Source organism: Lactuca serriola, chromosome 7 (genome assembly GCF_051521515.1).
Source record: "Lactuca serriola cultivar US96UC23 chromosome 7, Lser_US96UC23_V15, whole genome shotgun sequence".
NCBI lineage: Eukaryota > Viridiplantae > Streptophyta > Magnoliopsida > Asterales > Asteraceae > Lactuca > Lactuca serriola.
In genome coordinates, this window is record NC_136414.1 from 180,342,833 (window position 1) to 180,414,921 (window position 72,089).

Here is a 72,089-nt window from a genome sequence, read left to right on the forward strand (position 1 = left end):
ATACGTACCAAGTATGTCAGTGTGTTTTGCTTTTGAAAACTATCAGATAATTTATGTATGGATTTGTAATGTTAAAACAATGTACTTGATGTGAACAATATCAGTTGTAATATATTGATGCATGGTGATGCTTATGTTATTATTCATGTATATTCATTGTGATGATATTCAATTTAAGTCACACGAGCCCTCGAACATTTCTGCCGTCTGGTTCGGGGGTGTGACACAACGGGTTGGTCTGTATTTTAGTGAACTACTTGCGGAGTCCAAGAAGGGACTCGGCAAGTAGGAGCTGGCAGATGAAATCCTAAATCTCGGGGATTTCCGCCCTATTTAAAGGATCATTGGTGTTCCCCAGCCTCCCCTTTACAGCTTCTTGGCACCCTTAAACCCTAATAAGGTATTGGTATGTGTGTTTCTTTCCACCTTTAAACCCTAATCAGCTTCTTGGCATTCTTAAACCCTAATCATTGGGGAGAATTGTAACGCCCCGACTTTTAGGTATTGGTATGTGTGTGTTTCTTTGGTGTGATAGAGATTTGAAGAGAGATCTTGGTGAGGAACACTTGGGGAAACAAGTAAATTGAAGCAAGGAACTCATGGGAAGCAAGGATATACATCAGTTGACATTCTCTGGAAGGTATTAAGTTGTCTCTTTGTTTCATCTTATCTTTAATCTCTTTTTCGGTGGGGTTTTGGAAAGGATTTTGTGTTTGAGCCAATATCTGAAGCTGAAACTTCAGATATGGACTCCCTTTCGTCTCTAGATCCATAAAGGTATCAGTTTTGGAAAGTATGAGCCTTCCCTTAAGTGTTGGACTTCATTTCAAGCTTAGTTTTTTTTTTCATTTTAGGGCCTTAAAGCTTTAGATGCACATAAATTTTGCAACTTTACGTGATAAGCAGGCCTTGGAAGGTTGGATCTAAATTCTAGAGTCTTTGCATGGCTTAAAAAGCATATGTATGGATGAAGGTTTTAAGGGACTCGACGACTGGAAAGGTCGACTCGGCGGGTCCGATGAAGTTGGCCGTGGGCTCGGCGAGTCGTATGAGTAACTAGACAAGTCCGATGAAGATTGCCCTGTACTCGACGAGTCAGTGAGTGATTCAGCGAGTTGGTAAAATTAGGCAAGAACTCAGCGAGTGGTTAAGGATGCTCGGCGAGTTGAGGTCAACATGGACTGTTGATCTTGACCGTTGACTTTGACTTCTGAGAACGTTATAAGAGAAAGACGGCAAAACAATGCTCACACACGCATCTACTAGGACTGGATCTAAGCCTGGCATATCGTTATATGACCAAGCAAAGACGTCCCGGTATCGGCTAAGAAATTGGGCAACCCTTGCCCGCCAACTAAAAAGAGCGATTGAGAGTTACCAAGGGTTGACCAAGTTGACCTCTGGGGGTATCTCGTGAATTTATGAACTTTGGATGTGTTGGCTATAGGTGGTGCCGTTGATGGCGGTGATCCGAGATTTGAGCTTTCTATTTCCTGTCGGCAGCTACAAGGTGAGTTATCCTCACTATACTTAAGGGTCTAAGGCACTAAGGTCGACCCTTTGGATTGTATCTGGTTATGTTATGCTAGTATGATCTGTTAGATCGGTATCCTAGAGGGTAGGATAATATTATATGGTATGATCTGTTAGATCGGTATCCTAGAGGGTAGGATAATATTATGTGGTATATGGTATGATCTGTTAGATCGGTATCGTAGAGGGTAGGATAATATTATGTGGTATATGGTATGATCTGTTAGATCGGTATCCTGGTATATAGGATGATATTATGCATTATGTGGTATGATTCGTTAGATCGGTTGTTGTCTACAGACTGATATGTGATTATCTGTTATATATATGAGCACATGTTTGTTTAGCGGTTGAGGCTTATCTGCTTTGTGCGGAGGCCAATAGACCTAGGCATTCCAACTTGTTAGTTGTGGGCCGTGAGTATTCGATCCCGAGGATGATTGGACTCATAATATGTAGGCATTCCAAGCTGTTGGTTGTGGGCCTGGGGTATTCCATCCCGAGGATGATTGGACCCATAGTATGTTGGCATTCCAACCTGTTGGTTGAGGGCCTAGGGTATTCCAACCCGATGGTTGACTGGACGCATGGTAGGTTGTTTATGATTCTACGAGTATTACTATGAGTATGGGTATTTTGGGGGAGCTCACTAAGCTTTCGGGCTTACATTTTCAGTTTATTGTTTCAGGTACATCAGGGGATCGCGGCAAGGCAAAGGCGTGATCGTACTGCTCCTCATATTTTGTTATGGTTTCTAGGAAAAACTCTGATATAGACTATTTGGAAACAAAATTGTAATAATTACTATTGGTTTTAAACGTTTTTGAAAAGTTTAAAATTGGTTTGAAATTTTTGGGTGTTACAAATGCATTTATTTTTAGGCCTAATATGTACATGAAGCAAATTATTTTTTATAGCATTGTCGAACATTATTTTAGGTGGTTTTCTTTTCGTTATACCAAAGCTAGGATTAGCTTGACTGCTTGGTTGAATAATCCAATCCTACCTTAACTTTGTTTCTTTTGCTAGTTTTTTGCTAGCTTTGGTTTCTTAATAAATTTTTGTTGTCGTTCAAAAGAAATCATACTTGTTCGAATGAGTTTGTGATATTTTTTAGGAGCTTTTAGTTTTTAATATTTAACAAAACAACTCAAATTAAAAAAAAATCAACAATATGAGATTTTATATTTTATTTTAAAGAAAAGACAAAGTTCATATATACTACAAATAAATAGCAAAAATGTCATATTTGACCTACTTAAAATCAAAATATCATATATTTTATAAACAAACTTCCAAAATATATGTAAATATCATATATGTTCGAATCTTTTCTAAACATTTTCATACTTTTTAAATCAATTTTTTTTATTTAAAATTTTCATTATTAATAAAACCTAGATTGACCACAATACCTTTACTTGCAAAATATAAAAATCAAAATCATTCCACAAAAATTTAAGAACATACCAAAAACATCAATTCAGTCAGCCTTTTTCCTTCACGACCAACGATTTCATCATCGGTTGTTGGTCCGTCATTCTTGATCACAACGTGTAATCAGGTGTATCCATTGGTGCAATCTGTTGATGATTTCTTGGTCTAATATTTATGATTTATGATTTTCTGGTGTGTTATTGTCAATTTCTGATTTCTTGGTGTGTAATTGTTGAAAGGGGTTTTCCAAATGTATAATAAAATCATTTTATTTTCTTTTTATGTAGATATAAATTTTTGGTTTTTAGCATAAAAAACATATGATAATTGTAAGAAAACACGATACGAATTACATAGGTGTTAATTAGTGATATGATCCATCATTCTATAGACATTAATAAAATCCCTTTCTTTTAGTGACATGATCCATTTTTCCATCTTAGTTCTGAAAGAGTTATTTAGAAAATTTTACACAGATTATAAAATTAGACTAGGACTCAATGAACAAAAATTTAAAATAGGTATTAAGTTCTTATAGGACTACGAACAGGGACCAAACTGTTTGGTACTTGCCAGTATACAATGACCACCCAAAAAACAAATAACATTAAAATCTAAAACTTAACATATCCAAATATCAAAAAATAAGAATAATAAAGAAGATAATCACAACAACACCCTTCGTTGCAATTATCAAACGAGTCTTTTGTTTCACATGTATCCTACAAGACACCACCAAACAAATGACATTAAGCTTAAATGTAGTTAAATGTAGTGTTAGTGTTAGAAAATTTTACTTTGATCGTTTAACTCTTTAATAATACGGAAAACTAATTGTTTAAACCTTTTAAGATGTTTTATTGTTATGTTTGGTTTTTTGAATTGTGATGAGTCTCATTACAACGTAACATTTTGAAATTGGGCCTAGAAGTTTTGCCATAATGAGAAATAAAACTTTGGAAATAAAGATAAAATTTAATTAAAGTAAAGAAATAATAAATAAATATAAAAAGGAAATAACTAAAAATTATATTTTTTTTTATAGAAAAGCAAACTTTATGACTAATGTTGACTTAGTCAACTGACTAATTAGCTAAAAAAAATGTATTTGGGACTAATGTACAACAAATAGAAGTTCCATAAGAGAATTAGTCAAATGGTGGCAAGTTTGGGAAGATAGAAATTTAGAAGGACCAAATGTGTCAAGTAGAGGAAGTTGTGAGCTTGTCAGGTGATCTCTTCCACCATTTGAGTAAGGATCACATTTTGGAAAAGGGAGAGGGAGCGCTATGGCTATTTTCATGAACCCATAAAAATCTAGAGCTAATTTTGGAAAAAAAATGAATTGGGAATCTAGGGTTTCACCTAATCACTTGAAGGAACAATCTCCTACTCATTTTTCTCTAACTTCGAACTTAAGATTTGGAGTTAAGCCTCAAATGTGATGATGATTCTTATTAAGGTGATTTGATGATATATTCATGAATGATTTTGGTAATTATACTCATCTTCTTCCTTGAACCAAACCCTAATTGGTTAGATGGAGAAGTGGTTGAGGTTTTGAGCTTGAAGCTCTATTAATTGTGGAAAAGGGGCAATTCAAGTAATTATAACATCATGTTTAGATTGTACTTTGGCAATGAAGTGTTGAACTCTAGTCATTAGTTGTACAATTGGGTTCAAATATAGATTTACTAAGTGTTTGGTTGATTGGATTTATTCTTCTCTTGTTTAGAATCAAAATATCAATATGAATCTATCATCTATTATTACGAGTTCCATGTGTTTGAATCCACCAATGGATTTGGGAATTAGATGTGGGAAAAGACTAGTGTGTCTTTCCAAGTTCCATGGCAAATGAATGATATTTTAGAAGAGGGTAGTGTGATGTTATAGTCATGCCCCACTTGTGCAATGACTAGTTGCCTCTTGTATGAGACTGTTGATTTGATAGCTCGTATGTACACATTACGAGACTAAGAGAAATGATAGAAGTCATGACATAGGGTATTGTGTGCTAACTATTTCAAAACCTTTATTGCTATCAAAGCGAGAAACTAATTAAATGATCAAGACTTAATTTAGAATTAATTAAGTGATCAAAATGAACTAATTAGTATTGATCAAGACTTAATTTAGAATTAATTAAGTGATCAAAATGAACTAATTAAATATGGACTCTTATATAAATATGGAATGGGCCAAGTTCATTTAGGTTGGGATAAGCTTTCATGGATAGTCCATGAAGTGTTTAACCCATGGATCATATGAAATGAAAGGTCATGGGTTTAACCCTAGTCTCCACACTATATAAAGATGTCCTTGGTTGGTGAAATCGGCACGAGTGTGGGTACACTAAGAGGGCTAGCCGATTTCACTAGAGAGAACCAAAGTATCCTTATTCTCAAAGTCTTCCAAGGTGTTTTGGTGATTTGTGATTCCACTTGAGGCTTCCACACTATTGGGGCTAAGCTCTTAAAGCTTGAAGACTTCAAACTACACCAAAAGGTATGTCATCTAACTAGTCTTTGTAGTATAGTTGCCTCATAGTATGCTAATTAGGATTAAAGCCTTGGAAAGTTCTTATTTGCATGTGTAATACAGAAAACATAGATCCAAGGTTTATAGGGTTGCATGTACACTTAGGAGTGTTAGAATGCTCAAAACCCAATAGTAGTATCAGAGCCTAGGCTTGTTTTTAGTTGTACTTGATGCAAACTGATTTTTCAAAGCCAAGAATCTGTTAGGACGTGAAACTCGACGAGTTCTGGAGGAAAACTCGACGAGTTCATGTATTAGAGCATGAACTCAACGAGCTCCATGAAGAACTCGACGAGTTTGTCTCCCAGAATGCATATCTTCGTGCTTTTTGGCTGGAATTGGACTAGGAACATTACCATAAGCTGTTTTTGAACGTATAAACCTGTTTTTGATGTGGTAATGATCATTCTAATCCAATTCAAAAGATAATTGTCAATAGATTCATATTTTGTATTAGGTTAAGTGTTATGCTAATTACATGAAAAAATTTAATTCCAATTATCTTGTTCATATGAGTTGCTTAGATTAATAGAAAAGGTTGATTATTTATATGTCTTTGATCCATTTTAATCTAAGAATTGATTCTAAAATGTGTTTGTGTAACTTGTCCTCAAGTTACATGAAAAATCACATTAAAGTTTCTTAAAACTCATAAAAGTTGGCAATCATTACAAAATGAAGAGTCTTGTCCTCATTAAATGGTTTTATGACTCCATAACTTGTCCTCAAGTTATGGAGGTTTAAGAGTCACTTCATTAGATCGTTAAAATGTGTAACCTTAATTAGTTCTATAAGTTACAAAGAAGAAAAGTTACATTCTTTAATAGTTTAAAGTCTTTCATAACTTATCATCAAGTTATGGAACTTGAAGAGTTTTTAATTAAAACTACTTTAAACACATAAGTTATGGAATTAATTAGTTTTGAATATTTTCAAAACTTGCCCTCAAGTTTTGGAATTTGAAAAGTTTTCTCTTATGAAAACTTTAATTCCAAGTTTAGCCCATAGAATTTTTAATATTAAAATTCAACCGCTATAGTTTATAATATTATAACTTTATATATATATATATATATATATATATATATATATATATATATATATATATATATATTGTAACGCCTGTATTTCCGGGCTTGCCATTTTTAGCAATGTAATAGTCTAGGTTAACCTTTGTAACCCGTTTTGAAATAATAAGATTGTATTATTTGAGTATTATGTGTTTTGTGCTTAATTGCTTAATTATGTGGTTTGATTAATTGAGAATAAAAATAAGCGTCAAAATTTGAGTGTAAAATAAACTTAATATCTTTGATTAATGTTGTAGTAGTTGAAACGAGGTTTCCAGATATATATAGAACGCCCAAATCTGACTTCGTATGAGAAAGTTATGATTTATCGAAGTTTCGGCTTAGCAGTATGCAACCTGTTTTACTCGATTTGAGATCGAGGGGTTTTTAGCCGAAGCAATCTAAATGAGAATCGAAGATCTCATTGTTGGTATCGAAGCGATAAAAAGTTAGGCAAGAACGGACGTCAAACGAAGAAGTTATGAATTTATAACGAAGTTTTTCTGTCGCAGCCTATTAAAAATAAATAATAAAAATAAAGTCAAAATTAGCCAACCAAGTCTAAACGAAAATTGTAGAGCGTAGTCTCACCTTCGCGTGGATATAAAGAACGTCGAAAACGGAGTTCGTATGAAGAAGATATGAATTTCCGAAGTTTATTAAATATTTTGTAATTAAATTTAATTGGAAATTCGGAAGCATTATCCGAAGGAGTCACCGGTCTGATCCGAGGTACGCCCCGCGTACTCCGAAGGTGTCGAAACTCGCAGCAAGTGGCTCGGATGACGCATACAATGATGATTTCGGAAGTAGTACGCGCCGCGTACTGCAGTACGCCCCGCGTACTCCGAGGCTCCAGCCTCCTATAAATAGGATGCGAGGGCAGCCCACCCATTTGCCAATTTCCTCTCGTCTCTCTCCCGTTTTGCATCGTTTTGCGTGCCAGAAATATCCCAAATCCCCAGTATTATTCTCGAGCCCCGAGGCAAGTCCCGAGATCCCGAAGATCCCGAGAAGTGCGGTTCCCGAGCCGAAGCTCTGCCCGCGAGAAGTTCGATTTTTGTAGATATCTTCCAGATCTGCGGAGGATTACTACTTCTGCAAGTCGTAGTTCTGTCCGATCATCTTCTGATCAAGTGAGTGTATACTACCTTTCATAAACACGATAATAATACAAGTATGGTTCGAGTGTAGTAAGTATATTGTTGTTTATAGGTGTGAGTGTGTAGTTACTTTCTTCTAACGCATAATTATGAAGTATTTTATACGGAATACGTATTATGTGTATAATTTTGTGGTTATGTGTGTGAATGTGTATTCATTTTCTTCTAACTCATAGATATGATTTATTCTCTATGAGATATGTGTTATGTGTGTGTGCCTCATCTGTTATGTGAAATATGTGTTGATTAAAGCATGCTATACAGTTTTTTAAACTATCTATACAAATGTATATTTTTATCTACTAATATGTTGGGTAGAACATGGGTAGATAGTTGGTGTGTAATAAACAGATGAGAGGCCTCGTTGTTGTTTGATCTAGTCATCTAGCGGAGTTTAGATGACGACCACATACTTTTCTAGATAGTCTTGTGGAACATTAGCAGGTTCGCCACCTGTAGGTGTTAATGAACTTGGGTGTTCATTCGCTGTACTCCATCCCCCTCATGGTTGCCTTATTTGACTTATATTGCTGAGGTACCCCCGAAGCATGTGTTGTCGCCCCGATGAAATATTCTTAGACTAGGCCCCTTATGTTAGTTGTCTTAGGGACATTAAAGTGAGAATAACGGGAATGGGTAATTGGGTTATTGTTGGTTGGTGAAAATTAAATATGATTATTTATTGTGGGTTGAAAACCCTATATGCTCACCAGGCTCCCAAGCCTGACCCACTCAGTTTTATTTGTATTACAGGAAGTGGCGCAAGGGCATGAGATGGATGAACCATCAAGTTGTTTTGTTTAAAATGTCTGCATATATTTATATTTGTTGAATGACTTGTAATGTATTCGTTTATGCTTATTGGTCTGTATTGGAACATGACACCCCGAGTTTTGATTATAATGAAAATACATTTCTTATATGAAATGCTTCGGTAAACATTGTTTTATCATGTTTTGTTTTTGGGAACAAATTCCGCAACTCTTTCAAATCAAAAGGATTTACTCTGAAAATATTTTAAAAGCATAAATGAAAATCGGTCTTTTCTGGCCGAGATTTTGGGGATGTCACAGTTGGTATCAGAGCATTAGTTTAAGCGAACTAGGAATTTGTAGGATTTCTAGACTTAAACTTAGAATGCTAAGTGGAATTTTGAGATGTGTGTCTGTTGTGTTTTAGACACGAGCACTAGTTTATTTTAGGAAAGTTGCCTAAAATGCTTTATGTGCTAAATGTTATATGTTGCCATATATGATATTATTTGTTCGGATCTATGGTCTGTTGCCGACCGGATCTAGAAACCTTATGTGTGTAGGATTCTAAGCGTACGTCTACGATATTAGAACTAGCATGTAAACGTTTTGGAGTGATAAGGATGATTTGAATATCTACCATGATTGAGGATCTAATTTCACCTTATTTGGTCTGTAGATCAAAATGGTGAGAATAAGAAGTGGAGATGGAAATGCTGATGAAAACAGGAATCAACCACCAGTGATTGAACAAATACCTGTCGTAGCAGCAGCACCTGAGCCAATAACCATGGCTGGTGTGCAATTGATGATTCAGACGATGTTGGATCGTCAGATGGATGAAACTAGACGGTTGCTTCAACAGAATCGTGAAGAACTATCAATTCGTGTGGAAGAGCCTGAATTAAATGAAGGGCACTCGGAAGGTGGAAACTTCAGTGGGTCTGTTGGTCAAGCCAACCCACCGATAGTTAGGCAAGACAACCGTGGTGGAAGGAATGATGGAATGGGATGCAAGTACAAGGACTTTCTAACTTGAAAACCATCGACCTTCAATGGAAAGGAGGATCCGATTGGGGTTATGGATTGGATCTCTGAAATGGAGCTAGCCTTCATGACTTGTGGCTGCAGAGGTAAATTGCAGACTATCTATGCCGTGCGTCAATTCCGAGGTGGAGCCGTTCGTTGGTGGAACACTCTAGGGAAGACTTTGAGCCCTAATGAGCCACTGCAATTGTCATGGGCATAGTTCTTGGTGCAGTTCAAGTGCAAGTTCTGCTCGGCTCAAAATCTATTGGAACTAGAAAACAAGTTTCTGACATTGACGAAAGGCAGCATGTCAGTTGATGAATACACCAATAACTTCACCGATAAGATGGAGTTTGATTTGCGCATTGTTCCAGATGAGCTGAGAAAGGTGGATCGGTATGCGAAGGGACTCCCATGGGAGTACGAGGTGCCAGTACGTCAGACACTTACTCTAGAGGCAGCTATCTGGGCTTCCAAGTCTGTTGAGAACATGATCAAGGGGAGAACCACCGACAAGGTTGATGTTGGTGAGAAAAGAAGGTTTGAGGGAACATCTGGTTCTGGTAAGAAAGGAAAATTTTCGAAATCTGATTCGAAAAAGTTTGGAGGAAAAGGAGGCGAAGCAAAGTGGTGTGATAAGTGTAAGAAAAAGCACTTTGGGAAATGTAGCGAGGATGTAACCTGCTACAAGTGTGGAATGGTTGGACATTTTGCCAATGAATGTCCGAACAACAAAAGGATGTGTTTTGGGTGTAATGAGGAGGGGCATATTTTGAAAGACTATCCGAAGAAGAAGGAGGCAGCTAGGCCCAACATTCCACCAAAGCCGAAGGCGAGAGCCTTCCAGATGACACTTGAGGCCGCGAAAGATGAAGCTGATGTCGCTTCAGGTACCTTTCTCGTAAACGAATTACCTGCTCAAATATTGTTTGATTCTGGAGCCAACTACTCCTTTATTTCGCATGAGTTTGGTAGAAAGCTAGCTTTGCCTGTTGATAGACTAGATAATGCTTTATTAGTCGAAGTAGCTAGTGGCAAGTTTGTACCTGTTAGCCATCGTATGAAAGACATCTTAATCGACCTTAATGGGAATAAGTTTCACGAGGAATTATTGCCCATCGATCTCAATGGTTTCGACATCGTTTTGGGAATGGATTGGCTTAGCACCAATGATGCCGAAATTTTATGCAAGAAGAAGATAGTTACAGTAAACCCGCCTGGAAAAGATTCATTTATGGTGTATGGGGACAAACGGCGAGTGAATTCTGGAATCATTTCTCTAATGAAAGCCAGAAAGCGTTTGGCCAAGGGATGTACATCATATTTAGCATTTGTGATTGATGCTAAGAAAGAAAAGAAGGTGATGCAGAGCATTCCAGCGGTGTGTGATTATCCGGAAGTATTTCCCGAGGATCTTCCTGGATTACCGCCTGATCGACAAGTGGAGTTCAGAATTGACTTGTTACCAGGAACCACGCTAATAGCAAAAGCACCTTATCGATTAGCACCGACAGAGATGAAGGAGCTGATGATGCAACTTCAGGAGTTATTGGACAAAGGTTTCATTAGACCTAGTTCATCGCCCTAGGGAGCTCCGGTGTTATTTGTGAAGAAGAAAGATGGAAGTATGAGAATGTGCATCGATTACAGGGAGCTGAACAAGGCAACAATAAAGAATAGATATCCATTGCCAAGGATTGATGACCTGTTTGATCAATTGCAATGTTCGAGCTATTTCTCGAAGATCGATCTTAGCTCAGGATATCACCAGCTAAAAGTAAGAGAGCAAGATATCGAGAAGACTGCATTTAGAACTAGATATGGACACTATGAGTTCTTGGTTATGTCGTTTGGACTAACCAATGCTCCGGCAGTGTTCATGGATTTGATGAATAGGGTTTGTAATCCTTTCCTTGATAAATCCGTGATAGTGTTCATAGACGACATTCTGATTTACTCGAAAAGCCAGGAGGAGCATGGCAGACACTTGCGAGAAGTGTTAGAAGTTTTGAAGAAGGAGAAGCTTTATGCAAAGTTCTCCAAATGTGATTTTTGGATTCGTGAAGTCCAATTCTTGGGTCACGTGGTCAACCAAGCAGGGATAATGGTTGATCCAGCAAAGATTGAAGCTGTGATGAAGTGGGAACAACCGAAAAGTCCCACGGAGATTCGAAGCTTTTTAGGATTAGCCGGATATTACCGAAGGTTTATCCAAGGCTTTTCTTCGATCGCTACTCCATTAACAGATTTGACCCACAAAGGAGCTACTTATGCTTGGAATGATAAGCATAAAGAAGCATTCGAGAAGTTAAAGAAGAAGCTATGCGAGGCACCGATACTTTCTCTACCCGATGGAGTTGAAGACTTCGCTGTTTATAGCGATGCGTCTGGTGTTGGATTGGGTTGTGTTTTGACCCAAAGAGAAAAGGTGATAGCATATGCGTCTCGACAGCTGAAAGAGCATGAAAAAAATTACCCGACTCATGATTTGGAGTTGGCAGCGGTAGTTTTCACTCTAAAAATATGGAGGCATTACCTCTATGGCAGGAAGTGAAAACTTTTTACTGATCATAAGAGTCTCCAATATCTCTTTAATCAGATTGAATATGAGGCAACGACGCTGGCTAGAATTACTTAAAGACTACGACTGCGAGATACTTTACCACCCCGATAAAGCTAATGTTGTTGCTGATGCTCTCAGTCGGAAAGTCAATCTTGAAAGGAAAAGGCCAAGAGCGTTGAGAATTGAAGTTGTCTCGACCATTGTGGAAAGTATAAAGAAAGCTCAAGAGGAAGCTTCTGAGAAGAGGGTAGATGGTTACAAGAAATCGAAAATACCTTTGCAATGCGAATGTAACCATGCAAATAACTCTTAACTCAATGTGAGAAGAGTAAGGTAGCTCATGACTAATGTGAATTTGCAGCCTGATTGGGAATAATTTATTGGTGATATTAATTTCATTAAGCCTTCACAGTCGAGTCGTTAAGACTTAGGTCAACATACAACAGCATGTTTCTAGGGACACTTAGCTAATACATAGGTAAAAAGAGTTATACCTGCCCCATCACACAAGTAGATAGACAATGCAGACGTCTTCGTTTATGATCTTGGTGTCCAAAGAAAATGAACAAAAGATAATTTTTTTTTGTGATTTTGTTGTTTGGAAAAGCAGTAAAATAAAGCAAATAAATTATTTTTGGTTTTTGAAGTTTTTCTGAAAATAAGGAAAAAGAAAACCGATAATGAACAGAGGACTGCGAAAAGCTGCAAACGTTCGCATCGACTCGCAGTGAAGAGACGAGTAATGAACAATTAACTATGAAAGCCTACGAACGTTCGCACCGATTCGCAGTACTAAACAATTTTTGAAAACAAAGGTAAGATAAGCAAATCAAACAAAGAGATAAGCAAAGATACACAAAATATACAAAAGGATATTTGAAATACCAAACCACGAATGAACAGATCCCTGTGAACTACTGCGAATGTTCACATTGATTCGAATCAATAAAACAGACTGTTAATGAATAGTAGACTGCGAAAGCCTGCTAGCGTTTGCATCGATTCGCAGCAACGGTTTTATGAATGTGATGGTGGCTTTGGTACAAAATCAGCTTCCATCATTCCCAGCCCTTGAAGGATTCTACTAAATGTTGCTTTAGGTAGGGCCTTGGTGAATATATCAGCAAATTGATCAGCAGATCTTATGAAATGAATCTCAACGTTTCCATCTTCCACATGATCCTTGATAAAGTGATACCTCAGTACTATGTGTTTGGTTTTTGAGTGTTGCTATGGGTTATGACATATGCGAATAGAACTTTCGGAGTGACAGTAGAGTGGAATTCTTTTCATATTTAAGCCATATTCGCGAAGTTAGCTTTGAATCCAAATGAGTTGAGATGTGCACAAAGCTGCAGCAATGTATTCAGCCTTAGCTGTTGACAATGAAATGCATGTTTCTTTCTTTGATTGCAAACTTACCAGCCTGCCATCGAGAAATTCACACCCGCGAGTTGTGCTTTTCGATCTAAACCTCAACCCCCTAAATCAGCATCTGAAAATGCTTGTACGAAGAATCCTGATTTCGTAGGTACCATAAACCAAGAGATGAGGTTCGCTTCAGATATCGAAAATTATTATTTACAACCATCATGTGAGGTTCGTGTGGATTAGATTAAAACCTTGCTCATTAACAAACAGAAAACATTATGTCTGGTCGACTAACAGTTAAATACATCAAAGACCATATCATTTGGCGATAGAGGGTAATATCAGCAGCTGGTTTTTCTAGAGAAGGTGTTAAATTCGTGCCAAACGCCATGGGAACCTTCACTTTTGACTCTCCAATCATTCCAAACTTAGCGAGCAGAATTTTCGTGTAAGCCTCTTGATTAATGAAAATTCCTTCCGGTCCCTATCTAATGTTTAATCCAAGGAAAAAGTTAATTGGACCCATTAAACTCATCTGAAATTTAGTTTCCATCAACTTTCGGAACTCAGCTATTAGGCCAGAATTTGTAGATCCAAAGATGATGTCATCAACATAAATTTATACAATCATCAAGTGGTCTCCCTCTTTCTTGCGAAAGAAGGTTGGTTCAACCGAACCTTGCTTTAATTTGGACATTTTAAGAAAAAGAGTAAGAGTTTCATACCCGGCTCTTGGAGCTTGCTTTAAACCGTAAACCGCTTTGTCAAGAATGTAATAGTGATCGGCATATTTTTCATTTATGAACCCAAGCGGTTGCTCCATATAAACGGTCTCTTCCAATTCTCCATTTAAGAATGCACACTTCACATCCATCTGAAAAACTTCAAAGTTCTTGTGTGATGCATATGCCAATAAGGTGCAAACAGATTCCAATCTTGCAATGGGTGCGAAAGTCTCTTTATATTCAATCCCTTCTGTTGGGTCGTGTTTTGTATAAAGTGTTGCGTTTATTGGGCTCGTTAGCTAGTCCATTTTGAATCTCCAGTATGGGCCTGTCCATCTGTGAGTTTAGTATGGTTTTGTATAAATAAAGGTGCTTGCATGCATCTTAGCGTTAACGATAGAATAGAACGATCAGAGATTTATTTCAGCAAGATTATTGTTATCGTTCCTGTAACCCTAAATCCTCTACAGCGGAAGTTCTTAGTCGAGCTCTGCTGAGGATTGTTTGATCTAATCATTCGACATATTTTGATCCACACTTGTGTTATTTATTGTTTTTGTGTTCATTGCAATACCTGTTACAAAGATCTAATCGATCTTCAAGTTTGTTTTATAACTTATCAATTGGTATCAGAGCATGAGACTGTGTAATTCATACACATCTTTTCTGTGAAAAAGGTTGCGATTAGGGTTATTTCGCATTAACTAATATTTATTGAGCCGTCATCCCATAATTGACGTAACTCAGCATTTATTTGTTTTTCCCTAATTTAATATATTACAAGTCTGATCTTTCAAACAGGTTATTCGATCAAGCATGGACGAGTCACAATCAAATCCCATTAACATCTCAAACAGCATTGGATCAACGACGAAGATTCCCATCCTTTACACCCAGGATTACGAAGTCTGGGCACATCACTTTGAAGATTATGTCATTGGATCTGAGGACAATGGATATCTTATTTGGGAAGCAATCGTGTTTGGACCATTCGCTCATTCAGCAACGTCAAGAATCATTAAAACTCAGAAAGAGTATAATGATCTGTTGAAAGACGTAAAAGATATTGCCCAAGACGAAAAGGATAAATTTCAGTGCAATATTAAAGCATTGAGACTAATCAGATTCGCTCTTCAATCTGATACTTTCAGGCTAGTGAGTTCGTGCAGCACTGCTAAAGAAATATGGGATAGGCTGCGAGAGCTATATTCCACAGACGAAGATCTTGAGCATTCCATTCAAACCTTACTTTTATCTGAGTTTGGTGAATTTAAGCAGAATCCTGAAGAGACTGTTACTCAGACGTTCGATCGCTTCAATCATCTTCTTAGTAAGATGATTAAACACGATATTAAAAGGAAGTTGATTGAACAAAAGGTTACGTTTTTAAACGGTCTTAGATCTGAGAGGAGAGCAGTTGTATCCACTGTTAAAGCACATGAGCAATTCAAATCTTACTCATTGGCAAAGCTTGTAGAGATTTTGAAATCCCAAGAAAAGATTGTCTTGCAGGAGAAAAATGTGGTTTCAAGCTTGGGTTCATTGGCCCTTCTGTCCAAAAGCAAAGGTGTGGTGGAAGATGAAGACCTTAACTTAGAAGACTATGATCTTACCTCAGAAGACTATGCAATGATGGTGTCAAACCCTAAGAGGTTCATCAAGAAAAGGTTTCCTACCAATAAGAACCGAAATTGGCAGGGAAGTTATAGTTCTGAAAAGGTCAGGGAAGAACTGAAGGCAGAAGAACCAAAGAAAGAACCGAAAGCTGAAGGAGATTTGGGTGTGAACTGCTATTATTGTGGAGGAAAGAACCACTATGCCAAAGACTGTGTCCTAAAGAAAATGGCAGAAAAGGATGAGGAGAAAGATGAAGAAGCTGTGTTAATGAAAAAGATGGAAGAGATCAAGAGAAAGAAAACTATCACTAACCCTTCAATGAAGGCTTTAATTGTACAGGGTTCGGTAGCGGATGACGAGTTTAGTGGCGTGGAGGTCTGGTCAACCGACTTTGAGGATGATGAAGTCCGGAAGCCATCTCATGGAAAAGCTTATGTTGCAAAAGATGAAGGAAGCGGTGGAAAGTGCTTGATGGTGTCGGATGTATCTCAAATGAGGGGATACAACACAGACGATAGGAATGAAGACACGAAGGAGCGAGAGGACTTGTGCTTCACAGCAAAACCACCTAGCGTGCAGTTTAATGAGCTTGATGAATTAATCAAGAAGGTACAATCTATTTTTGTTTCATTCAAAGTCCCACAAAATTCATACGAAAAAGAATTAAAAAATGTAAATTCAAGAATCTCTCATCTAGACAGCAGTTTAACTCAAACACGGGTCACCAATTCTAACCTAACTGACCAAATAAGTAGGGTGTCTTCAAAGAGTGAGGAACGGAGGATGTGGATAGAGCTGAAGGAGTCGGAGTTAATAAAATCCAAGGACGAAAATATTTATTTACAAAGAGACAATTTGAAACTTTTGAAACAGAGAAATGTCTTTTGTTTAATTGCTAAGCGTCTTTATACTAATATCACTCAACTTCATTTGAACTGTGAAATAGGGCAGAAAATTCATCGCATGATTTTGCCCTTCCTTGACTTTAAGGAGGATGAAATTGATGCTGAAGCATATAATTGCGAAAGTGTAGTTTCGTCAATCCGACATATATGTATGGTCTAGACAAAATCGAATCTTTTATAAAGTCCAAGGACCATAAGGACATGCTGAAAAATCTTTTGGATGAAAATGATAAACTGAAACTAAGGACCGAAACCATACAAAAGTTTGACTCATTGAATGCCAACTTGAGCTCAGAGAATAAAATTGATGTTGAAAATGCATATGAGCTTAATGAGGACGATGATATGAGTGAAATTTCTGTAGAGGATGAAGTTGACTGTTCTGAGTTTGTCAAGAGCGAACCCGAAAACCACAAAAATCTTATTTCAGAAAATTATGTGGAGTTTGCTCGTCTGTCCCAACAAAAGTCCCCGATCCTTGAAGAAAAGGCTGTTGTATACCAAAACGTAAGGACGACTCCAAATCAAGTGTATAAGGTCACAGGTGTAACCGAACATCAGACAGCCGAACTCACAGCCATTGTAAACGAAGATAATGTCGATGGTTGTGATGAGTTCTTCTGGTCCGCCCCTATCGACAATGCTGACGAAACCGTTGGTCTGTCAGAAAGGACGTCCTGGAAAACCAAAGGCAGATATGTGCCAGAGCCTTTGAACAAGCCTGATAACTTCGACGTGCCAAGTACTAGTGGTACAAAAGATGTTCTTGAAGAAAAAGGAGTCTCTGCAAAAGAAGTCACTCCTTCAAGCGAAACATCATCAGTTCAAAGTGAACCAGCTGACAAAAAGCAAAAGTAAAAAGCGAATATCCATCGACAGCCGAAGCAAGTGAAAAATCAAAAACAACAAAGGAATCAGAGATACAAGAAGAATCTCTCTGAACGAAAACAGTTTTGGCAATCTCAAAACGCCCATTTCTCTTATCATAACAGAAATTCGAAGTCAAAGAAAGGTACTGTTAGATCGCAAAAAAGTAATAACAACCGAAAGGAGAGGTTCGGTTCTGAGGATCATAATAACCGAAAGGACAAGTTTGGTTCTGAAAATTATGACAACCGAAGGCAAAGGTTCGGTTCAGAGAACACAAGCTACCGAAAGCATAGGTTCGGTTCCGAAAGCAAAAGCACTCAAAGTTCTAGGTTCGGTCCCACTAATGATCAAAAACAAAAGGGTCACTTAGAACCTCAAGTCAAGAAAACATCTCAGTCTAAATTCTCTCGTTCTACTTCTTCCAATTCTTCTAACTCCTCTCAACCTCATTCAAAATTCAATTCTGTTAGCACTCAAAAACCTAAATCTTCAACAGATCTGAAAGGAAAATCGAAGGTTTCATCAGTCAAGACAGATCAAAATCATCCCAAAGTCCAAATACCTAAACCAGAATCCAAACCGACAGCAACAAGTCCCAATAAAATTAAAGTTTTCACCATTAAAAAGAAAGATGAAACAACGTTAATAAAAAGAACATATCTTGTTGACATCTCTCTTACTATTCATGTTCCTGTGAAAGGCTCACGTGGACCCAAGAAACTTTGGGTTCCTAAATCTGCTTAATTTTTGCAGGTTATCAGTGATGAGCAGTTTGACGAAGAATGGTATATTGACAGTGGCTGCTCACGTCACATGACAGGAAGGAAGGAAGAGCTGAGGGAATTTCGGTCTCTTTCAAATGGTGGAAATGTCAAGTTCGGGAACAACTCATTCGGCAAAATAAAAGGCTATGGAAGGATAACAAATGGTGATTTTACGATTAGAAAGGTCGCATACGTTGAAGGACTACAACATAACCTCATCAGTGTATCTCAGCTTGTTGGAGGTACCGGTCTCAAGGTCTCATTCGACGATGAGGGTTCAGAGATAATTGAAAACAAAACGAAAAGAATAATTCTCAAATCGGAGCGCAAAAGCAAAATGTTTCCCCAGAACCTCAAACCCATCAAAGGGAATCCAGCTATCTGCCTATTACCCAAAGCACAATCTGACGAAAGCTGGCTGTGGCACAGAAGGCTCTCTCATCTAAACTTCAAGGATATCAACATACTTGTCACAGGTGGTCATGTTCGAGGTCTTCCATTGCTCAAGTACGATCGAGAACATTTATGTGCTGCGTATGAAATGGGGAAGCAGAGTCGTCAAAGTCACCCATCGATAGTAAACACTAAAGTTGTTGAACCACTAGATTTAATTCACATTGATTTGTGTGGTCCATCATCTATCGAAAGCATCGGCGGTAGCAAGTATATTCTTGTCATTGTTGATGACTTTTCACGTTTTACATGGGTATTCTTTCTGAAGCACAAATCTGAAGCAACTCTCAAGCTAAAGATGTTTATCAAGCAAGTTGAAGTGCAGCTGAGGAAAGTCGTTCGCAACATCAGGAGCGATAATGGGCTGGAGTTCAAAAATAAAGAATTCGAAGATTTCTTGGCCGAAAAAGGAACTAGTCACAACTTCTCAGCTCCTTATGAGATCATCAACAACAGGAAGCCAAATGTCAAATTCTTCCATGTATTCGGCTCATGGTGCTTCATCTTCAATTCTAAAGAACATCGTAACAAGTTCGACGTCAAAGCCGATGAAGGGATTATCCTGGGATATTCTCTCACTTTGAAAGCCTACCGGGTATTAAACAAGCGCTCGAGGAAGATAGAAGAAACTTATTTTGTGAATTTTGATGATAGCTATGTCAAAAAGCTGAAGGCCACCGAAGACATAGTTGGAGAAATTTTTTCTCAAACAGGCCAAGTCACAACCTCGATCGCAAATCTATTTGAGAAGTTTGTTGAGTTATTCGATGAACCAAAGAAGGCTACTCTCTCGAAAGCTAGTGCAGCAGACAACAAAGTAGATCATCTGAAGCAACTCATCGAAAATGCTGCCAAGCAAATGAACGAAGGAGGATCAAGTCCAAACGAACCTCCACAGCACGATGCTTCAGTTGAGGGGGAGGATCTATCTTCTTCATCATAGCTGAGCTCACATGTTGAGGGGGAGAACTGTTCTCCAGTTGCTCCTGAAAGCCCAGCTGTACCCGAAAGTCCTATAGTACCCGAAGGTGCTACAACACCCGAAGGTGCTACAACACCCGGCAGCTCGTCACCACCCGAAACTCCTGTAGCTCCGGAAACTCAAGACACACCTGGAAGCTTATATGTCGAGGGGGAGAATGCCGATATGCTTTATGACGATGACAGTCAATCTGAACTAGAAGAGATGGTAAACGCTGAATTGGATCCATCTTATGATCCAAATTACCTTCCTCTTGTCAAATGGACCAGAGATCATCCTGTTTCACAGGTTGTCGGTAATATCTTTGAAAAGGTCCTGAACCGATCACAACTAAAGGCAAAGCAAACTTCCTTATTTTCAAAAGTAGAGTTCTGTATGTTTAACTCCTTGGTCTCAAAAGTTGAACCAAAGACAGTTAACACTGCTCTTGATCACTCTGATTGGGTTCAAGCTATGCAAGACGAACTTAATGAATTCGAAAGGAATAAAGTTTGGCGCCTCATTCCAACTCCACAAGATGCCTTAGTTGTTGGTCTCAAATGGGTCTTCAGAAATAAGATGGACAAGGAAGGCAATGTGATACGAAACAAAGCTCGTCTAGTGGTGAAAGGATACTGTCAGGAGGAAGGAATCGACTATGAAGAAACTTTTGCTCCTGTAGCTAGACTGGAATCCGTTAGAATATTTCTTGCCTATGCTGCACATAAGAACTTTGAGGTCTACCAAATGGATGTCGAGTGTGCATTTCTAAATGGAGAACTTGAAGAAACGGTATACGTGGAGCAACCTCCTAGATTCATCAATGAAGAAACTTTCTTGGTCACCCATCGATAGTAAACACTAAAGTTGTTGAACCACTAGAGTTAATTCACATTGATTTGTATGGTCCATCATCTATCGAAAGCATCGGCGATAGCAAGTATATTCTTGTCATTATTAATGACTTTTCACGTTTTACATGGGTATTCTTTCTGAAGCACAAATCTGAAGCAACTCTCAAGCTAAAGATGTTTATCAAGCAAGTTGAAGTGCAGCTGAGGAAAGTCGTTCGCAACATCAGGAGCGATAATGGGCTGCAGTTCAAAAATAAAGAATTCGAAGATTTCTTGGCCGAAAAAGGAACCAGTCACAACTTCTCAGCTCCTTATGAGATCATCAACAACAGGAAGCCAAATGTCAAATTCTTCCATGTATTCGGCTCATGGTGCTTCATCTTCAATTCTAAAGAACATCGTAACAAGTTCGACGTCAAGGCCGATGAAGGGATTATCCTGGGATATTCTCTCACTTTGAAAGCCTACCGGGTATTAAACAAGCGCTCGAGGAAGATAGAAGAAACTTATTTTGTGAATTTTGATGATAGCTATGTCAAAAAGCTGAAGGCCACCGAAGACATAGTTGGAGAAATTTTTTCTCAAACAGGCCAAGTCACAACCTCGATCGCAAATCTATTTGAGAAGTTTGTTGAGTTATTCGATGAACTAGAGAAGGCTACTCTCTCGGAAGCTAGTGCAGCAGACAACAAAGTAGATCATCTGAAGCAACTCATCGAAAATGCTGCCAAGCAAATGAACGAAGGAGGATCAAGTCCAAACGAACCTCCACAGCACGATGCTTCAGTTGAGGGGGAGGATCTATCTTCTTCATCATAGCTGAGCTCACATGTTGAGGGGGAGAACTGTTCTCCAGTTGCTCCTGAAAGCCCAGCTGTACCCGAAAGTCCTATAGTACCCGAAGGTGCTACAACACCCGAAGGTGCTACAACACCCGGCAGCTCGTCACCACCCGAAACTCCTGTAGCTCCGGAAACTCAAGACACACCTGGAAGCTTATATGTCGAGGGGGAGAATGCCGATATGCTTTATGACGATGACAGTCAATCTGAACTAGAAGAGATGGTAAACGCTGAATTGGATCCATCTTATGATCCAAATTACCTTCCTCTTGTCAAATGTACCAGAGATCATCCTGTTTCACAGGTTGTCGGTAATATCTTTGAAAAGGTCCTGAACCGATCACAACTAAAGGCAAAGCAAACTTCCTTATTTTCAAAAGTAGAGTTCTGTATGTTTAACTCCTTGGTCTCAAAAGTTGAACCAAAGACAGTTAACACTGCTCTTGATCACTCCGATTGGGTTCAAGCTATGCAAGACGAACTTAATGAATTCGAAAAGAATAAAGTTTGGCGCCTCATTCCAACTCCTCAAGATGCCTTAGTTGTTGGTCTCAAATGGGTCTTCAGAAATAAGATGGACAAGGAAGGCAATGTGATACGAAACAAAGCTCGTCTAGTGGTGAAAGGATACTGTCAGGAGGAAGGAATCGACTATGACGAAACTTTTGCTCCTGTAGCTAGACTGGAATCCGTTATAATATTTCTTGCCTATGCTGCACATAAGAACTTTGAGGTCTACCAAATGGATGTCGAGTGTGCATTTCTAAATGGAGAACTTGAAGAAACGGTATACGTGGAGCAACCTCCTAGATTCATCAATGAAGAAACTTTCTTGGTCACCCATCGATAGTAAACACTAAAGTTGTTGAACCACTAGAGTTAATTCACATTGATTTGTATGGTCCATCATCTATCGAAAGCATCGGCGATAGCAAGTATATTCTTGTCATTATTAATGACTTTTCACGTTTTACATGGGTATTCTTTCTGAAGCACAAATCTGAAGCAACTCTCAAGCTAAAGATGTTTATCAAGCAAGTTGAAGTGCAGCTGAGGAAAGTCGTTCGCAACATCAGGAGCGATAATGGGCTGCAGTTCAAAAATAAAGAATTCGAAGATTTCTTGGCCGAAAAAGGAACCAGTCACAACTTCTCAGCTCCTTATGAGATCATCAACAACAGGAAGCCAAATGTCAAATTCTTCCATGTATTCGGCTCACGGTGCTTCATCTTCAATTCTAAAGAACATCGTAACAAGTTCGACGTCAAATCCAATGAAGGGATTTTCCTGGGATATTCTCTCACTTCGAAAGCCTACCGGGTATTAAACAAGCGCTCGAGGAAGATAGAAGAAACTTATTTTGTGACTTTTGATGATAGCTATGTCAAAAAGCTGAAGGCCACCGAAGACATAGTTGGAGAAATTTTTTCTCAAACAGGCCAAGTCACAACCTCGATCGCAAATCTATTTGAGAAGTTTGTTGAGTTATTCGATGAACCAAAGAAGGCTACTCTCTCGGAAGCTAGTGCAGCAGACAACAAAGTAGATCATCTGAAGCAACTCATCGAAAATGCTGCCAAGCAAATGAACGAAGGAGGATCAAGTCCAAACGAACCTCCACAGCACGATGCTTCAGTTGAGGGGGAGGATCTATCTTCTTCATCATAGCTGAGCTCACATGTTGAGGGGGAGAACTGTTCTCCAGTTGCTCCTGAAAGCCCAGCTGTACCCGAAAGTCCTATAGTACCCGAAGGTGCTACAACACCCGAAGGTGCTACAACACCCGGCAGCTCGTCACCACCCGAAACTCCTGTAGCTCCGGAAACTCAAGACACACCTGGACGCTTATCTGTCGAGGGGGAGAATGCCGATATGCTTTATGACGATGACAGTCAATCTGAACTAGAAGAGATGGTAAACGTTGAATTGGATCCATCTTATGATCCAAATTACCTTCCTCTTGTCAAATGGACCAGAGATCATCCTGTTTCACAGGTTGTCGGTAATATCTTTGAAAAGGTCCTGAACCGATCACAACTAAAGGCAAAGCAAACTTCCTTATTTTCAAAAGTAGAGTTCTGTATGTTTAACTCCTTTGTCTCAAAAGTTGAACCAAAGACAGTTAACACTGCTCTTGATCACTCCGATTGGGTTCAAGCTATGCAAGACGAACTTAATGAATTCGAAAGGAATAAAGTTTGGCGCCTCATTCCAACTCCTCAAGATGCCTTAGTTGTTGGTCTCAAATGGGTCTTCAGAAATAAGATGGACAAGGAAGGCAATGTGATACGAAACAAAGCTCGTCTAGTGGTGAAAGGATACTGTCAGGAGGAAGGAATCGACTATGAAGAAACTTTTGCTCCTGTAGCTAGACTGGAATCCGTTAGAATATTTCTTGCCTATGCTGCACATAAGAACTTTGAGGTCTACCAAATGGATGTCGAGTGTGCATTTCTAAATGGAGAACTTGAAGAAACGGTATACGTGGAGCAACCTCCTAGATTCATCAATGAAGAAACTTTCTTGGTCACCCATCGATAGTAAACACTAAAGTTGTTGAACCACTAGAGTTAATTCACATTGATTTGTGTGGTCCATCATCTATCGAAAGCATCGGCGGTAGCAAGTATATTCTTGTCATTATTAATGACTTTTCACGTTTTACATGGGTATTCTTTCTGAAGCACAAATCTGAAGCAACTCTCAAGCTAAAGATGTTTATCAAGCAAGTTGAAGTGCAGCTGAGGAAAGTCGTTCGCAACATCAGGAGCGATAATGGGCTGGAGTTCAAAAATAAAGAATTCGAAGATTTCTTGGCCGAAAAAGGAACTAGTCACAACTTCTCAGCTCCTTATGAGATCATCAACAACAGGAAGCCAAATGTCAAATTCTTCCATGTATTCGGCTCACGGTGCTTCATCTTCAATTCTAAAGAACATCGTAACAAGTTCGACGTCAAATCCAATGAAGGGATTTTCCTGGGATATTCTCTCACTTCGAAAGCCTACCGGGTATTAAACAAGCGCTCGAGGAAGATAGAAGAAACTTATTTTGTGACTTTTGATGATAGCTATGTCAAAAAGCTGAAGGCCACCGAAGACATAGTTGGAGAAATTTTTTCTCAAACAGGCCAAGTCACAACCTCGATCGCAAATCTATTTGAGAAGTTTGTTGAGTTATTCGATGAACCAAAGAAGGCTACTCTCTCGAAAGCTAGTGCAGCAGACAACAAAGTAGATCATCTGAAGCAACTCATCGAAAATGCTGCCAAGCAAATGAACGAAGGAGGATCAAGTCCAAACGAACCTCCACAGAACAATGCTTCAGTTGAGGGGGAGGATCTATCTTCTTCATCACAGCTGAGCTCACATGTTGAGGGGGAGAACTGTTCTCCAGTTGCTCCTGAAAGCCCAGCTGTACCCGAAAGTCCTATAGTACCCGAAGGTGCTACAACACCCGACAGCTCGTCACCACCCGAAACTCTTGTAGCTCCGGAAACTCAAGACACACCTGGAAGCTTATCTGTCGAGGGGGAGAATGTCGATATGCTTTATGACGATGACAGTCAATCTGAACTAGAAGAGATGGTAAACGCTGAATTGGATCCATCTTATGATCCAAATTACCTTCCTCTTGTCAAATGGACCAGAGATCATCCTGTTTCACAGGTTGTCGGTAATATCTTTGAAAAGGTCCTGAACCGATCACAACTAAAGGCAAAGCAAACTTCCTTATTTTCAAAAGTAGAGTTCTGTATGTTTAACTCCTTTGTCTCAAAAGTTGAACCAAAGACAGTTAACACTGCTCTTGATCACTTCGATTGGGTTCAAGCTATGCAAGACGAACTTAATGAATTCGAAAGGAATAAAGTTTGGCGCCTCATTCCAACTCCTCAAGATGCCTTAGTTGTTGGTCCCAAATGGGTCTTCAGAAATAAGATGGACAAGGAAGGCAATGTGATACGAAACAACGCTCGTCTAGTGGTGAAAGGATACTGTCAGGAGGAAGGAATCGACTATGAAGAAACTTTTGCTCCTGTAGCTAGGCTGGAATCCGTTAGAATATTTCTTGCCTATGCTGCACATAAGAACTTTGAGGTCTACCAAATGGATGTCGAGTGCGCATTTCTAAATGGAGAACTTGAAGAAACGGTATACGTGGAGCACCCTCCTAGATTCGTCAATGAAAGGTACCCCAATCACTGTTATATTTTGGACAAAGCGGTATATGGACTAAAACAAGCTCCGAGGGCCTGGTATGAAACGCTAACAAAGTTTTTAAAGATGTCCAAATTTAAACAAGGTTCGGTTGACCCAACCTTCTTTCGTAAGAAGGAAGGTAACCACCTTATGATTGTTCAAATCTATGTCAATGATATCATCTTTGGCTCAACGAATCGTAGCTTAACAGCTGAATTCAGAAAGCTGATGGACACTAAATTTGAAATGAGCTCAATGGGTCCAATTAACTTTTTCCTTGGTTTAATTATTAGACAGGGACCCGAAGGCATCTATATTAACTAGGAAGCTTACACGAAGACTCTCCTTGCTAAATTTGGCATGATGGGAGACTCAAAGGTTAAAGTTCCAATGGCGTTCGGCACCAAGCTCACTCCATCCTTGGATAAGCCAGCAGTTGATATTACGCTATATCGCCAGATGATTGGCTCTCTGATGTACCTTACTGCAAGCAGGCCTGATATAATGTTCTCTGTTTGTTACTGTGCTAGATTTCAGGAGAATCCTCGTGAACCTCATATGCTTGCAGTGAAGAACATACTCCGGTATCTCAAGCGAACTACCTCTCAAGGCTTATGGTATCCATCCAACTCAGGATTCTTTGTTCAAGCCTACTCCGACGCAGACCTTGGAGGTTGTGGACTAGACAAGAAAAGCACCACGGGAGGCTGCCAATTCATTGATGGGAAGTTGGTTAGCTGGCAATCAAAGAAACAGACTTGTGTGTCTTTGTCTACCGCTGAAGCAGAATACATCGCAGCTGCCTCCTGTACATCTCAAGTGATTTGGATCCAAAGCCAGCTCCGGGACTATGGACTCAATATGAAAAAGACTCCACTATATTGTGACTCTGAAAGTGCAATTAGGATCTGTCATAACCCAGTGCAACACTCCAAGACTAAGCACATAGCACTGAGGTATCACTTCATTAAGGATCATGTGGAAGATGGGAACGTCGAAATTCATTTTGTTCGAACCACTGATCAATTGGCTGACATCTTCACCAAAGCTCTTCCTGAAGCATCGTTCAACAAAATTCTACAAGGGCTGGGTATGATGGAATCAGAGTCAGTACCAAAAATTACCTCTCAAGATCAAAAGTAAGGAGCGAAATAGACCGAACGTTTGGGTTCGGGTCTTGTAGTAATGTACCGAAATGAACCGAACGCTCGGGTTCGGTTGAATTATCTGCTTTTCGCTCATCACTCAAAGGTAGTTTCCTTGGTTGTAGATCTTATGTATACTTTTTCCAAATGTATTTATCTTATTGTCAAAGTTATTTTCTGTTTCAAACCTATTTTCTTTGGCAACTGAAATAAACCGAACGTTCGGGTTCGGTTCCAAAACTTTTTCTCACCCGAAATAGACGGAACGCTCGGGTTCGGTTCCAAATTTTTTCACAACCGAAATAAACTGAACGCTTAGGTTCGGTTCCAACTTTATTTATTTTATTTTTTTTAATTTTTTTTCATTATTATCAAAAATTCCAAAAATATTTCTTTTCATAAATTCAAACACTCCAAAAATATTTTGTCATTTATTTTCTTTTTGGCTCTAATTTTATTTGTGTGTTCGTTTATGGGGAAATCATTTAATTAGCTAAGTGTCCCTAGAAGCATGCTGTTGTATGTGTCCAAAGCCTCACCTGATTCTGAATAATAGCCTTAATGACTTGGTATAAACAAACCTTGTCTTCCCAATTAGGCTCTCATATTTATTCTAATCATGAGCTACCTACCTCTCTTCTCATATGAGATAAGAGTTTTCTGCTTGGTCCTTCTCTTCACAGCAGAGTTACTTTGGTTTCTTTACAACATCTACATTACATTTCTCCATCTTCTTCGTTTCACCAATGTAACCCTTGAGACTCTCAGAAATTACCACTGAGGTCTATGGTTACACAATTTCTATGTTTATGATCTTAGTTTCGTGCCACTACGAGCTAAGTGAAACCCAAAATTCAATACCCAATACGAATTGACGGTGAACAATTAATTTGCTCTAGTTTTCACTAATGAATTGACGGATGTACCTCCATGAAATCTCAAATTTTTCTTTTTTGTGTGATTCCTATGAAATTGTTAAAACCAATAACATTTCTTCCCTTGGGATCCAGTTTTAAATTTTTGTTGAGATTTTATATATATATATATATATATATATATATATATATATATATATATATATTTCCTAGCCAAGTTAAATTATCTCAAACCTACTTGTTCAACAGACTACACCGGTCTCACAAGTACTTCGTTCGATTTTTATCTTATTTCAAGATTAGGAATTCTGAATCGAAGCAAAAGCCACCCCCAAAAGCCTAATTAAAAGAAGCCTTTCAACACTTCTTAATAAGTGTCTGAGTGTTATTTAACGGGAAACCACACAAACACTTTAAGGTCTCTCTTGACTTTGAAGGAAGAGATTCGTGCCCGGGATCCATTGTTTCGTGTCTTTATTGACATCACATAATCCCACAAAAAGTGTTGTTTTATTTCTTCTTATTTTTTTTACACACTCCGCACGAAAATCTTTTTGATTTTCCAAAATTCTGGTTTCATTAATTTCAACAGGTTTTAATTGGCTTGGTTATCATAAAAGATTGTGGTGGATTTTAATCCACGTGGACGAGGTTTTAAAAAAACAGATGCCGTTGCAATTTAAAGGACTAAGATGACGACATGATGACTCAGGCGGGAGTCCAATTGATTGGATTTCAAACGGCGCAAAAGGGAAAGCGTGCAAATCGGAACCGTTTCATCTCCAAACGGTGCCTGATGGGAAGGCGTGTAATTAGGGCCTGACACTCTCTCTCATGCATGATCATCGCCAGCGCCAACTGTCACGCGTCAGTCAACTCCGAAAAACCCTTCGTTTTTTGATCGAAGATTTGGAAAGATTTTTCTCTTTCCTTTACCCTCACTATAAAAGGCAGTGTAAACCACCATTTACCTCTTTACCGTGCCTATATTTCCAGAGAGCCAGAAATTCTTCTCCTCTCACTATTCATCATCTTCTCCACTTTCTTCAAAAGCAATGGCAGATTCTTCCTCAGTTCACGCCACATCCCACATTTTGCCCATTTTCCCACAGCAAAGCTTGATCATCGATTTAACCCCTCATTCTTACAACGCATTCATGTTCCCCATCTTTGAGTGTCTGAAGTTTTCTTCAATCGCTCCTGCACTCACCAGGGCTGAAATTGTTCCGATGGAGTTCTTGTCTCAAATCTTTGCTACAGCACACTACGACAAGATCGTTGATAGAATCTTCTTCGATGTCTTTGAGCACAAGGCGTCGATTTCAAAGCAACGGTTTTGCTCACTGTTAGGGTTTGAACCTGATTCTTCGAGGGTTAACCCTGAAACGATTCTGATGGGTCACTTGTTCAACATGATCTACAACATAGGCTACACGGAGGTGCTTACTACGATGACGAAATTCAAGAAGTCATGCCTACCTCCACAGTGGAATGGGATGTTCACTGTTCTCTTCAAGAGGTTATCCGAAAGAAGTGCTGGATCAGACGGGTCAAGTCGTTTGTTCTTATCTATCATATATGGGATCTACAATGGCATCAACATGGACTATGGGTCTGTTCTGTGGCAAAAACTCATTCAGAGTCTCTCCTCAACTTCCCGACACTCGGAGATCTCTTATGCCAGGTTTTGGACTATTATCACGAAATGGGTGATGGACAAGTACCACGTCCCCATTGTCGCTGGTGCTCCAATGTCTTCGATTGGTACCTTCCATACCACGAAGATCATTGTGTCAGATGCATCCAAGTTTCCCTTCAACGGGTCTATCCCGGAAACCATGTATGGAGATGTTCCTGCTGACAGCCAGATTATCAGGACGTACAAGGAGTTCAAACGTTCGGGTCCGAGGGATCTTACTCCGGAGATGCTAAAATCTATACATGACGTCGACAAGCCTGCTCCAAGAGGCAAGAAGGCTAATAAGGGAAAACAGGTGGCCAAGGGGACAAAAGGCCCGTCTCCAAAGAAGAGGAAAACCACCAGGCATGCTCAGTCTCCACAGCAGAAGAGGAGAAAAACTCAACCGAGGCGAAAGCTAGTTAACGCTTCCTCCTTAAGCGAGTCTGATGGTGAGAGTTGTGATTCTGAAGGCTCTCAACGTGGCAACACTCCACCACGTTCTCCAACCCCTGAATTTCATGTCTCTACTTCTCCCATTTCCTCTCCACCTAAAACCATTCCTATTTCTATTCCCCCCATAACTTCCACGACTCAAATACCATCCACCTCCATCCCAGTACCACCACCAATATTCACCGAAGCAACCACAACAACCACTGCAGATGTTCGAGCCAACGTATCTGATACAGGGGTTCATACTGACGCACCAAAATCCACTCCAGTACCCGAAACCACCCAAGCACCCGAACCTACACCTACACCCGAACAAACAACCCAACCCGAACCTACCCATACTACCGAACCACCAGCTTCACCACCACCATCTTCTCCTGGTCATGCATCAGAGGAAGAAGAACCACTCCTTGGCGGGGAGAATATAACTTTTGACTCGGTCTACTATAGCCCGTTTCAAGTACAGAGTGATGACGATGACGACGCTCCTGTCACCAAAAGACATCTCAAGGAGCTCCATGACAAAATTGACTCGCTCATCGCCTCCTCTTCCGCTTCTCAGTCATCCCTATCTAAAGCTGCAGTTCAGAAAATTGTTGAAGCTTTCTCCAAAGCTCAGCAAGCTTCCCTTGCCTCTGTTACCACCGCCATCGATGCCTCCACAAAAGCCTGTCGGGCTGCGACCGAAAAAGTCGATAAACTATTTACTGATGCCTCTTCTCTGTTAAAGTCTCTACAGGAGAGTGCCAATGCTGCCAACACTACGCTGGAACCTATTGTCCACCAGCTGGCAACATCAGTCACAACTGAGTTGAAGTCCTTCGCTTCTCTTCGTCAATCCATTTCTGACGACAACTCAGCTTTTCGCACAACCATTGACGAGCGTCTCTCCAAGCTTCAAGAAGATTTGGCTACCGAGAACACTCTCATGGATGCTCTCGCGAGGAAGACTACCGCTCTCAAGGTCAAGAGCATTCAACTCTCCCACTCCCAATAGGAGATTGCATCTCTTCGATCTGAAAGAGAGGTGGTAAAATCGTGTGTTTCGGATGTCCACTCTGCAATTTCAAACATCCTAGAAGCACATGATCCAATTCTTAACTATACTGTCAGGCGTGACCTTGCAGAGAAGCTCGCTCCCGCCCTTTCCCTACTCAGCAAAATTGAAGGTCTCCTTGATTTCGTGTCCATTCTGACACAAGGGGGAGATAAGGAAACAATGTCTCAACCACCTCCTACCTCAACAACAACTCACACAACCGAACCTCCTCTAGTAGGCCAAGCCTCCGGTTCTGGTGTGAAATACAAAGGCAAAAAGATTTCTGAGGAGAGTGAAGATGAAGATAAAGCGACAATCGCCAACCTATTGAAGCGTCAAGGTCGAGACAGAGAGGCTGATATCAGTGCTTGTGTGGCAAGAGAGGCTGAAGAAGCCGAACGAAAACAGAAGGAAGCCCACGACCTTCTTGAGAGTAGGAAAACTCTTTTTCCTGCTTAGACTCTCGAGAGGATGATTAAAGAAGCCATTGACACACCGAGTATCTTGTGGCTGGAACCTGTGATCTCTCCAGATTGTTCCAACACTGTTGACTCAGAGTTCAACATGCCACTGACCCGAAAGGCGTTTATCTTTCATGCCTTCTCCAACGTTGCAGAGTTCCCTCATCCTCATCCACAGGTTGATTGGGACTTAATCAATTTCTATCTGAAGGCTGCTCAACCACAATATCAGACTTGGAGCGCTCAGAAAATTGTCAACGTTCGGGTCTTGAAGCCGTACAGTGAAGGTAACTTCATCAACGTTCGGTTCAAGGTACTTCGGGGATCTGCCAAAGCCGAACATGCTATTTTCCTTGCAGATCTTCCAAACCTTAATCCCCATGATTGGATTATCTTGCACAACATCCTCATCACCAACGAAGCTGAATACGGTCCGATCATCGACCATTTCAAGAGGATGCTCGTGTGCTACATCATGGAAGTTGCACTGATGGATCAGGAGATTGCGAGCGTATTTAAGAAGAAACCTACAATATCTCCTGTTGGCTCTGCCAGTGATCTCAATCTGATGCAGATGGGTAAGATTGACCCGAAGAGGAACTCGGTCATGTTTACCAGGAACGAAGGACAGAAATCTCTTTTCGCCTTGGCTGACAAACACCTCTACACCACTGCTTGCTTAGAGCACGTTTTGGGGATCATCCACAGATGCAAGCAGAACACAGCGGATGATGTCAAGTACTTTGATGACATGATTCAATGGTACATTCGGTTCAGACAGACTATCCTGGCGCTAATCTCACGTCTGTTTGATACTATGAAGAAAGTTCCCGCTGTTGGCCCAAGCAAGAAGAAGAAGTAGTCTCGCTCCAATTTGATGCAAAAGGGGAGATTGTTGGGTCGTGTTTTGTATAAAGTGTTACGTCTATTGGGCTCGTTAGCTAGTCCATTTTGTATCTCCGGTATGGGCCTGTCCATCCGTGAGTTTAGTAGGGTATTGTATAAATAAAGGTGCTTGCATGCATCTTAGCGTTAACGATAGAATAGAACGATCAGAGATTTATTTCAGCAAGATTATTGTTATCGTTCCTGTAACCCTAAATCCTCTACAGCGGAAGTTCTTAGTCGAGCTCTGCTGAGGATTGTTTGATCTAATCATTCGACATATTTTGATCCACACTTGTGTTATTTATTGTTTTTGTGTTCATTGCAATACCTGTTACAAAGATCTAATCGATCTTCAAGTTTGTTTTATAACTTATCACCTTCTTCCTGGCAATAATCTTTGACTACCAGTCTAGCTTTGTTTTGGATCACGTTCCCTTCTTTGTCCATCTTGTTTCTGAAAACCCACTTCAATCCAACCACATATTCATCCTTTAGAGTAGGAATCAGTCTCCAAACTTTGTTTTGCTCAAGTTCATTGAGTTTGTCTTGCATTGCCTGTACCCAATCAGAGTGATCGAGTGCAGTTTTAATAGTCTTTGGTTCGAATTTGGAGACAAACGAATTAAACATGCAAATTTCCAGTTGAGAGAATAAAGCAGTTTGTTTCGCTTTCAGTTGAGAACGTGTGAGAACTCTTTCTGAATATTCACCAATGATTTGGGTCTTTGGATGATCTTTTGTCCATTTGATGAGGGGAGGGTAATTTAGATCATAGGAGGGATCCAGTTCAACATTTACTTCTTCTTTGAATTCTGACTGTGTATCATCATCTTCATCATTTGGATTAACATTCTCCCCCTCGAATGATGAAACAGTTTCTGCTTCATGCTCAGAATTCTCCCCCTCGATTGGACATTTATTGGGTATGGTGGTTGATAAATTCTCCCCCTGGAAAGTAGAATGGGAAAATTCACTAGGCTTTTGAGATGTGGCAGACTATTGACATCTACTTGAACTTGAAGGTTCTCTTTCCATGACTTTAGCAGCTTCGCCAATAACCTTCTTTAGATTGTCTACTTCGTTGTCAGCGGCTTTTGCTTCAGAGAGAATAGCAGACCCTGGTTCATCAAAGAGCTTTACATATTCTTCAAATAAGATGGATATTGGAATCGTGACTTGACCAGTTTGACGAAAGATTTCATCCATTTGTTCTTTGCTGGATGTGAGTTTCTTCACGTAGTTATCATTAAACGACACGTAATACGTTATTTCGATTTTCATGGAGTGTTTGTTCAGAATCATGTATGCTTTAGAAGCTAGCAAATACCCAAGAAATATTCCTTCGTCTGCCTTCACATCAAACTTGTTTCGGTTCTCTTTGGATTTGAAGATGAAGCATCTTGAACCAAACACATGGAAAAACTTGACGTTAGGCTTGCAGTTGTTTAGAATATCATAAGGAGTTATTGCGAATCGCTTGTTAAGTAAAGACCGGTTCTGGGTGTAGCAAGTAGTAGCAATAGCATCAGCCCATAAATACAGGGGCAAGGAAGCGAAACTGAGCATGGTTCGGGCTGCTTCACGTAACGACCGGTTTCGCCTTTCAAAGACCCCATTTTGTTGTGGAGTATAAGGAGCGAAGAAATTGTGTGATACTCCATTTTCAGAAAGAAATTCGTTGAACGCTTGGTTTTAGAATTCAAGCCCATTGTCACCTCGAATGTTGCGAACCAGCTTTCGCAGTTGAACTTCAATTTGTTTGATAAAATCCTTGAGATTTAGGGTTGCATCCGATTTCTGTCTAAGAAAGAACACCCAAGTGAAAAAAGAAAAGTCATCAACAATAACTAGTATATACTTACTACCACCAACGGTTTCATTAGCAGAAGGACTGTAAAGGTCGATGTGTAGAAGTTCCAAAGGTTCTATAACTTTCGTGCTCACGATATTTGGATGATTTTTTCTACTTTGTTTTCCCATCTCACAAGCGGCACATAAGTGTTCCTTGTCAAACTTGCGAAGTGGAGGTCCTTGCACATGATCACCAAGAACTAGCTTGTTGATGTCTTTGAAGTTGAGATGCGAGAGCCTTCGGTGCCATAGCCAACTTTCGTCATAGTGTGCTTCCGTTAGTAGACAGATAGATGGTTTCCCTCGTATTGGATTAAGGTTCAGTGAATACATTTCGCCTTTTCTTTGAGATTTCAGCAGAACATTCTTGGTCTTCTTTTCTATTATTTCTAACCCTTCATCATCGAACGAAACCTTCAGTCCTGTTCCCACCACTAGTTGTGAAACACTTATTAGATTGTGTTGCAAGCCTTCTACACATGCCACCTTTCTGATTGAGAAATCTCCATTTGTGATCACTCCGTAGCCTTTTATTGTGCCAAAAGAATTGTTACGATACTTGACACATCCACCATCCTTCAGAGCACAAAACTCCCTGAGCTCTTCCCTTGTCCTTGTCATGTGACATGAGCAGCCACTGTCAATATACCATTCATCATCGAACTGCTCGTCACGAATAACCTGCAAGAATTAAACAGATTTAGGAACCCAAAGTTTCTTGGGTCCTTTTGAGCCTTTTACAGAACAGGGAATGTGGTGGTTGTCGAGGCCAACACAAATAATAACCCTAAATATTACACACTAAAATAGTGTATAGTGGTAAAGGGATCGAATCCACGGAGATTGGTTCAATTTATAACTCTATGAAAAATCTCTTTGTAAAAGTACTTGTAAAATGACAATAAAAATAAAATGGGGGGGGGGGGGTTTGGTGTTTTGAAATACTTGAAACAAACTAGAGTTAACTATGATTTAAATAGACAAATGCAAAAAAAATAAGAGTTTGATGTAAAATCAATAAGAGAGAGATGGTTGACTTAAAGTTTCCTCACTTTGACTTTTGATGAACATATCATTAGAATCCAATGGTGCAATACTTTGATTTAAATCCTTAATTTGGTTATAGTAATCCAAGAAGCTTGAGATTACCTAGACTTTTCTTAATTGTTGAAATGGCTAGAGAAGTTCATAACAATTTCCTAAGTCAAAGTCACTAATTCCAAATAGCATGTAATTAGTGAAAGTCAACTAGCATTAAGAACCAAAAAGTCACCAAATCCAAAAGGAGTCAATTTCTTTCACTACCATGTTGGAGGAAATGTTTTTATGATTGTGTGAAGCAAAAACAACACAAAAATCATTTGTTGCTTGCTAATTTGAGGATCATTTACTTAATCAAGAAATTAGCCAACTAATCACCACCAACACATTTAAACTCATGAATAAAAACATACTAGTAGTGATAATATGATAAAACACAAAACAATTCCATAAAGATTTAAGAACAAGTTCATGGATTCTTCAACATCCAACAAAAGTTCAAAAGATTCAACAAAAAGTCAACCAAGATTTGTTTAGCCAAGCATGGCTAAACTCAAATGAACAAAGTTAGATGAGATTGTACCAAACATTTGACAAGATTCAAGAGATGAAAAGAAGATATTCTTCAAGTGTTCTTGGCCTCCAAAAATGCTCCAAACTCCAGAGAGAAAGTCTCAAAATCGGACCTTCAAGATTAGGCTAAAGAGGCACACCAAACTTCCCAAAATAGAGCTCTTAGCAAAATCCCGAAATTGCCCTTGTCAGGAACCCACGCGGGCCGCGGGGAATCTTACGCGGGCCGCGGGCTCTGACGGGTATTTTTGGGCTTCTTCAAGTTTTGGGCCCCCACAGCTAATCCATTGGCCCAGTTCGAATCCAATCAACTCCTAGTCCATTTTTCTTCAATATTTCTTCAATTAAAGCCCAATTTGCTTATCCACATCACTCTAAACTTCCGCAAACTCCCAAATATTGATCTTGCACACTCAAGAATTCTCCCACGTCTTTCAAATTTAAAGCTCAATTCTTCCAAGTCTTCAAGCAATTGACAGGTCCACCCCATGAGTCACCTTCATAGCCATCAAGCACGAAATCCCCAATTCCTTTCAAGCCCAATCGCCTCCTAAGAGTGCCGCCCCGCTAGTTTCCAAGAAAATCTGCAATAATGCTCAAGAAACTAGAAAGTACCCCGAAATGGTCATAAAAATAACAAAAGGGAAAATATGCATGGAAGTTAACTAAAATGCGAATGAAATGTACTAAAATAAACTATAAAAAGAAGTAAATAAAATGAAGCTATCAGAATGGTAAGAGAAGAATCAACAAAAAAAAAAGTTTGTTTTATTAAGGTGGTCTCATCTTTTCTTTTGATTGTGAAAACTTTGATTTTGTTAGCTTTTGTTTCACTAACTTCATATTTTGGAATTAAGTTCTTATTGTTCACACCCTTTTGGTTCTGTTTCCTAGAGTTAGTAGACGTTTGCTTTGTCTTCTTTTCATCTTCCGAGACTAGCTTCCCTTTTCCCTTTATATCCACTTTTGGATTTTGCTTCGAGTGAGAGGGATGAGTTTTGGATGCGAAACCTAGCTTTCGGTTCTTTCCTGCTGAAGATGGAGAATCAAAACCACTCCTTTGGTTTTGTTTGCTTCCCTTTTGGGAGCTTAAACTACTCTTTCGGTTCGCTTGACTACAAGAATGGCATTGAGTGCAAGGTTTAGAGTTATGCCTTGATTTTGCATCTTCTGCAAAGAGTAAAGATTTGTCTGAGTGAACATAATTAGGGTTTTGGGATTTCCAAAACTACTTCCTTTCAGAGAGATTCTTCTTATATCTCCTATTTCGTTGATGTTTCTCCTCTGACAACTGCTTTGGTGTTTTATGGATATTAGCTTTGGGTTTCGGTCTTTCATTACGAGTTTCGCTCTTTAGCGAGGACGTTTCGCTTGCAGCCTTGACTGGCACTCTTGGAACCGTTTTGGTACCACCCGTGCTTGGCACATCAAAATGTGTAGGCTTGTTAAGTGGTTCTGCCACATATCTGCCTTTAACTCTCCATGATGTTCTCTCAGACAGACCAACTGTTTCATCAGAATTATCGATTGGAGCTGACCAGAAATGCTCCACATAGCCATCATCATTATCATTATTTACTCTTGTTGTCAGCTCAGCTGTTTACTATTGTGTAACTCCTATAACGGTACAAACCTGATTTGGTGTGCTTTGTAACTTTTGATATACCACATCTTTTTCTTTCAGAATTCTAGACTTAATTTGTAACAAGCGAGCGAACTCAACCGAGTTTTCAAAAATGAGATTTTTGACAGGTTCGGGTTCGCTTTTGACAAATTCAGAACAGTCCACGCCATCCTATACTGATATTTCACTCATATCATCATCCTCAATAAATTCAGAAGTATTTTCACCATCAATTTTGTTTTCTGAACTTAACTTGGCATTCAACGAGTCAAACTTCTGCATGGTTTTGGTTTCAATTTTTAATTTGTCATTTTCGTCCAAAAGGTTCTTAAGCATGTCCTTATGGTCCTTGGACTTGATGAAGGACTCTATTTTGTCAAGACCAATTCTGTAAGCTAGAGAAATTTCATCAGAAGATACAACAGCTTCACAGTTATATACATCAGCATTGATTTCGTTCTCCTTAAATTCAATGAAGGGCAGAATCATACTATGAATTTTCTTGCCTAAATCACAATTTAGAAGTACTTGGGTAATATTTGAATTTAAACGTTTAGCAATTAAACAAAAAAACATTTCTCTGTTTTAAAAGCTTTAAATTATCCCTTTGCAAATAAATTATCTCATCCTTAATCCTAACTAACTCGTTCTCCTTTTCCTCAATCAAGATCCGTCTCTCCTCACTCTTCGAAGACACCCTGCTCAGTTGATCAGTTAGGTTAGAATTCGTGAGGCGATTTTGTGTTAAACTACCACTTAAAGTAGAAAATTTAGATTTTAATTCATTCAGTTCTTTTTCATAGTTTGTGACAAGGATTTTTAATATGTGAATTGATTGTACCTTTTTGATCAACTGGTCACATTCGTTGATCTGCTCTCCAACTAGTTTCGCAGCGAAGCACCTGTCTTCTCTCTCCTTTGCTTCTCCTTTTGCTCCATCACAACCCCCATCAATAGTGTAGCCTCGCATTTCTGATACTCCGACAGTCACCATTAAGCACTTCCCTGCACCTTCAACTTCATCTTCTTTCCCCACGAAATCCCTACCATGTGTGGGCTTACGTACTTCATCTTCCTCAGATTCTGTGGACCAGACTTCCACACCACCAAACTCATCATCCACAAGATTTTCCTGCACAATCAAAGCATCCGTAGTGTTGTTAGCAGCAATTTTCTTCTTCTTTATTTCTTCTAGCTTTCGCAGGTAGTAGGCTTCATCATCTTCATTCTCGTTCTTTTCTGTCATCATTCTCAAAACACAATCGTTGGCAAAGTGATTTTTGCCTTTTCAAAAGAGATAATGAAATCCAGAGTCACCAACAAGCTTACTATCCTTTGTTTTTTCTTCATGCTAAGGAGAGTTCTTTGGTTCCTCCTTTGCTTTATCTGAACTGTAGCTTCCTTGCCAATTTCGGTTCGTGGAGTTAGGAAACTTTCTTCACACGAACTTCATTGGATTAGAGACCATCAAAGCATATTCTTCATTGGTTAGATCAAATTCTAATAAATCTATATGTTCCTATTCTTCAGCCACATTCTTTCCTTTTGAAATGAGAGCTAAAGATCCCATGCTTGAAACCACATTCGTTTCTTTGGTCACTGCACTTTCGTGTGATTTAAGAATCCCTACTAACTTCGCCAATGAGTAGGCTTTGAATTGTTCATGAGCTTTTACTATAGACACCACTGCCATCCATTCGGTTCTTAGGCCATTCATGAAGGTGACCTTTTGCTCAATTACTTTCCTTTCTATGCCATGCTTTATCATTTTGCTAAGAAGATGATTGAAACGATCAAAAGCTTGAATAAGCTTCTCTTTTGGTTTTTGCTTGAATTCTCCTAACTCTGAAAGCAGTAAAGTTTGGATAGAATGCTCAAGATCCTCATCGGGGGAATATAACTCCTTCATTCTATTCCATATCTCTTTTGTCGTCATGCATGAACTGACCAACCAGAATGTGTCAGATTGTAGGGCGAATCTGATCATTCTTAGCGCTTTAATGTTGCTTATAAGCTTTTCCTTCTCATCTTGAGGAACATCCTTTACATCAACCATGAGTTGACTGTACTCCTTTCGTGTCTTGATTATTCTGTTTGCGCCGGAGTGAACAAACGGATCTATAGTAATCGCTTCCTAGATTAAGTATCCATTATCTTCTGAACCAATCACATAGTCTTCAAAGTGATGCGTCCAAACTTCATAATCTTGAGTATACAAGATAGGAATCCTGGTGGTTGATCCGATACTGTTAGAGATGTCGATTGGGTTCCTTTGTGAATCATCAAGAGACATGTTGATTTTTTTTTAGACCTGTTCAAGATCAGACTAGTAACAAAGTTAGGGCACGATCGAAGTCTAAGAACTGCGTCAATGAAGAATGACGGTTCTAATAGAAAACAATAATAGCGGAAACCCTAAAACCATCTTCAACAGAAGAGATGTGTATGGATTACACAGTCTCCTACTCTGATACCAATTGAAGAGTTAAAAACTCTTTAGATTGATTAGATCTTTAACAGGTAAATAAACAAGAACAATAAATACTAGAACAATCAATGAATCAATCCGTATGTCGAAAGATTAAAATCTAGTCACACCTCAGAAGAGCTCGATTAAGAATTTCCTCTTTAGAAGTGTGCTAGGGTTTACAGTACAATAAATATGATAATTATTAAAAGTGTTAATGACAAGGATGCATGCATGCAGCTACTATACTAAACCCTAGAAAGACAAACACGGTTGGACAGGCCCAAACTGTGAGTACAAAACAGACTAAATAACATAGGCCCAATAACGCAACACAATATCTTCAACACCATCCTAAGTCCTTCTTAATGGGTTTAGACAAAACCCTCGCTCATTAAGACATAACTCCATGATCCAAAACCCTTATTACTCCAAACAAAGTAGGGAAATCAATATCTAGGCTCTAGACATCCAATAACCACCTAAAGTCTTAGACTTTACTTCCTTGCATGGCCTTTAGGGCTCCAAAAGGCCATGATAATCTCTTTAAGCTTGCATGGGACATCCTAATGGCATAAATCTTGCACCTTTATGCTGTAGCCACACCTACGGGCTCCAGATCTGAATGGATCTAAGCTTGGGACGTCCTTGTCCCCATAGATCTAAGAGGTTGATGAGCAAGGTCAAGACTAGATTACCAGAAAGTGATGAGATTGAGAAGCTACTTATGGATCTACAATCCTCTTCTTTATTCCTCCAAGCTTTTCTCCTTCTTCAAGCTTCTAAGTAGACCACACACACTCCAAAAATGGCTCATAATCACAAGAAAGGTACTAGGGTTTCGTGGGTGAGGGTTTGGGGTCTGGGGGCTGAAGATGAGGCTGAGGGGATGAGAATATGAGGCTTAAATAGGGCACCAAGTCCCAAAATTAGGGTTTCCTAACCCAGACCAAACTCGCCGAGTCAGTCCCCCGACTCGCCGAGTCGACCACTTAATCCGCAAGACAGAACTCGCTCCTACTCGTCGAGTTCTTCCTTGGACTAGACGAGTTGACTCCTTGACTTAGGGTTTTCCTTTCCTTTCTTGGTCTACTGGATTAGGGGTGTTACAACTCTCCCCCACATTAACTAGACTTCATCCTCGAAGTCCGCTACAGCCAAGTATCCTGCAATTTGCTCACAACATTTATGCCCGGTGAATACATCTCTTACTGAGTCCGATCCTCGAGGGATCACTTCCATTGGCCTTTCGCCCGGTCAATCAGCCAAAACTGATCCTTGAAGATAAAAACCTCGAGAGCACTTTGATCATCAGCAATCCTGAGAACATTGCTCTTATCTAGTCGACAATCCCTCCAGTACTCCCCGAGTACTTTCACTTGGCATCCAAGGGGCTCACCCCTTTACTCTGCGCTGCTACGGTGTTCCCAAGGCAATGGTACACAACCAACTCCTTTTCCTATCTCTGTGAAGGACATACTCTTCGTTGTATCTACATTTCCAGCCACTCCCAGTGCTGGTCACTTCACTGATACCCACTGAATGCTTCCTCTTACTATATCTCAGTGCTGAACACCCAACCCAGCATATGGATTAGATAATCCTTCGAGTATAAGATTAATCCCTGCAACGGTTAGACTCATATGAGAGCTATGAAATAGGGTCAAACCCTTCCCTCTGAGATTATTCAACCCTGCTATAAGTGGCGTAGCACCTCTCGGTTAACTAGCTTCTCCACTAGGGATTCTCTTATCGCTATCCCCGACCGAAGGTCCTTCTATCTCATGTCCACTTTACGGACGAACTGAGACCACCTTGGTCCCAACTAATCTGCCATAATCTGGGTTACTGGACTCCCACCGGTTACTGTACCCAAGCTCAATCGCTCAATCGCTCTCAGCGAATTCTGAAGAAAACTTCGGCTAACTAAAACTGCTCTATATACCTTACCACTCTGGCTCCACAAGTCCTGGGATCCTCGATCCCCTATCTTGACTCTAAGGTCTTTACCAGGTCCCACCTGCGCTGCTAAAATCTCACAGGCCTCGCCTACAGGTCTCACCCAAACTATACTACTGAGCGACCCTGCCCCCAGTCTCACCTATCTAGGGCTACGCAGGTCCTAAACTATCCTGAATCCTCAACGAACTATCCTTTCTCGATCTCTATCAGGCTGACTAGGAGATACGGGCCTCGCCCACACTCCACTAACTAGGAGATACAGGCCCTCGCCCACAGTTATCTATCTAGGTGATACGGGCCCTCACTCACACTCCTCTAACTGGCTACTAACAAAAGTTGTGGCTATCCCGCAGTCTTATCACACTCCCCATGTTGCCTCTACACTGACTACTAATCCGAAAGCATCCCATCTCGGACATTCACTCAATCTGCATCTTGATTCACTTGAGTCCTGCTGGCGATCCTCCAACCTGGTTTTCCAAACCAACCATCAACTAACGTGAATGCTACGGTCATCCCGTAGCCTCATTACACTTCCCGCACTATCTACCTACTAGTGAATTCTATGGCTATCTCGTAGTCTTACATCCTGGCTAAACTCACGTCCTGCCGAGAAAATCTTCAACCTGGTTTCCCAAACCAATCATCTACTAATCGTAACTACACAAACTCAACAATGGGAAGTTTCCCAAAATCCCAACTCACGCGTTTCTCAATCCGAATAGCTACTCGGACTATTATCCTGCTTAAAAAGCTGTGAACTCATCCCAGCTTCGCACTTACTTCACTTCCTGACTATATGGGGGTTCCTCCCCCACTTCGATTCAACTAGCTCCTTACAGGTCACTGTCTGGAAAGGATTCCCAATCCTTCTTACCAATCCATGATTGATCTGCTAAAAATTGATGCTTAACGTTGCTAGTGCTCCAAAACTAACTGATATTGTGACAGTACCGCCCCTGAAAACAAGAAAAGTACTTCTCGAGTCCCAAATCACACTTTCTGCAGTGACTACATCCTGAGAATCTTCTCTAAAGGGAAACATCTTCGAACTACTACTCCAACATCCATGGTATGAAAATGACATATAACTCATTCATAGGCAGGAAACATAAAATTCTGAAATACGCTTATTGACATTGATGCAGTACCATAACACTAAAATCATCAGAGAAAGGAGAATTCAAATTACATACTAGTGATCTATTACAGATCGATCTTGACTTCCTGCAGAATCATGGGCGTTGGAACCTAAACTCCCTCTCTCTGACGAAGTATCTACGATGAATTCTGAGCTGCCTTAACCACTATACGGGGGCAATTTGCCCTGAAATGACCAGGCTGATGGCAACGGAGACATAACTCTTCCTTAGATGTGTATTCTTGACGGAGGTGACCCTTCAATCTGTACCTACCACACTGTGACCTGTTGTGAACCTTCTCATGTGCCCCTTCATCCCTTGGACATCCATCACGTCCACTCACGTCTCTGGTGTCAACTATACCAGCGTCTGACTGCTCAGATTGTTGAGCCTGACTAGAAGATCGCTTCCTCTTCCTTAACTGCACACCTAAACCAATCTCTTGCTCCCGATTCACCCTGACTACTTCATCAACCGTCTGCATAGTCGTTGTCTGAACTTGAAACATGGCGGTTACCCTGTCAGTAACACGCTCAATAATGTTAGGTAACTCCTCGCGTACGGCTCGCAAAACCACCATAGCGATCCAATCATATGGTGAACTCTTATGAAAACAAGGTGTATAACCCACCTCCGATCCCTGACGCCAAGAGCTAATAACTGGATCCTTCCTCCTGAAGGATCCCAGAGATCCATAAACATCGGTCCCCAGAGGACCCCTAACTTCCCCGCGACAATCTTGGCCTGGAAAACCTCAAGGCAACTATCTAAAAGCTCCAAAATTCCCTCCTTGGTTGTACCGAAGATCAAAGGAGTCTGATCCAGAATACTACGCGTAATCTCAGTTGATACAAACTCTCTCATCTGCTCCTCGAGCTGACTGGCTCCTGAACCTGAGCCCAATCCCTCATCGGCGCCTGAACCGCCAACTGGTGTACCCCGTAGCGTCACCATGTTGCAAACATATTATAACAACCATTTGAATACTAAATACTATTGAGGGATCCCGAATACACTACCAGTTCCCTGGTTTCATCTCAGCCCTTCTTGGTTCGAGTACGGGTCCTCTACTTTCAGTAGTACGCGCCCATACTACCTTCCACATCAATCCGTACTTTCTTCAAGAATTTCCACGACTCCACCAAGTCCTTTCTACTAACACTGCTCCCAACACTAATCTCATCCTAGCCTTGCCTTAGGGTATCCTCTAACTTACTCCATCCTCAGCTGCTGAAGGACTTCCCAGTAATGTCAACTAGCTACCTCATGAATATAGCCATATGCAACAGAGCTCAGATAATCTTTCGAGTAAAAGACTCATCCCTAGAACGGTTAGACTCAAACGAGAGCTGCGCAATAGGGTCAAATCCATCACTCTGAGATTATCCAGCCTATGCCACATGTGACTTAGCATATTCACTTAATAGCTAATTCATATTACTAAGAGTCCCACAAGCACAAAGCGAGTAGCATTCAAACAATGGGAAATAAACTAACCACATAATCCAATCAAAATGTTTTATCCTCTACTCAGGAATCTGTACTAGCATGCAATTCATAAAGCTCATACATATATAACAGGAACATAAGGTATCCTCCAAGATCCTTAGCCCTAATCTAGCATGCAGTTCTAATAAGCATATCAAAACATAACTTGTATGGGTATTTTGGGGGTACTTACTTGAGCTCGCTTGATTGCATGCACCACACCCCTTTTCTTCTTTTTCAAAGTTCTTTTTCTAAAAATGATTTTACTTTTGAAAATTTTCATACAAATTCCTTAGTTTGAGTCCAGACACACCCGAGAGTGTGCCTGAATCCCTCAAACCAAGGCTCTGATACCAACTTGTAACATCCTTAAAAATACGGTCTGAAAATTTCATTTTAAATCATTAGTAAAAGCCATAATTATCAACCATTTCATTCATAAACAAGACTGTTATATCCAATAAGAGTATAATCCCAAAACGTATTCTTTTTATATCAGAGTAAAACATCCCAAGCTAAACAAATAATGGTGTGTGCCATGTGATAACCCAGAGTTCCTCCCTCTGCTACCGGAAGTACCTGAAACCAAAACTAAAAACCATAAGCACGAAGCTTAGTGAGTTCCTCAACCTACCAAATACCATACATAATTACATACTGCAAGCACTGGGCCTCACCCGCTACATCGGGCCCCGCCCGACTCCGGATGAATCCGGCATCAAGCCCCGCCTGGCTTCAAGCCCCGCTCAATAAACATATATGTTTCTCTTAGGCCCCGCCTGTCTCTGGGCCCGTCCCGCTAAGCATATAAACCATATAAGATAACACATAACAAATAAGCTAAACATACTCTACTATACTCCTGATCTAAGGTCTCGCCTAACTTGGGCCTCACCCCTATTCTGTTACTGATGAGTCATGGAACCCCATCCACACTCTTGCTGATTATGAGATATGGGCCCCCACCTACACTCACTTCCCTCTTAACTCGGGCCTCGCCCCTGCTCTGATACTAATGAGATACGGAACCCCCGTCCATACTCTGGTAATGGTGAGATGTGGGACCTCTCCCACACTTACCTCCCTACCAGGCACATACAAGTATCACATAGACAACAAGTATAATCTAACATGTAAACATTCCTCGGTCACCCACCCGGCGTCGGACCTTGGTCCGTAATATCATACTAGCATACAGTGCCTAGGGCTAACCCCCGGGTCTTCCTATTCATAACTACATGGGCAGGCATTATGGCCTTCAACTCATTCACACAGTGAGGAGACTCACCTCGCACAGCTAAAGACTAGCTGAAACCTCTGGCTGCTATTCCATAATTCCCCGAGCTGCTGCTCCCCAAGCTCCCCGAGCTACCAATACCAACATAACACTTAGTCCCAAAATGCCCTCTAGAAGTCAAACTAAGTCAACTCTGTTCAAAGTCAAAGTTAACTATCGATGGTGAAATTCAACACTTCCAGGCTGACTTGACTTGCCGAGTTGCTCCATCAACTCGTCAAGTTCAATATCTAAGAATCCAGTAATCACGAACCAACTCGTAGAGTCAGCCCCTGACTCGCCGAGTTCCCTGTCTTATCAGACTCATGACAAACCGAGTCAACCCGCTGAGTCATTCCTCTGACTCGCCGAGTTCACCCATAACCGGAAAACTGGACAACTGACATAAACTCGTTGAGTCCCTCCCTGGACTCGCCGAGTTCCTCGGTCTGTTGGACAATCTTAAAGGATTAAGCCCCTATACTTCAGATGTGAACTTCAAACTTCATAAACACTCTAGAAATGACTTATTAAGGGTAAAGTTTCCAGCTTTACCCATCCTAAGTCCTTCTTAATGGGTTTAGACAAATCCCTAGCTCATTAAGACATAACTCCATGATCCAAACCCCTTATTACTCCATACCAAAGCAGGGAGATCAAGATCTAGGCTCTAGACATTCAATAACCATGTAAAGTCCTGGACTTTACTTCCTTGCATGGCCTTTAGGGCTCCAAAAGGCCATGATAATCTCTTTAAGCTTGCATGGGACATCCTAATGGCATAAAGTGTGCACCTTTATGCCTTATCCACACCTAGAGGCTCCAGATCTGAATGGATCTAAGCTTGGGACGTCCTTATCCCCATATATCTAGCTTTTGAACCAAAACTCAAACAACAGGGACATGAGGAGATCTAAGAGGTTGATGAGAAAGGTCAAGACTTGATTACCAGAAAGTGATGAGATTAAGAAGCTACTTCTGGATCTACAGTCCTCTTCTTGATTCCTCTAAGCTTTCTCCTTCTTGAAGCTTCCAAGTAGACCGCACACACTCCAAAAATGGCTCACAATCACAAGAAAAGGCACTAGGGTTTCGTGGGTGAGGGTTTGGGGTCTGGGGGATGAAGATGAGGCTGAGGGGATGAGAATATGAGGCTTAAATAGGGCACCAAGTCCCAAAATTAGGGTTTCCCAACCCAGACCAGACTCGCTGAGTCAGTCCCCCGACTCGCCGAATCGGCCACTTAATTCGCAACACGGAACTCGCTCCTACTCGTCGAGTTCTTCCTTGGACTGGACGAGTTGACTCCATGACTTAGGGTTTTCCTTTCCTTTCTTGGTCTGTTGGATTAGGGGTGTTACAATACAAACAATGATTCTAGGGTTCGCAAGCTTATTAAGTCCTTATATGGCCTAAAGCAGGCTCCTAGGAAGTGGAATGAAAAACTTTGTGCATGATTGTTTATGTTTGGTTTTCAACAAAGTATTAGTGACTATTCTTTGTTTGTTAAAAAAATCTGATAATTCAATAACTGTACTTTTAGTGTATGTTGATGATATTATCTTAATTGGAAATAGTGAAATTGAGATTCAAAAGGTCAAGGATTTTATTAGAAGTCAATTTTTAATTATAGATCTTGGAATTCTTAAATATTTTCTTTGAATAGAGGTAATGCATTTTGATGATGATTTATGTTTAAATCAAAGAAAGTATTGTCTGGAATTATTGCATAAGTATGGGATGCTTGGTTGTAAACTTGTAAGTACACCTTTGGAAACAAATTTTATTATAAATTTAGGTGATACTGATGAAACACATAGATTTTCGGAAAATAAATCTAAATTTGAAAAGTTGGTAGGTAAACTTATTTATTTTACAATTACAAGGCTTGATATTTCGTATGTAGTTCAGGTTCTTAGTCAATATATGCACAAACCTAGAAAGTCTCATTTAAACATTTCTTTCAGATTGTTGAGATATTTAAAAAGTAGTCATGGAAAAGGGATTGCTTTAACTAAGTCAAGTGTGTTTGAATTAAAAGGTTTTGTTGACGCAGAGTTGGCTAAATGCTTAGCTACAAGGAGGTATGTATCAGGTTATATGGTTTATCTTAAAAATTGTTTAATTTCTTGGAAGAGTAAGAAACAATCTACTATTTTCTAGGCCTTCTACTGAATCAGGATATAGAGCTTTTGGTTCTGTTACTTGTGAAGTAATTTGGGTCTTAAAAATTTTGTTTAAACTAGAGGTTAAAAATCTTATTCTAGTTTCTATTTTTTGTGATAATGGTTCAACGATTAAGTTAGCTCTTAATCCTGTATTTCATGAAAGGACAAAACATTTTGAAATTGATTTGTATTTTGTTAGAGAAAAAATGCTAGTGGTGTATTGAAATTGGTTAAAATAAATTCCTCTGAACAGAATGTTGATATTCTTACAAAGTCTTTGAGTGTGAAACAACATGATTTTTCAATAAATAAAATGGTCTTATTGATGTTTTCAGAAAAGGAAAATAAATATTTCGATTAAGAGGGGATGTTAAAAATATATTATCCTCGCAATCTCATATTTATTGTTTCAAATAAAATGTAATATATAGTTAAAGGGTACTTTGTGTAAAGAATATATTCTGCTGAATGTTAAAGATATTTTGCAGGTTGAAAGAACACGCGGGTTGTAGTTTGGGTCAAGTTATGATCGGATTGTACCTGTATGTGATATCCAAAGTATAAAGAAAAAGAGAGAAAAGGTTCTTTCGTCATTTTTTTAGTGGTAGTTCAAATAAGATCTAGGGTTTTCTCTCTCAAGTGTTCTTCGTCTTATTTCATCTTCTTAATCTGTTTAGATTAGATTTTGTAAAAAAAACAATATGTTTACATAACTCTTGGTTGATATACTCTAATATATGATAGGTTAGAATGAGTGAACAATGTGGAGAGTAGAATAAGTGTTTTATAGTGAGTTTTGAGTTGTACGTAGCTTTAAAACCATCTGGTTCTTCTTGATCCTCAAATGATATGAGAAATGATGATGTTGGGAAAATTTGTCTTGTATATTTTAACAGAAAAACTAAAACCATTTTGTTAAAACTTTTTAAAACTTTTGGGACTATATTCCACAAACGATGATTTTTTCTTTAAAAAGTAATTTAAACTGTTTTAAAATTATAAAACTAGAATATGGTGTTGCATATAGATTTTCTAATTATTCTATTTTTCTTAACATTAATGATTATAAATTGTATGATTATGTTAGCAACATTACTCACTATAAATTTGTTTGATTATCGAAAATGCGTTTTCTAGATGGAATATATATTAGATATTACCCTTGATGACACATTGAAACCCCATATAGGAGAACATGGTAAGTTGCTTGAGAGGTATATATATATATATATATATATATATAGAGAGAGAGAGAGAGAGAGAGAGAGAGAGGAGGGTTCAATTGAGAAAAAAAAAGGTTGAGAATGGGGGAATCATTCTCAGCCAATCATTTAATTAGCATCTTAACATAAAATTCACGGTGGAAAAATTGTAAATATGATATGATATACTTCAATCACAGATACATAATTGTGGATAATTTGCTAACAATTCAAATTCATTACTACTCGATCGTTCATCATCAAAATTTCTTCTCCAACTTTCAACGATCATCCAGATTTCTTCAATTAAATCCTCGATCAACATCATCCAGTGTTAATCAATCATCCATCTTCGTCAAAAACACGTTCATCAACATCATTCAACAGCAGACAAAAAAAATCGTTTTTGGTTCTTTCAATCAAACCTTCAATTATGTTTGAATTCGAGCATATCTTCAACATTTATGATTAATTATACTCCCAGTGTCATTAGATCAACATCAATGATAATCAACAACAATTTCACATCATATCATTCATTCAACATCGATCATCAGACAAAACTTCTAAATTAAGGTTAGAAAAACGTCAAATCATTTTTTTTTGAAAAATTTCATATTATTCTCTATCAATCTACTATTTTGTAAGTTTTAAATAGTCAAAGTATCATGTTTTTAGCATTTTTAAAAAAACTTACTTGTATGCACTCCAAGAGTTTGATGAAATGCATAAACTAAATTACCACGTTATATTCACATATGAATATGTTTTCGCACCTTAATCAGTATATGATTATTAAAACACAAAACAAATATACAATTTTATATGTTATTCATATGTGAATAAGATATAAAAATTATATATATTTGTGAATATACCTTGTAATATTCATATGTTAATATCCTGTGTAATATTCATATGTGAATAAACTGTATAATATTCACATATGAATATACCATCTAATATTCATAAGTGAATATATCATCTAATATTTACAAGTGAAAATACTATGTAATATTCACAAATGAATGCATCATTTAATATTTAAATATGAATATATTGTATCATATTCACAAGTGTATATACTATATATTATTCATATGTGAATATACTGTGTAATATTCATAAATGAATATACCATGTAATATTTAGATTTGACTAGAATGTGTAATATTCACAAGTAAATATATCATATACTATTCACATGTGAATCTACCATATAATATTTATATGTGAATATACTATGTAGTATTCATTTGTGAATATACCATGTAATATCACATGTAAATATACAATATAAACAACATATATCATATAATATTCACATATGATTATACATTCATGTGTGAATATACCTTATGATAATTAGAATGTGATAAATCGCTATTATTATGAACTAAAAGTATATTTTTAATATTTTTATGTGTATTCACATGTTTTTCAGGCATCATTATAACTCAATGAAAGAATAACATTTCAATCAATGGTTGGTTCATATCCCTGTGGTTGACGATTGGTTGACATAATTGAGAAGATATCATTGACGAAGACAATATGTTTTTATATTCACATGTAAATGTTATACAATTTAATATATTTTTCATGTTGATCGTGTAAAATTGAAATGCAAATAATATTCATTAACCAATATAATGTTGTTTGTCTTAGTATAATGTTGATTTTACATGTAAAATAATATTGTTACAATATACAAAAAAACTATTCATAAACCAATTCTTATAGTGTATTATTTATTTTTATATATAAAGGTTGTATTCACAAAACAAATAAATCAACATGTATAGCTTATTCGCATAAATAAAAATAACAGATTACAATGATGCTTTTACTAGTGTGATTGAAGTTAGTCACATCATCAGTAAATATGTCGTAATGATTTCTAAACTTTATTCATATATGAATAAATAGCATGTCATGATGATGTTATCACTATTCATATATGAATAAATAGCATGTCATGATGATGTCATCACTAGTAGGAATGAAAATTTAGTGACATCATCAAAACAATTTGCCGCAATGAAGTTTAGTCTCGGAATTGGACGACATTCACATATTTGATGTAAAATGGTGCGATTTACAAAACTCACCGCTTCTCCGTGACGTACGGTGTTTTTCGGTCATTCGGGACTGTTTAGGGCCTCAAAATGACGTTTTTCTATTTTTATAATTTTCCGAAAAAACAGTTATCATTTATTCACAAATGAATATAACATGAATAAAAATATATATGCTTATATAATTATTTTATTAACCTAAAAAGATTAGTTGTATGTGAATAAATATATATACTTATCAAATACTTTTTTTTATCTTTAATTTTATATATTTTATAGTCCTCGGTTTTATTGACAGTTTTATTCAATTGTGAATAATACATATATATTCAAATTTGACTATTATATATATTCATTTGTGAATAATACATATGTTCACATGCGGATATAATTCTTATATGTTATTCATATATGAATTATAAATTTACTTAGGACCTCAAAACAATGTTTTTTTTTCCGAAAAAAATACATTATCACTTATGAATAAAAAATATGATTAATTTTTTTTATAATTTAAATATCATTCATATATGAATATAGCATATAATAAACATAGTATATTCATATTTAAATATTAGACGATGCATTTAATTTTGAATATTAGATAGTATATTCACTTGTGAATATTAGATGGTATATTCACTTATGAATATTATATGATATTTTCATATGTGAATATTACATAGTATTACATGGTATATCACCTGTGAATTTTACATAGTATATTAACTTGTGAATATAATATTATATATTCACTTATGAATATTACACAGTATATTCACATATGAATATTACAATGTGTTTTCACAAATATATATAATTTTTATACGTTATTCACATATGAATAACATACAGACTTGCATATTTGTATTTTTTTTTAATAATCATATACTGATTCAGATTGGAAAACATATTCATATGTGAATATAACGTGATAATTTAGTTTATACATTTCATCAAACAGTTGGAGTGTATATAAGTTAACTTTTTTAAAAATGTTAAAAACATGATACTTCCAATTTAAGTTATCAATTCCAAATCATTATATACTTCCGATTTCGACTTTGAAGCGTGCAATTCCGATTTTCATTTCATTCCAAAAAAAATCCAATTTCAATTTTGAAACCTTGAAATCCCGATTCCAGATTTCTTTGTAATACTAATAATCAAGACACAAACTGTTCCGATTAGAATATATGTTCCAATTTCAAAAGCTTCCGACTTCAGATGTGACATCCTATGTCTGATCGATTTCACATTTTGATTTTGATTTCCAAAAATCCGATTAGGAACCTGTGAGTACCGATTTTGAGTCCTTCAATGTCGAGTGTGACTGCGAGTCCAGAACTCCAATTCCTATTTCATGAACAACAGAGAAATTCCGATTCCAACTGAGTTCGTTTGCGAATTTGGAAAATTCAAATTCGAAGTATTCAACAAAGAAATCGATGTTACGTATTTGAGATTGAAGGTTATTATCATATTTACAAGTTTGTCACGGTGTCTTTTATGCTTACATTAAATGAGTGGCTGAGAATTATTCTCCTATTCTCAACATTTTTTATTTTCTCAATTGAACTTACCTCTATATATATATATATATATATATATATATATATATATATATATATATATATATATATATATATATATATATATATATATATATATATATATATATATATATATGCGTAGAAGTGTCTTACACGAAAAAAAAAATATGTTTGATGATATTTTCTATAATATAAACTTGGTAAAACTAATTTGAGTCATGTGTGGTTTTTTATTTAAGGGGGTGCTCGAAAGTTACTTGGTACTTAGCTCTCTTTGAAAATGCGAAAAAGTCACAGAAATTATAAACTAATGAAAAAAAAAGACAAGGAAAAAAGCATGTGGACTAAAAACCAAAACTACAAAAACAAATATGGACAACAAAATGAAGATTTAATGGCGAGCAATCAAATCAATAAACTTACAACCAAAAATATCCAATAATTTATAATAACAAATATATATTGAGGAACATTTGGGATACTGTCGGCAATAAAGAAAATAAGGTTGGAATGTTGTTGCAAAAACTTTAAAGAATACAAATTAAACTGTATATTGAAGAGCATTTTGATAAATATGAATTTTTATATTCAGTTGTGAGTCGTGATCAAGGCTTAGAGGACCATGAGAAATTTTGAAGGCTACGGTAATGTTGAGGTTGCTATTCTTATATATGATAATTGAATTGCTAACCCTCGTCCGAAACCTTTTTTTAAGAGCTAAAACTGTTTTGTTAAAACTTTTAAAGATTTTTGGGATCGAATTCCGCAAACGATGTTACTTTAAATAATAATTTAGATGGTTTTAAAAGTATAAAACCAAAAGTGGAGTGTTTCATATAGATTTTCTAATTATTAGATTTTTCTTTCAGCAACATTACTGATTATAAATTGTCTAATTGTTTCAGCAACATTACTGAGTATAAATTTGTCTGACTATCAGTAGCCTATTTTGTAGATGTAATATAGATTAGATATTTCCCTTGACGATACCTTGAAACCGATGTGGGAGAACATGGTAAACTTGTTTGAGGCACATATGGGTAGAACCGTAGAAGTGTCTACACAAAAAATATATGTTTGGTGATTTTTTATAATATGAGCTTGATAAACTTATTTGAGTAATGCATGATTTTTGATTTAAGGGGCTGCATGAAAGCTACTAGGTACTTGTTGATCTCTTTGAAAATGGGAACAAATACATAAGACTGGAGGGAGTGGTGTCATACTCCCTCCCCACTCCCTCCTTTTACCGCATTTTTTTACAACACCCAAGGGGTGGAGAGTTAGGGAAGAGAGAGAGAAAGAGGAGAGAGATAGAGAGATAGAGGAAGAGAGAGAGAGAGAGAGAGAGAGAGAGAGAGAGAGAGAGGGAGGGAGCGCTTCCAATTTTTGCGACACTCTTAAACTGCACTTCCAAAACCGCATAGAGAGGGCGGTGTTTCAATGCCACATCAGCTGAAACCGCACCCCACATGGCCACACCCTCCGGCGTAAATTGTAAACTAATGAAAACAAAAGACACGGAAAAAAGTACATGTGCTAAAAACTAAAACCGACAAAAACAAATATTGACAACAAAATGAAGATTTGATGGAGGGCAATCAAATCACTAAACTTACAACCAAAATATCAAGTAATTTATGATAACAAATATATATATTAAGGAACATTTGGGATACTGTCGGCAATAAAGAAAAAAAGTTTGGGATTTTGATGCTAAAACTTTAAAGAATAGAAAGCTGTATATTGAAGAGCATTTAGGTAACTAAGAGTTTTTGTATTTCAGGTGCGAGTTGAGACTAACCGTTAGAGGACCATGCCATATTTTGAAGCCACACTGTGATCTAGTGGTTTCTTGTCTTATGTATGATATTTTAATCGCCAATCCTCATCTAAAACCATTTAAAAGAACTAAATTTAATTTGTTAAATCTTTTAAAGACTTTTTGGACCAAATTCCATAAATGATGATTTTTTACTTTTACAATGTAATTTATATGGTTTTAAATAAATGAAACTAAAAGATGGGTGTTTCATATAGATTGTTTAATTATTATATTTTTCTTTCAATACAATTACTGAATATAGATTATCTGATTTTTTCAACAGTATTCCTTATTATAAATTTGTCTGATTCTCGAAACAATGTTTAGTAAATGAAATATACATTAGATATTAACTTTGATGAAACCTCAAATTCGATGTGGAGGAACATGGTAAAATTGTTGCAGGCACAAATGGGGAAAATGACACAACCGACCTACTATGTTGGGTGATTTTGCGCATTTAGTCTCTAAAGTTATTTTTTTGCCTTTTAACAGAACAACATTGATGTTGACCTGTTTTTTTGGCCCCTCCAGCCTAATATGTTTTTTTGGCCCCTCCAGCCTAATATAACAAGTTACATAGGCTATATAAACACTTAAAGCTGATGTGGCTTCATTCTTTAATTAAAAAAATAATAAAACTTGGGGCACCTCTCTCTCTCTCTCTCTCTCTCTCTCTCTCTCTCTCTCTCAAAAAGTAAGAAAAAACAGTACAAATACACTAAAATCAGAATAAACAAACCCAAAATACCCAAATGGATCTTGCTAACTCTTATAAAACTCCATGAAGCAGGGTTAAAGTTCCTTTCTAATTTTGACTAAACGAAAATAAGTTTATCTCCTGCACACTGAAGAGATTCAACAAGATCTTCTGTGCATGTTATTTCCTTCATGTTTGGTTAAATACCTTTCTCCCACCATCGTAAAGATTTCCCGGTGCTTAAACTCATTTATTTCATCACAATTTCAAGAATCATAAATTAGTTTAATCCACTAGAAAAATGCCCAAAGATACTGACAATTGGAAGAAACAAGAAAGTTTGAACAAGCAAAAGGAAGAAAAACGTCAAGAAAGCCCATGAAGTCGGTTCCATTCCCGGGTTTGATGAACATGGTGAAACAGTAATTAAGTATTTTGAAGAATTTGTATCTGGTTATGTCATCAAGTTATTCTTTTTTGCTGTTTTTTTTGGTGTAAAGAAATGATTTTTATACTTAATTCATATCAGAAGAAACCTAAAGGCTAACTCCAAAACCCAAATCTTCATAACAGGGTCAAGTATACGTAAAAATCAAAAGCAATAACGAGCAATTACATAAACCCTTCTATCATAAATCATGTAAATTCTATAAATTTTAACAAGAAATTACATAAACCCTTTTATCATAAATCACATAAATTCTATAAATTTTTGTAAGAATCAACATTGAATGAACAAAAAAGGTTAATGGGTTGAAATCAGAAAGCAAACCTTAACATAAGATGCAACAACTGCTTGGGTAAAGACCCTTCTTTGTTGACAACCGCCTAAAGCCACCTTCCTTCCAAAAAATCATCGTCTGTCGATGATGGGAAAGTCAAAGATGTTACCGGTTTTGATGAGGACGCCGACATCTTTATCATTACAGGTAGAAAACATATAATCGTTATGTATAATCTTAGCCATTAGGGATGTTCAAAAATATTCGTATCCGAAATTACGAATCCAAATTATCCGAAAACACGGATATCCGAATTTTCGGCTATCCGATCTTTCAGAATCGGAATCGGATAGTGTTTTTCAGATTATTTGGATAATTCGGATATCCGATATCCGAAAATTTTCATATTAGTTTACACATTATTTGTTACTTTAATCACAAACGTCTTATGATATGAATGTTAGTAACTAAAACATATTTATAATACTCTTAATTAAATAAGTATACCTTTCTAATTTAAGAACTTCATATGCCTTTAAGAATTTCAAATTTGTGGATATCCGATTTTGGTATCCGAATCCGTATCTGAATTTTGGATATCTGGAATTCCAAATACGAAATCGGATACCAAAAATCAACTAACCGAAATTTTGGATATCCGAATTTTCGGATATCTGGTTATGAACACCCTAGCCATGATTCCTAAGTTTCGTGAATTCAAATTGATTGTAAGAAAAGGGTTTTTCTTTAGATGCAAGATGAAAGGTTTTTGGATTGCATTTAGTTAAATTCAGAAAAAGCGGGTTATTGAGACTATGCCACTATAATTGATTAGTGTGAATGTGTGAGGTGGCCCCAAGTTTTATTACTTTTTTAACGAAAAAATGCCAAATCATATAAAGAGTGAAGCCACATCAGCTTTAAGTGCTTACATAGACTGTGTACCCTGGTATATTAGGTCGTAATGACCAAAAAAGCAGGTAGAAATCAACTTTGTTCCCTGAAAGGGCAAAAATAACTTTAGGGACTGAATATACAAAGTCATAAAACATAGTAGGGCCATCGTTTCATTTTCCCAGAACATATGGGTAGAAGTCTCTACACAAATAATGGTGTAGCGTGTCACCCCACACACAACTCATGGGTCGGCACAAAACCATTTATCCCGCCCATACTCACAACAACCAGGCCGAAAAACACTTCTCTACCTATAAAAGTACATGGCTAAATGTGCTCTAATAAAATATTTTCATAGTACAAAAGAACAATGTCAATATCTGGATACATGAAGCAACCAAAGGTCTCTCCTAGTCGTTTAAATACTCATCTTGCTTCAACAAAAAATCTAGCAACAAACTTATTTCACAATTCATTTTTAGCAACCTTACATTATGATCCCAAGTTTTGACTTTGGCATCGAGGGCATTATCGGGGCCTACCCCGATGATGTACATGACCAAGATGCTTCCTATTTTTCAGACGTGACACCTTATCAAGATCACAAAAAGGAGGTTCATCCCCCTATCGATGGTATAATAAGCCACATGCATCAACTAAAAAAATTATGTATGATGAGTTTTAATTCTTTAAACTTGATAAAATTATTTAGGTGATGTGTGGCTTTTAATTTAAAGATTTTTATGGATGCTGGAAAGTTAGTTGATACTTGTTATTCTATTTGAAAAGAGGGAAAAGACATATGGGCTACACACTAAAACTAACAAAAACAAATAAAGACAACAAAATGAAGATTTGATGGTGGGCAGTTAAATAGCAAACTTACAAAAAGCAATATCAAATCATATATATATATATATATATATATATATATATATATATATATATATATATATATATATATATATATATATATAGGATCATGTAGAAACTCAAAAATTGGTAGGAAACGTGATGATAAACTTTGGCCCTATGATTGATAGAATAACGCCAAGATTTAATTTTATTTATAGTCAGAATCTCACGAGATGATATGGTATTTTGTAATTATGTGCGAGATTTTGGTGATTTTCAGGGGACGTTAAATGTTTTAAGAGTCAAAATGGAAAAGAAATAAGAGAAAAGAAAAAAACTGATTTTTTTATTGTCTAAAATGCACCCCCCACGTGCAACTTTGTTGCTCTGCCCACTCTTTCCACGTGTTATGTGACATCCCCAAATTCACGGTCATTTTAAAAAATTTATTTGTGCTTATTTAAAAATCAGAGTATCCATTTTAAATAAATATGTTGCAGAATTTGTTCCGAGAAAACATAATAAATATATTATCAAAACATTTCCAAAGAAATGTATTTTGTTTATATTAAAATTTTGGGATGTCATCTTCAATATAGGAACATAAGCATAAACAAGCGTTACATTCATCTACACTAATAATTTACATTTCCTTTAATTTCTCAGTGTAATGTCGCTTCATATCGATACCAGTGATACAAATAAACTGAGTGGGTCCAGTTGGGAAACATTGTGAGTACATAGGGTCTTCAGCCCACAATAATAAATTTATTATGTTTCATCATCAAACAATTAACCCAATTACCCATCCCCATTATTTTCTATATTTCTTAAGGATCTACCATAAGAACCATCTATCATTCACTCATTCATTCCTGAGGATTTTCCTAAGGAATACGCACGAAGTCCATCGGTGCCTATGGCACAGCTGCCAGTGTTATTATTAGGCACAACTATCAATATTATCATTTAGGCACAGGTGTTATGGTTATGACGTTCTCTATTAGGCGTAGCTGCCGATATTATCATTTAGGCGCAGCAACCATGATTATGATGTTCCCTATTAGGCACAGCTGGCGATATTATCCTTTAGGCGCAACTGCTAGGATGTCTACAATACATCGTAGTTCAAAAACATCTACGGTTGTGGAACAGTTTCCAATATTCATCTATATCATCTTTCATCCCTAATTTTTCATCTACCCATGTTCTACCCAACATATTCATAGATGTAAAATACATATACAGTTTAAATCATTTAAAACATGTATAAATCGTTCCTCCATCATAGATATCAGGAATACAAATAATATGCACACATAGCACATAATTTATGTTAAATACTTCATATCTATGTGTAAGATGAAAGTAACTATGCATTCACTAGTTAAAGTGATGATGCCAAATTCGGCCAGCGCTTCGCTTCTAAATATTCTATTTTCCTTCGGCGAATCCTAGTATCATTACCACTAGATGTTAGTATAATATTTATTGTGAATATTTACGAGTGATATTGTTTTATAAGTGTTAAACAATACTTTTCAACCACTATGTACAAACAGGGGCCATACATGAAACACCAGACGGCAGGATCATTTGGGCATTATAGCACCTCTGAAATCCCACAACCTTATGCGACCCTACAAACCAGATTTCCCGTACCGCAAGTAGTTAAAGATATTATAATAACACTTTGTATATTATATTTTATAATACATACATATATATATATATATATATATATATATATATATATATATATATATATATATATAGGTTGTAAAAATCGCTCGACGTTAGCTAGTCGATGGACTAAGGTTAATGGATTCATGGGCTAGACGGAGATTAATTGGGGGATTAATCGGTGACCACTAATTGCTAATTTGTTGAATTTTAAAAAACTAAATATGACTAATATCTTACAAAAATTCGTAAATACCACTAATATGATATCAAAATAGGTTAATATGATTAATACAACACTAATCATATCTAAAATAGTTTGTATTGAACTATATCTTCTTCAAAATGTTAAAATTTTATCGGTCGAGTAGCGCCTAGGGATTAATCGGAGATTAACCGGGGCCTAGTCGGGGATTTTGCAACACTGATATATATATATATATATATATATATATATATATATGTGTGTGTGTGTGTGTGTGTGTGTATATATATATATAGTATATATATATATATATATATATATATATATATTGTTTATAAGTTCATAATAATGATATTGAACTTAAACATAAGCTATACTTAAAGTAGGGTAAGCATAACTTACTTACTAGGAGGTTTGCTAGGAACCAGGCTTTGTGGGGGCAGAACTTCTGAGCCGAAAGTGTTGGGTTTTAGTTCAAAAATAGTTTCATAAACAAGGAAAATATAGCAACGGAACACTTTAATTTTTGAAATAAGATAAAAATTTGATACCCACCAAGGATGTTCTTGCAAGTTATAGAAAGATTAAACATCAACCAAAGGAATGATGAAGAAATAACAAACTTTGTAGTTCTTTGAGTCCTCTTGGGAGGCTTGGAAGTTGATGAAGAATGTGGAACCTTTGAGGCACAAACAATGACTCAACTTGATGTAGATGCTAGTCCAAAACTCTTAAACCATTAAGCTTTAAGTTCATAACCAATATGAACTTACAGAAGGCATGAAAATGCAAGTGTTCTTCAACTTTTCCAACCAAAACTAGAGAGAAAGATGAAGAGGGAACAAGTTTCGGCCATATGCATCAAGGGAAGAATGAGCACTCTTTCAAGAATGCAAGCCTCTTATTTATATGCAAAAAGTGAAGGTATTAACCATTAGTCCTTAGCACTTTAAGAAAAATTGTCCCCATTGTCATAAGCATGTCTCTCATGCCTTTAAAGCATAATTAAACAAGTCATACACTTCTTATTTTTATGCAAATCTCAAAAATTGCATAAAGAAGAAGAGTTTGTTTATATTTTATAAACTCAAAGTTTATAAGATATAAACTTTGTCTTTTCCTGAAAGACAAAAAGCATATCTAGTCCAAAATTTTGTACATGACTTAATAAATCATACCATATGATATATTATGTTACTTGCTAATGAAAATTATTATTTCCATGTAATAAATAATTTCCAATTTTATTTTAAGAGTTTTATTGAACATTTATTAAAATAAATTTCTAATAAATAATCAATTGTATCAAATTGTTGTTAGTGTGACTGTAAGTCCCTAATTTGTCCGTGTATCAGTCAGATCCGTTTGATGGTGCGGAATCCCAATCAAACGGATGTTGTCAGATCAAATAGAAGAGAAGAAGAAGAGGAATAAGATGAATCTCAATGTATTAATGAATAGAATGATGATCCGGATACAAGAGATTCACACACACACACACACTAACACACAATAGTTCTTCTATCTCTCTGGCCGTAAACTCTTTAGGGTTCATCAATCCCTACTCCTCACCCTAACACCTCTATTTATACTTGGAATATGGGCCGGATAACACATGGGCCGTAAATGAGTTTACGGCCGTAAGGTGTTTACGGCCGTAAACTTAGCCGTAAACTAGACCATAAATTCATAAATATTACAGAAAAATACAATTGCCCAGAAATGTAAAGTATAAACCATATTTTGACCCAACAATCTCCCTCTTGGTTTATAGCTTTCTTTTCTTAATTGACCCAACAAGCCCCCCCCCTAAAAAGTAGCTGACTCTTCTTGTCAATCTTCAATGAGAGCTTGGCTTTAGCTTTAACCTTCGATTTCTTTACAGCATCAGTATGAACATATGAATCTTCAATGAATGACTTCATCTTGAGCACTTGAGGTTTTCTTCAGAATTTGGCATTGAACGCACATTGGGTGAGGAGTCTTGACGTACTGATTCTTGAAAGATGGCACTTTCAGCTTGAGAATATTCAGAGAGAACAAATCTTCTGGATCACTTCAGCAGGTACAACGATAGCAGCAGACTGATTGAGGAGGCTTCAATGCAATCCGTCACATAATCTTCAATTTCTGCTTCACCTTGCTTATGCGGTTGAAAGATTGAATTTGAAAGAATAATCTTCATTTTTTGCTCCTTCGAATGAGAATTCTTCGATGCTCACGAACGAAGCCTTTGGCTCAGAAATCTTCAACACAAACTCCATGAGTCTTATCTATACCTGAAATCACTTTTCAAGACAAAACAAAACTAAAAGAAAACTTAGCACACAAATTAAAACGGAAACAAAAATATTTTTGGATTTTTTGATTTTTCTGAACAAGAAACAAAACAGAAATAACACTATTTTTGGATTTTTAATTTTTCTGATTTTTCTTTGTTTTTTTTTGTATTTTTTATTTTCATTATTTTTAATTTTTAATTTTCCCCTAATATTTAAATTAGAAGAAACTTTGACAAATTTAACAAAAATAAAATTGATATCTAACTTTAAGAGTGATTTGGGATCAAAGTTTTTAGACGGCCTTTATCCACTTGTCGGTACCCTTCATATTCACATCTTTGTATGGTCGATCGTCGGTATTGTTGTCCACTTAAACACGAAAAATTGTGACTGATTTAGGACATACTATTTGATACAAGACAAGGTGAACTTAAGTTTCTAAAAATTATATTTGATCCTAATTTCTTAGATACTATATCTTAAGGACCATTCATCTGACGACGACCAGGGATATTGTTGTCCACCTAAATTGAGCAGCGAGATCTATAGACAATCTGTATGAGTTCAATTTTAAGTGTACTGGAACGTGTTTCCCGCTTCCTGATATGCCCCAGCCATCAAGAACTTCCAGAGTACTCCTTACACCGGGTAAGTAGACAACCATTCAGAGAGAGAAGAGATTCATATTTCTATTGCTAACTACTTCAGAGGGGTTGAGAAGAAGAAGGTTGCATATGCTGTGTACAAGGTCGGATTAGAAGTCTCGCAAAGGAGACAGCATATGGCTAACAAATAAGAAGTTTTTCACACATTTATATATAGACTACAGAGAAATAGAGTTGCATATGTTGTGTACCAGTTCGCATTGGAAGTCACGCAAAGGAGACAACATATGACTAACAGACGGAAAGAAAGAAAATGATATTCTACAGACCTAATTTATCGGAATTTACCAATCGCCCCATCCAACCGGAATTAAGGACAGAATCTGCACATCGAGGAAAAGTTAAACCACGGTTCCAAGTACAGGTTCATTTAATGTGACGAGTAGATTCCCATATATATCTCCCTGCTCAACCTATCCGAGCGTCGTATTGTCAGGCTGAATGGATCTAACTAGGTCAAAATTTGTCAAGTCTATAAATTTCCTAAGTTCAACTCTGCCTAGTCATGTCCATTTTAAAATTTTTCGTGCCTACCGACGCATCAAACCAGAGCATAGACCCTTCAACTTTGGGTACGTTACGCAAACTCAGATTGCCTGTTATCACTTGATAATATCACTTCCCAGAACATCTCCCTCAAGCACATTTCATAACCAACATTTTTTTTTGATTTTCTGGTTTTCTAATGTTTTTTGATTTTTTAAAATTTTTCTAATTTTTGTTTTGTTTTTATTTCTCCCCCTAAATTTGTGCATAGGAGAGAAACGAAAGTAAATGTGCAAATTTAAACTATCCTAAAACAAAAATTAGTCTTTAAACCGAATCAGGTTAAGAAAAACTTAGGAGTATAGAGAAGAAAACGCAAACCGTAATTCACCGATTGAATCTGCTCCAGAAGGTTTGAGAACAGCACGTATAATCTCAGAACAGATCCGAAAATTCTTCATATCATTAAGCACTAACCCCATGTGATCACTTCTTTTCTTCCCTTCCCACAGAGGACACATTCTCCCAAACAATGTTCTGAGTGTTGTACAGTTGAGAGATGTCTCCTATCATGTGCCAGGAACAACCACTACCAACAAACCGAAGTATGATGATATGCCTCCATGGATGCTCCGACATAGAGCGGGATCAGTTGGTCTTTGGAACCTAGTCCATTTTGAAACTGGGTCGACCTTTTTCATCCTTGCACAGTACTCTCTCCCATGACATATCCTACTTATCACAAACAGAAGATGTAGAAATATTGGAATCGTTAGTTGATTTGGGAGATTGAGCCTTCGGAACCCATTTGTAGTTACGTTTAACCCATTTCTTTTTCGATCCGATGGGTGGCTCATCACTTGCTTTGGAACTTGAAGTCGTCTGCCTAGATGACTTTGACCTAACCGGTATTGGCTTCACAAGAGCATCTCTTAAACCGGGTTTGTTGGCTGACATATCCTTCTTGCCCTTGGGATTTGGATGCTTGTCCTTTGGAGTTTGATTCTTGGCCTTGGGAGTTACATTCTTGGCCTTCTTGGCATTCCAGTCGTCAATGTCTGAACGTGACCTTGAGGGGTTTCTTTTGGAGTATCTCCCTCTTGGCGCGTTCTGCCAGCCGCATAGTAAGGAACGTATGCGCGATTTGGACAATTTCTGGCAATGTGTCCAGGCGTTCCACAATGAAAACAATTCTTTTTCTTTACTGTGAAGTTATTTCTTCCTGCCCCTGGTGGCGTATCCTTGCCTTGTCTCTTGTTGTTCCCACATGCACACTTGCCACAAGAACTCTGTTGCGTTGGAATTGGTGGCCTATATTTACCAACGGCAGGTTGATCAGAAGCAGTTGAGTTTGAAGCAACAGATTCAGAGTTCAAGGAGATGTTGGATTGTTCAATGGTTTTCTCCTTGTTCTTATCTTCTGTTACTTTGCCTGCATAAGAAGTAACAACATTAGTATCTTCAAAATTAATAACTCCTCCTGACACAAATCCAGATGGTTTTCCATATTTAAGATGTGCCTACCTGTCAATTTCTTCTTGTTTCATAGGGATGGATGTGTAGTTATGATTGAAAGGAGGAGGTACATTATTATACCCTAGACCCTTGTTTTGATTCCTTTTAAACTGCATGCTTTGGTCTATCATATTTACAACCACCTCACTTGAGAAATCATATTTTCTAACATCAAGTTTGGCGGTTTCAAACTTTCCTTTCAAAGATTCAACTTCAACCACTAGCTCAGCATTTTGTTTGACTACATAATCATAGTTTTCACATTTGTTACTGTAGTCTTCCTGAAGTTTCCTAAAGTCCTTTGTTTTAGCTTCTAATTCAGCCTTCAGGGGTTTCTGTCCTTTCCTGAGTTGATATCCTTCATATCTCAGGTCCTCAACTTCTCTTTTAAATAAATCAATTTGATCCCTAAGAAATTTAATCGTATCTTCACATGATTGAGAACATGAAACTTCACATGAATGAGAACATGACACTTCATTGACCGGAAGGTTTACATAACTCTTTAAAGCGTCAAGCTCTTCAATTACTTCAGTAATACTAAGACGATTGAGATCTTTTGTTTGCTTGATGACAGCTACTTTCATATCCCACGATTTCGGAAGTGAATTCAATAACTTTTTATTTATCTCAGATTTGGTCACAAAGATCCCAGCAATATTCATCTCAGTAGTGAGTGTGGTAAATCGCTGCAACTGAGCTTCGAGGGTTTCTCCAGGGATATAATCGAACATGTTGAAATTTTGTCTTAAGATATCCTGACGACTCTCTTTCATGTTTTCAACTCCCTCGTAGACCTTAAAATCAATTAAAAAGTACAACTAGAAGCCAAAATCAAACTTAAAAGTCAAACCCTTTGATTATAAATCTCAAAAGTCAACCTTAAAAGTCAAATTTAAAAGGTTAAACTCAAAAGTCAAACTTGAAAAGAGTCAAACTTAAAAGTAAAACCGAAAAACTAAATTTGAAAATTTTAAAATTAAACGAAAAACTCAAAGTTTAAAGTCAAAGGTCAAACATGGAAGTCAAAATCAAAATTTAAGATCAAAAGTCAAAAACATAAAAGTCAAAAATTAAAATATAATTTTATTTATTAATTTTAATTAATTTTATTTTTATTTATTTATTTATTTATTATTATTATTATTATTATTATTTTATTTTGGATGAAAAAAGAATTTAGAATTAAAAGAAATTGAGTTTTGGGGTTAAAAGTGTAAAAAATGAGAAATTTGAACCGAGAAAGAAGCTTTATGAATTAAATTTGGAAGGGAAGCAACAAAGGGTCTTCTAGGTGAATTGGTAAGCCGCGAGGTTTAGTAGGCAGGAGACCCGGGTTCGATCCCCGGCGCCTCCGAAATTCCGATTTTATTTTATCTGTGCAAAGCGAGGCTAGTTCTTGCGAGGCTGCTGCTTGCGAGGCCAAGGAGCTATGCGAGGACGATGATGCTGAGCGAGGCTGTAAACCACCGAGTCCGAGTCCGACGACCTAAACTCCGAGCTTCGCAAGCTCGGACTGTGAATCCTCGGGCCGCAAACTCTGGAACCCTAGCCGCCGGCCGTGAACTATTTCCGGCAGTAAGCTCTGGCCGTGAACTTCGAAACCCTAGCCGTCGGCCGCAAACTCCGACCAAAAACACCGATTTTTCGACTTTGAAGCTCCAAAACTCGATCAAAAACTCTTTTTTATGAAAAACACGAAGAACAAACCCCCCCTTTTTTTTCAAAGATCTATCCAAAAACGCAAAAATATTTCGAAAATAAGATCAAATAATGCCCCAAAAAGGTCATCTATTGAGAGTTTATATCCCTTATACACCAATTCCCAAAAAGGTCAGAGCTACAATAGGTGTATAAGGTAAGTTTATATCCCTTTGCTACAAACATCATGTTGAACTTGAGATTTAGAATGCGATCAATCTCATTTGTCGTTCAACTTTTGGTAAGACTCCTTAGATGTCTAACTCTCAACACATAAGAGGAACAAATCTCATCTTTATTACATAAGCCTCTTGCATAGTTCACACTATGCCTAAAAATGGCTTTTATAACTGCCCGGTCAAGGAACAATATTTGACCATATCGAAGCATAGTACTCCTTACACTCAAGTCCCACTATGTATTTTAGGTGTTAAGGATACAAAGATGGTACCTTTTAATTAATTATCATTCACGATAGCGATCCATGAGATGATCATGATACGGATCAGTTCAATACTAGTTCTCTGACAAGTACCTATGAAACTTGGTTACAACCACTTGTCTACTTTCATCTATTGAGAGTCAACCAATCTAATTCACATTAGTCTTACTTTATAATTGCTCCCACAATTATAACCGACTATTAACCTTTAGAATAATAACATTATTCATGGATTAAACATGTTAATATAGAACACAACAAGTATTAATGTGACGATCATATCCCAATATATCATAACATTATCTAATAGTTGTTATAATTTTCCAATATCCAAATACTAAATCCATATAAAAAATCCATTTCTAGAATAACAAAGTCTTATAGTTGAAGTGTGACCATTCATACTTAGCTCAAAAGAACGACTTTATCAATGGATTTGTCAAAATTTAATTTTTGTGATTTTTTTTGAATACTATCATCTTCATACTTAACATCACTCTAGGTATAGTTAAATATCTTGGAGAATATAATTGGTGTTCTTTCATTGCATAGAGTCTCTTAGCTTGATTAAGTATACTCTTGAGGTCACAAATATTTCTATGTGATCCTTGAATGGCAGAAATCAACATAGTTTTTCAATGATCCCATTCATCCAATCATATTTTAATTCAACTTCTAAAGTTGTGTATTCTTATTTTGTAGTACATTGTGTCATTATGTTTTTCTTGGAACTCATTCGAAGAAAACTTACCCTTCATTTCATAATGAAGTCAAAATCCAAGTATAATTCATAATTATTTATATCTGTTTAGAAATTAACATCTTATGTAGCTCTTTCCATAAAGATCATATCTAAACTGATTGTCTCATGTACATTCTCTTAGTTCTTCTAAAGTACTCTTAGAATGCTCTCTTAGTCATCCAATGACTTAAACATGTATTCAATTAGTATTCTATGACATGCTTGTAACATGATCAAATACCATGTCCTATGCATAATATGGCGTAAATGATGAATTCATTTTCCAAGCAAATGGAATTTATATAATTTCATCTAGTTCAAGCCTATGAGATATGTACTTTTGAGGCTAGCTCAAAATGGTGTCATATGATAATGCCAAGAATTCTCCAAAAGAATCTTGTGTCTTGATCCCTTTCAAGATATTGCCAATATATGTATAAGGACATGAAACTTATAACATTCATTTTATCTATCCCTTATAGATTTTACATTCTAAGAATGTATGTTCTCCTTCCTAAGTCTTTAATTTTTGAAAAACATTCTGAGTCATGGTGAAAACGACCTTGCTTAGTCAGAATGTGATTTCAAATGATTAAATATGACTCATTCATAAAAGATTAGGAATTTCACTATGCTCCCATTAGTTCTTAGTAAACACATATGTTCTATTCATTTTGATATAAAAAGATACCTTGTGGTTTTATATTGAAATGATGATCGCAACATTGATATGTTTATTTTATATCCACAAGTGGATCTCAAGCTCTACACATTTTGTAAGGATAACATGGATTAAGAAAAGCTCCAGGCTAATCTATATAGATATCTTCCACTAGATGTCTATTAAGAAAAAGCGGTCTTTCTTGAAATCTATTTACTATATCTCATATTAAGAATATGAATTTATAGTAAACAATATCCTTATTGATCTAGTCATAGCTACTTGTGAAAAGGTTAGATCACAGTCAATGTCATGAGTATGATGAGGACCACATTCAATGACATGAGTGTAAGAGAATCCTCTTACTAGAAGTCTTGCTTTAAATATGTATGGTAATCCATGTAAATTATTCTTTCTAGAAGAATTATTTACTCCTTCTACCCTTGCTATATGGATAAAATTTAATTAAGCCCATACTTGATTCTCATACATAGATTACATTTCATGTTCATGACTCTAATTCATTTATCAGATTCGAGATCTAACATAGCATCCTAGTATTTGATGGATTTTCTAGAAACCATCAATAGAAGATCATCAATGAGATACTCCACATTTCTCAAGTCATAGATGATTTCTACCATTAATGCGAACAATTTGTGTTTGTGAATAGCTATTATTCAAGTTTAACAATCCTTGTTAAAACAAGTACCACTATTACTACATAAGGTTATGGTTCTTGAGCTGCTTGAAGTTCCATGTACCTCCCACTCGCTTTGTCATTAGAAGCTTACTTTCTACTAACTTAGCTTTCACAAGAATAAGAGGACTTATTCTTCGCCGGTTTGCATTAATAATCTAAGACACATTTAGAGTATTATACAAATATGTGTTTAGTAGATTTTGGGTTTAGAAGCTTTAGTCCAACATCGGATTTAAATCCAAAAACATTAAGTAAGATGTGGATGGATCTCTTCCATACTAAATCTTATAAAGTGTTTAATCTGCTTATTAGTTGGTATTTGTATTCAAGATACAATTAATAGTGACTGAAGTATAATCCCAAAAATATTAAATGAGGATATTTCTACCAATTAGAAAGTAAATCATACCAAGTAAGATTTAATTTTCATCCTTTATTATCATCAACGCCTTAGATGGTTCTTACCGGTTTGTAGGTCAACTTTTGAAACCTTCAACAAAGATTTCACAATTATGCTTTACCGCATAAAATATAATTATAACTACTATAGTTGTTAATAAAGTTAATTTGACATTTTGTGCTTAATATCGAACATTCATTACAAAGGAAGTCATACACCAAGGTGTATAGTTCCTTAATCATTTTCTCTACACCTTAGTGAAAATATCATTAGGAATCCTTTTCATATAAATAAGGTTCACATATGTCAAATAAACTATGTTATATGCCTTCAAAGATCCCTTTCTTGAAGTTGAAATATGTGAATGTCATTTTGTGACAACCGTCACTTTCTAGTCAAGTCAAAGTCAAAGAAAGTCAACAAGTCAAACTGGTCAACTCAACTAGTGCTAATATGATTAGGTATTTCTTTATGGTTACTAATGTATGACTCTAAATCTTAAATGCAAAGTAACACTTGAAAGTTTCAAATGTTCAAAATTCTAAACCCTAATCAGATTGAGGGAAGTAGCAACTCTATAAAACACTATTATGTGCCCTTTGGGGGTGTATAACACTCAAAATGGGATGTAACTAAGTATATGCTCTTTGAACTATGAAGAAAAACATTAATAAAGGATTCTGACAAAGTCTCTCTCAATCTCTCCCATTGTATCTAAATCTCTCTCGCTCTATCTCTCTCTATCTAAATCTCTCTCAAAACCACATTCAACTTTTTATAATCATTCGGGGCATCTCGACCCTTAACTCGGTCAAAAATACTCAAAACAGGAAGATAACTTGAAAAACAGCCCTATAGGACCGAAACCTCTTAGGAACCGAAGACTTCCTATAGGAACCGAACATAGCCTTAAGAACCGAACCATGAGGACCAAACCTCTATAAGACCGAAAATACATATGTGACCGAACTCACCCTTCGGTTCGGATCAGGCCTCTCGGTCTATTTCGCTCCATCCAAGCTTCAGTCTATTTTGCTTCTTCTACCTTCGCTCCTCTTCTGTGTTCGCATGTGAAGCTGCTCGGACCAAACCCTCCTCTCAGTTCTGATCTAATAACTGAACCTACTTTCGGTTCTAGTGAGTTGGACCGAACCTCCGGCCCTGATCTCGCATGTTCGCTTCTATCTTCCCATTTTTCCACCCCGACTTCATTTTAAGCCCGTTTTTCATGATTTTAACGTGGGATTTTCACCCAAACTTATATTTCGACATATAAGACCCTATATATTCATATTTTAATCAGCTTTGAGGAAAATATTAGTCTAAGAATAAAATCTATTGGATAAGATTTTTACTCTCCCAAATCTCTCAAAGTATGTGAAATCTCTCCCAAATCTTTCCAAATATGTGAAAGCTCTCCCAAATCTCTCCAAGTATGTGAAATCTCTCCCAAATCTCTCTAAGTACCTTCCTCAATCAAAACAGCCCAAAACCAAAGGAGAAAAACCAAAAGGACCCTCTTGGTCCGGAACACTCCTGACTCCGGACGAATGCTCCTAACTCCGGACGCTCCTGAATCCGGACGAATGCTCCTGACATCATGACACTCCTGACTCCGGACGAATCCTCCTGGCCCTGGAAGAATGCTCCTAAATCTGGACGAACGCTCCTGACATCATGACACTCCTGACTCTGGACGAATGCTCCTGACATCATGACACTCCTGACTCCAGACGAATGCTTCTGACTCTGGACGCTCCTGACGCACCTGACACTCGACACTCCTGACACTCGGACCCATTCTGTATTTTTGACCATTTTGGACCTTTTAACTATTTTAGGAGTATTTGACTTCGGGAACACCCTCAAACTCGTAATTCTTATGACAACCTTGAAGAGTTATAACACATTTTTATGAATAATGTCAAGGAGTCATTATTTTAATCATAAGGTAATCACCCACTTTACGTTACTATTCACACCTTACCTAATCAAATGATTGTCCTTTTTCAACTCATCCCAACACTCCATCAGATTACCTTAACCAAATCCACTCAAAATATCTTATTCCTCACATCCAAAATCTCAATTGCCTTCTCCAAAAACACACTTTTCTCTCTCTCTCTCTCTCTCTCTCTCACTCTCTCACGATCTTCTTGGCAAGAAGTATTCAGGAGGTATTCTCCATTATAGGTAAGTTCCTTAATTCAACTCCTAAATATTCTACACTTCTTCATACAAATCATGAATCATTACTCAAATATCGACATGTATGTTCTTAGGGTCTTCAAATCTTCAAGCATCATTTAAAGTGTTCTTGACTTGAAAACCCGTCTTCTTTAACCTTTCATCTCATAAAATCAAACAGGTGAGTTCATAACCCTAAATTTTCATGTTTTCTTCAAGTTTTAGGAGGAGGGGGATACAAGTTAATACTCCAAAAACTTAACTAAATTCAAACAACAACTTTCATCAGAAAAGTTGAGTCCTATTCGCAGACTGTTTTGAACAACTTAGACTTAATATCTTTCAAAACTGTTTAATATGCAAATAGTTCAGGTTCATATCTTTTAAATGACTACTTGAACATCTCCATACGATGTTTCTACAATTTATGGCAATTTTTACAAAACTGCCTATCTTTTTAGAAACGAATTTGGACCAGACTGTGAATATGAACATTTTCACACAAGTTACGGACTTCTAAAAATCATAATAAAAATTATGAATAAACCAGACACATTTTATAAACTCTCAGAGTTTACGGATTCAATTTTCAACATCGTATGATTTTTCTAAAACAGTGCAGATAAGTTAAAGACTACTTACATAGTTTACAATATTAACAACACTTTGTAGTAGGTTGAGCAAAGTGAATAACAAAAAGTTTCTAAATGTTGAATGTATTTCTTGTTAGTTTATCATCATAAACAGAGATTAGTCATTCATGATAAGGTTTTTCATTCATTTCGAACACATATAATAAACT

General features: G+C 37.4%; 1 protein-coding gene across 1 annotated transcript; it reads right to left on the reverse strand.

Annotated features, from left to right (window-relative positions):
• Positions 1 to 32,554: 32,554 nt before the first annotated feature.
• LOC145064599 (uncharacterized) lies at positions 32,555 to 33,493 on the reverse strand. Its single transcript, XM_079012015.1, has 3 exons — positions 33,251 to 33,493; positions 33,065 to 33,139; positions 32,555 to 33,007 (listed from the first exon to the last, which is right to left on the reverse strand). The coding sequence occupies exons 1-3, from the start codon at positions 33,491 to 33,493 to the stop codon at positions 32,555 to 32,557; spliced, it is 771 nt and encodes a 256-aa protein (XP_078868141.1).
• Positions 33,494 to 72,089: the final 38,596 nt, after the last annotated feature.

Excerpts from the sequence above, each read along its gene's own strand:
- LOC145064599 (XM_079012015.1), bottom strand. The coding sequence starts at position 33,493 with ATGATTCTGAACAAACACTCCATGAAAATCGAAATAACGTATTACGTG. Across the intron at positions 33,140-33,250 it reads AAGTAGACAATCTAAAGAAG|GGGGAGAATTTATCAACCAC; the intron begins GTTATTGGCGAA and ends TCTACTTTCCAG. Across the intron at positions 33,008-33,064 it reads CTGAGCATGAAGCAGAAACT|TCAGAATTCAAAGAAGAAGT; the intron begins GTTTCATCATTC and ends GATGATACACAG.